Genomic DNA, 72,089 nt, shown 5'->3' on the forward strand with positions numbered 1-72,089 from the left:
ACGTTATTCCGCGTTCAATTGTCTAGAATCTAGAACTACTCAACTAGGGTTCACTGACCTCATTCCAGAATCGACATAGCCTTACTACTCAACTAGGGGTCAATGACCTCGTGGGAAAATGCTTGACTCAGAACCCATTATTTATGAACATGCACTGCTCATACTACTGCTGTGAACTTGCATTGGGGAGTTGGCTGGATCGAATCTGTTTTTTAGCGTGTTCATTTCGGGCAAATACAGGTGATCTACCTTAATTAAGAGCAGGGCCGGTACCTTGCCAATCCAGCTCTCTCCCATCTTGCGTTGCCGAAAACCTACGATGTTTTAGTATCATGTTAAACCACTAGCAAAGAAAATAAATAATTCTATGACAGCCTTTTGGAGACTTGTTAAGGTCAAATAATGCCGGAAAATTCGATTTAAGCTTTTCGCCCCATTGTACAGACTCCAACATTTAATCTCTCCTTCGTTAACTTTTACTTCTAAGTGCTCTATATTACATTTTTGACCCAGCACTGTATGGACGTGGACACGTGGTAGCTCTATCTACTGACTTTCAGTTTTTGACAGTGCCAATACAAGTTTCCCTCTTCATGCTCCCAGCCGAAGTTGGAAAAATTTTGTTAATAATAATAATAATAATAATAATAATAATAATAATAATAATAATAATGCTTTTACATCTCTTTAACTACTTTTACGGTTTCGGAGACGCCGAGGAGCCGATATTTTGTTCCGCAGGATTTATTTTCGGTATTATATTAAACTCTTGGATTCTCTTTTTCTTCGAACTAGGAGGAAATAATATATATCAGGTAAAATAATACAAGTAAGATGAAAGGAAACTTCTGGCTCAAGAGAGTGTAAACAACGTTAAACTGAGCTGTGTGGAATTCATACGCCTCACAAGCTGGGAAACGTTTTGGTGACGGGAAGGAAATACGAGAAACTGTCGAAGAAATTGAAGACTTCTCAAAGGACGTAAAATCAAAGAGCATCTTCCTCTCAAGAAATAGTGGTTTGTCAAATGAATAACTGTTCACAAAAGACAGTTAAAGGTAGCAGCTTGGCACAAGGAACTATGTATGTCGCTCCAATGTGGATTCTCACGGTCTTCAAGCTCGATTTCATTACTTGCGAGAACTTGTAAGTTCACTTGAAGAATGCACACTTGCGTGCAGAAAATCTAGCGTATTGCTGTACATCACTACAGTGTTATGTCTTCCGTAAAGTTTCCATATAAATATAACTTGGTACAAATAACCGTGATCTGCGCAGATACCAAAAATCGTACTCTCCCACGAAGCAAACTTTACAAATATCCCCAGTGAAGAAAGTCTTACTTGCCATATTTCATTCTCTTGCTGGTTGGTGCGTCCTTGAAACATGTAGGCTCGAGTTCGCTCCAGAGCGTGACACATATTTGGCAACCGTTGCGGTGGTATAATTAAAAAGGAACTGGTATAACTACTGCCATCTATAACTTTTAGTACGTTTGGACTTTAATAATGAATAATTTAACAATGCCTCATGAACTGCTAGACAGCAATTAGCTACAATTTGTTAATTGTGGAACATCAAATATCTTGATTGGACGACGTGGAGTAAATTCCACGGCTTTTATTCCTTGACTCCGCGGGGCGTTAGTCAATTGTCAACGTGCGTTCACTTGTGGTCCTTCTCCGTGAACAGGAAGTCGGTATCTGATTGTCTCCAAGGTGACTGTGTTTGAAGGGACACTTTGTCTAGCCATTATGGCTAGAAGAAATGATTACCGTCCACCCTAGTTAAGGGACTGAAGTGGCTTTAGAGCCTTTACTCATCAGAAACTACCATGATAAGTCATCTGGTTCTTTTAATTTATTAATTTGCTTTTAAAGTGGCTGATTAGTGTTGTGTAATATTAATTCTTTCTGCAGCTGATAAGGTGTGGTAAGAATATTTTATAATATGTGCCGGAAAGGATTATTTATGGACCTCTTCGACGGTAAGTTTTATAAACTTCACCTACCATGACTGTGCTAGCATTAGGAGTTTCCACGAATTTAAACATGTCTGAAATATTTGGTATACAGTTCATTGGTTATACGTTGATATTTCTGGGGTATTGTGTGAAAATGCACCAAATTTGGTATACATCGGCTGAAATAATATTTGAAGCAGTTTAAAAGTGTTCCCCTCTAAATTTCAAGGTGATATCCGGTATGTATTTTGACGGACTTATAACCGAAACAACAACTGTGGTCTCTGTAATTTTCTTTCAGTATTATATTTAAAGACTATTCTAGGCTCTGCCAAGGCCTAGTAACATAGTATTATCATTGCTAATATTTAAATTGGTCGTTATTAGATGTGTCTACTTAATTTTCTCGGTTTATGATTATTATTATTAGGTTTCCTTGGAACTCATTTATTTCCTATATAATATTGAAGGTGTCATTATCCTATTGGAGCTTGATTTGCCTTAAGGTAACGGATTTAATTCTTGCTATTGTTGTTGTCGTTGCTCCATTTTATAACGGGTATGTAATTGTTATGTCAAGATAGTGGGTACTGATTAGATATGACATAATTTGGTAAGCATTACATCACCGTTACGAGTTGATTGTCTTTCGAGAAGCGTTGTGGATCAGACGCTTGTGTAGTGTAGAGGTCAAGACCTGATTTATGATGACTGTGGTTTATTATACCTCATATTGAATAACATTGGCGATATGATTTAAGAAATGTGATTACTACGATATTTCTACGTTTAATGTGTGAAGTGATTTGGTGAAATTAATTATGTTTGGTGTAAATATGTCGTGTTTTGGCATGTCGCCGACTTGTGAATTTTTCTAGTTCCTGCTTCGCCTACTACCACTTGTGGTATTTTGAATTAGTTGTTTGGGATGTGTTTTCTTCCCTTCTGGTTTATCTTCTTAATTTTATTTATTGTGTGACCTTTAAATGGTGATGTTTTATAACGCTCTTCAATATTGTAGTAGAAAAATTTGGTGTACTAAAAGGGTAACCTTTAATAAAAGGTTTATTGAGAGCTCTCAACCCAATGTAATCATATGGCCATTGATCTGAAGGTTTCCAAGGAACTGCAGTTCGTGAGTAAAATATATATTATATTTTTAAGGTATTACGTGATTTGTGATTTAATATGGTTCCAGTGAATGAATTAATTTCTTCCTATTCTTATTTACTTTATTTAGTGTGTTAGGGTATTTCATATGAATATCTCTATACTATTCCACTGGATCCACCCTCTGTTGAAGTTCCTTTTTGACCTGTGGTTCTTCCCAGATTCCATTGCTTCTCAGCCCTGTGTCTGTGTTTTAATCGAGGCCTACCGTAAGTAGTTGGCGTGATTTCGCGCTGGGATGGCCTCTTGTCTCTGTTGTGGTTGGGCTAGCAATCGAAGACCTAGGCTGCGGTGTTGTGCCTTCAATTGTTTGATTGTCCTTTTCTTCGGTTGTTAGTACACCACACCATGGTGGACAAGGAAGGAACAAGTGGTAAACGAAATTGCAACAGCGTGAAGCACCATTGTCGATTCTCTGCTACTGATCGTAACGGGTCGTAACTAGCACACTGCTCGTAAGTTATGTTAACGCTGCTAATATGTGACTCTCTCCATATAGCACTCGTAACCACCAACTGTATAAACATACAAGTTAACTAATTATAGCTTAACTGGACGCTAACATATTTAACTTAAAACTTAACAAATAACATCAAAATTACTTTTCCATTAAAACAACAAATTAATTTCATCACACTAAAGCCAATAACCAACCTACATAATTTTTTTAAAAATTATTCACAAGTAAACCTCAACATAAATAGACTGGGTGAGGAACATTAAATTGCACCGGTACCAGTAATGTGGGCGGGGGAGGGAGACCAAACTTGATTATAGACAGGACTAGCACACTGCTCGTAAGTTATGTTAACGCTACTAATAAGTGACTCTCTCCACACAGCACTCGTAACCACCAACAGTATAAACAAATAAGTCAATCAATTATCTCTTAACTGGACGCTAACATATTTAACTTAAAACTTAACAAATCACATCAAAATTATTTTTTCATTAAAACAAGAAATTAAATTCATGACACTAAAGCAAATAACCAACCCATATAGTTTTTTATTCAGAAATAAACTTCAACATGAATAGACTGGGTGAGGAACATTAAATTGCACCGGTACCAGTAATGTGAGCGGGGTAGACTAAACTTGATTACGGACAGGACTGTAATAGACTGAACGTGGCAAGCTTTTCTCAACGGCCTAGTTGGCCGTGCGGTTAGGGGCTCGCAATTGTGGGCTTGCATCCGGGAGATGGTGGGTTCGCACCCCACTGTCGGCAGTCCTAATGATTCTTTTCTGTGCTTTACCATTTTCACGCCAGGAAAATTCTGGCGCTGTACCTTATTTAAGGCCACGGCCGCTTTCTTCCCACTTCTAGCTCTTCTCTATTCCACCGTCGCCATAAGATCTGTCGGTGCGAGGTAAAACAGATTCTAAAAAAGAGAAATTCTCTAACAGCTGCCATTTTCAGGGGAATGTTCCAGTTTTGTGGTCTGTCCTAAACCTTTAACATCGAAGCTCGAGTCGTTCAATTAGAGATGTTGAATATTCCTGTCGGAGCAGTAGGCACGTTTGAAGAAACTTTAGTGGTCCGAATGAACACCTCCCCTCTCGTGATACGCGTGGCACATTTATTTGGAGAGAGTTATAATTAACACTTCACTCTACTCGGATCTTACCGATTCTCTCTGTGACTGGCTTGAAGCAAATCCGGAGAAACAACAATGTATAAGTTAACAATATTATATTCGATGAAAAAGTGGTGGTGGTGATAATTGTTTTAAGAGGAAGCACTGTACAGCTGGGCAATCATCATCTATTGACACTAATCAGAGGGACAATTTTGAAGGGATCTGATACTTCGAAAAATTAATGTATTGACCAAAATACTAAAGCAATGAATGGCGTGAAAATTAAGGACTCCATAGGCCTCGGAAACCTCATATCGTCGCGTCGGAAAAGAACAAGAGTTGACTAAGGGTGATCGGATAGGTTAGTTGAAAGTGAGGAACCTCGCACAAGTAAGTGGAAGAAATGTCTGGAATAACCTAAGGGCCCTGTGGAAATCCGTGACATATGACAACCCTAAGACGGAGTATATTTGTACAGCTAATGCCACATTTTCCTTCACTCGTGCTGTTTCTTAGTTTCCATTCGACGTGTTTTATCTTTACTAATGCACAGTTTATCCAGTACATTTAAGTTTTCTTCGATCTTTATTTAATATATACTGTAGCCCCATGGTAAGTTAAATTTAATTTTATGAAAGATGGATTGAACTGCGGCGTCTTCCTTCACTTGAATTTTATACAACCGTGACAGATGGCCGAATCTTAACGCTCGCTGCGGCGAGTCAGAGAATTCTAGTGGACGTGACTATGCGTTGTCCAGCAACGGAGTGTGCAGGTCTTTTACAATAATTAATGTAGGTCTAGCTTAGGACATGTGGTTTGATTTTGCTTTGTGGAATGGAGGATGTTTGAGTCATCAGTTGCAAGCCATTGATTAGAGACACATCACTGTAATGGAAAAGGCTTTGATAGTGAATTTTGATTACCGGCCGTGTGTGCTAACGTATTTTTGAGACAGCAGTAGATTCGACGTAGAACCTGGACTTAGAGTATGCCAGCGTCATAATTAAGCAAGAGAAATTATCTCTTTAATATTCGAATGCGTATTTTGAGAGGCGCACATGATCTCCACTATTTGTGTTTTATTGCCGTGGAAGTCTAGTTACGACAAGATGATTTGCTACCAAGGAGTGTCAAATGGTCTTAATGAGAGGTTTATGTGTATTCGTCACCCACGTTCCTATTTACTATTTGTGCTGGATTGGTTTGTAATATTTATTACTCCTTAGATGAATAGGCACGAAGGGCTTAGGTTTCCAAAACGTGATGTTTGCACCGGTATAGGATAAAGAGTACTCATTCATGCGAGAAATATAAAACCAGTAGCCGAGGTCAAGATGTTGTTTTCAGCTTGCATAAATTAACTAATTTTCTTAATTTATGTCGCGAGTTTGTGCATGATTTATTTTGATTTCTTTCAGTAAACTAATTTAATCAGTTCTTTAACCGTACAATATAAGTTTACCCTTCCTATTCCGTTTAATGTTATATGTGTTCCCCAAACTGTAAGCCTTCATTTTATTGTCACTGTGGACTCGTCATGACTGAGGTCCACTGACTAGCTAGGAGCTTTGCCAGATTTTAGTACCAATAACCAAGAACAACGCCCGTGAGCTTTTGTCGTGCTGACCACAGGACACCTCATAATTTGCAAGCCTTCGACCTGAGCAGCGGTCGCTTGGTAGGCCATGACCCTTCAGGGCTGTTGCGCCATGTGGTTTGGTTGATCTGGAGACGGTATGGTCTTAGCTACCGCGGTGCAGACCTTCTGAAGTGGTGCCATTTACATTGCTTGTCTACCAATTTCGATGTTCTGATTGTGTTGTTATCTAACAATTAAAAGGGAATTCGAGGCACCACCAGAGATCTTAAGCATGCCAACAGAAATGACATTGTGTGTCAAGAATTATGACATTCCTTCAAAAATGGATTACCTCAGCTGGTATCGAACCCATGAAGTTAAGATCAAGACGCGGATACTCCACCACTGACCCACCGAGTTAGTTATTACCTTGTACAGTTGAAATATTACAAATGGTTAAGTTCTTAAGAGATATATATAATTAAGTCCTCCCATTTCACATTATTTCACCAAGCTACTACTGCATATCTTTGCCACAATATTTGTGCCCCGTTAAAGTTAAGAAAAAGTCCTTTAATTACCATCCTCCACTCCAATTCAAACGAGCAGTAATATGAATTCAGAATTAAATTAATGTAATTTTTAATATGGAGATTACTAGCGTTAGGAACACTTTGAATGAGACTTCAGAATACAGCTAAAGTAAACAACATCTATGGAGATAATATTTTATTAAAAACTACACTTTATACGAAGTTGGAAACGAAACAAACGGTGGAGGAACAACTTTTAATTCAGCTGAATATAAAACTTCTTGGGAGCAGCGCTATAACTCAGAGGAGAGAAGACATTACCACGAAACTTACCTGATTAAAGCTTAATAGTGTCCCTTTTTTATTTCACGAAATTTATGTTAATGATTGCTTTATCCGGGTAGGGAACAAAGTTAAAATAAATTTCTAACTGTCCAAGAAGCGAGAAAGACTTTCTTTCCTCTGTGCTTGCTCAGAAAGTCATTAGCAATATTCTGTGTCCTGAAAATGCATCATTTTTTATCTGCAGTGAGAGATCCGGCTCCATGACTGGCCGGTGGATCTTTAAGGTTTCGGGTCTCGTGGTTCTATTTTGGATTCCCGGCAGGATCGCGTGACTTTAATGGCCAGCGGTTAATTCTATTTATTCAACGACTGGTTATATTTGCTGTCTCTAACATTCTTGCAACTTATATAACAAACACATCTCTATTCTCATCTGATAAAGCTTGATACTCAACATGAACACAGTATAACCACGTGCGTATAATGCTACTGAATTTCGCAAAAGCATTCACTACCTCACACTGTGCTGCACTTCGTAACATTAAAATAGGCTTCATATGAGTGTTTAATAAAGTCAATAGAACAAACATACAATATAGACATAAACATAATAAACATAATATAAATATAAACATAATGGTGAAAGTGATGGAGAAAAATACTATTTCTACTTTGGGCCCTCCAATGACTTTTGTGATCTTAGAAAACGTGTCGATTAGAAACATCGGTGATGTATTTGGCAGCAGAATGAACAACTCACAGAGTTTAAGAGAGGGTGGAGTGTTGGACTATGGGAGGCAGAACGGACGTTCCGTCCAATTGCTTACCACCAGCACCGTTGCGACCGAATTGTGCGACAGTGTTGGAATTATTGAGGATAGGCGGAAGACATTCACGCTAGAAAGGTTATGAGAGATCCAGAAAGATCACCAGAGGATAGGATCATTTTGTTGTTAGACCGGCGTGAACGTAACCAACTGTGTCGCTGTCCGTATCGGTATCGCTAGAGACTTAAGTGTTCACCAGCACCATTTCGTGGCACCTCACAGAACAAGACTTCAATGCGCGACGTCCCTTAGGCAGTCCACCACTGATATTCCAACATGGGTGTCGATGTTTGTAATTTTGTCGTTATGGACGGTTGAGGACTGGCGAACATTCATCTTTATTCAACGAATCAGCATTTTATCCCGGCATGGACGGCCAGCGTACACGATTATGGAACCTCGCTGATAAGCAAGCAGTTCCAGACTTTCGTTGTAGAGCGCAACGCTGACAGAATTGGGTTCGCGATGTCATGCGGATAATTCTATATTTCCAGGAATCCTCTGGTGAAGCTAGAGGAGCCTCAATGACACAAGGGAACGTTCAGAATATTCAACTCATGTGCTTCTATTCTTGGGGAAGCTCCAAAATGCGATGTTTCTGCGAGATCATTGCCACCCACACACCGCTCGTTTTTTCCACGATTATTTTCATGGTGTTGAAAGCCTTCCTCAGCCCACAACGTCCTCGGACTTTTTGCTCATAGAACATGTATGTGATATGGCGGAATCTCTGGCCAGCATCGCATCTGCTGGATATAGAGTGGAAATTGCAGCAAATATGTTCTTCAGTAGAACATTCAACATTTTTATGCCACAATAGCACATCGAATCTCCAAAAGTACAGGTGCTGGGAGTAGTGCAAAAGAGCGCTGAAGGGCGCTAATAAGAGGTTCATTTATTTTCATACTGTAATAACTTATTTGTGTTATCATTCTCATTGTTTGGGCCAAGTACCATTCAATTTTGTTTTATTTTGGGTGCGAAATTTTATGGCAAAGTGAATATACTCGACACGACCGAATAAGTTATTGTATATTTCAAGAACCCACTGTTCACTCCTCTCAGAACCATTTAATAAAACACCAGAGGTTACGTGCTGCTCCGTAGGATTCATTATAAATAGGTCAGATAACTCGTCTTGATATGCCTGTCGTAGTCATATTGTTTTGCCTGACCTTTCCAATGGTTTAATGAACATTTAATAAAACGCGCGTTATGGTATGCTGCAGTTCGTAGTCAGAATTCATCCATTCAGACGTCATCATGTCGTCTGTTTGGTAAAAATACAACCATATATTCGGTTTTTTATCCCACAGTTCTTGATGTAAAGCTTGGTATTTTGTCGTAGAAGGCAATATAATTTTTAATCTACACTGACTGACAGAGCAAATGCAACACCAAGGAGGAGTGGTTCGAAAGGGATGAAAGTTGGGGAAAAAACAGAGTCGGCACGGAAGAATAATTGATGTTTATTTCAAACCGATATGCAGGTTACACAATGCGCACGGCATCGACTCAGTAGGATGTAGGACCACCGCGAGCGGCGATGCACGCAGAAACACGTCGAGGTACAGAGTCAATAAGAGTGCGGATGGTGTCCTGAGGGATGGTTCTCCATTCTCTGTCAACCATTTGCCACAGTTGGTCGTCCGTACGAAGCTGGGGTAGAGTTTGCAAACGGCGTCCAATGAGATCCCACACGTGTTCGATTGGTGAGAGATCCGGAGAGTACGCTGGCCACGGAAGCATCTGTACACCTCGTAGAGCCTGTTGGGAGATGCGAGCAGTGTGTGGGCGGGCATTATCCCGCTGAAACAGAGCATTGGGCAGCCCCTGAAGGTACGGGAGTGCCACAGGCCGCAGCACATGCTGCACGTAGCGGTGGACATTTAACGTGCCTTGAATACGCACTAGAGGTGACGTGGAATCATACGCAATAGCGCCCCAAACCATGATGCCGCGTTATCTAGCGGTAGGGCGCTCCACAGTTACTGCCGGATTTGACCTTTCTCCACGCCGACGCCACACTCGTCTGCGGTGACTATCACTGACAGAACAGAAGCGTGACTCATCGGAGAACACGACGTTCCGCCATTCCCTCATCCAAGTCGCTCTAGCCCGGCACCATGCCAGGCGTGCACGTCTATGTTGTGGAGTCAATGGTAGTCTTCTGAGCGGACGCCGGGAGTGCAGGCCTCCTTCAACCAATCGACGGGAAATTGTTCTGGTCGATATTGGAACAGCCAGGGTGTCTTGCACATGCTGAAGAATGGCGGTTGACGTGGCGTGCGGGGCTGCCACCGCTTGGCGGCGGATGCGCCGATCCTCGCGTGCTGACGTCACTTGGGCTGCGCCTGGACCCCTCGCACGTGCCACATGTCCCTGCGCCAACCATCTTCGCCACAGGCGCTGCACCGTGGACACATCCCTATGGGTATCGGCTGCGATTTGACGAAGCGACCAACCTGCCCTTCTCAGCCCGATCACCATACCCCTCGTAAAGTCGTCTGTCTGCTGGAAATGCCTCCGTTGACGGCGGCCTGGCATTCTTAGCTATACACGTGTCCTGTGGCACACGACAACACGTTCTACAATGACTGTCGGCTGAGAAATCACGGTACGAAGTGGGCCATTCGCCAACGCCGTGTCCCATTTATCGTTCGCTACGTGCGCAGCACAGCGGCGCATTTCACATCATGAGCATACCTCAGTGACGTCAGTCTACCCTGCAATTGGCATAAAGTTCTGACCACTCCTTCTTGGTGTTGCATTTGCTCTGTCAGTCAGTGTATACGGAACGGTTGTCTTGTGGGCTCATAGGTTATTCTCAAAGGGTCTTATGGCGACGATGGGATGGGAAAGGCCTAGGAATGGGAAGGAAGTGGCCGTGGCATTAAATAAGGTACAGCCGCAGCATTTGCCTGGTGTGAAAATAAGAAACCACAGAAAACCATTTTCAGGGCTGCCGACAGTGGAGTGCGAACCCACTATCTCTCGGATTCAAGCTCACAGCTGCACGCCCCTAACCGCACGGTCAACTCGGCCGGTAAAATAATAATAATAATAATAATAATAATAATAATAATAATAATAATAATAATAATAATAATAATAATATCAGAAGCCCCGATACGCTATGAACCCATGTTTGGGTTCGAATCCCATCGTCGGCTGTCCTGAGAATGGTTTTCTGTGGTTTCCTATTTTCACTTCCAGCCAAATGGCGGAACAACAGACCACAGCCGATTTCTTCCATCTCCTTATCCAATTTCAAACACTATCATTCATTTCATTTTCATTAGCTTCTCAACGGAGGTTGGCGTCAGGAAGGGTAACCTGCCGTAAAACATGTCATGCAAATTCATCTCATCCCCGACCCCGTATCAAGAAACGGGATCAAGGGGTAGACATACACAGATATAGTCAGGTCATGGAAAATTTGGATCATATTTTGAGAGGTTTAGAATCAATACCCAGAAGCTCTACACTTGTACCGGTGAAATGCCACAAACTGTTCATCATGTTTTATTTGACCAACCCATTTTTTTTTGCTAGGGGCTTTACGTCGCGCCGACACAGATAGGTCTTATGGCGACGATGGGATAGGAAAGGCCTAGGAGTTGGAAGGAAGCGGCCGTGGCCTTAATTAAGGTACAGCCCCAGCATTTGCCTGGTGTGAAAATGGGAAACCACGGAAAACCATTTTCAGTGGGATTCGAACCTACTATCTCCCGGATGCAAGCTCACAGCCGCGCGCCTCTACGCACACGGCCAACTCGCCCGGTCAACCCATTTTTGAAAGGAGTAGATATGAATTCGTAATTAGCTTAAAGATGTATAATATACTGTATATCAAGCATCTTTTAATGCTTTATTTCAAAAAATGTTGCTGTTACAATGCTCTTTTTTAAAGTCTTTCCAGTGTATTAGTTATTGTTTGAATGTATTAATATAGTACTTTTTTTATCCGTAGCCCTAACATCACTTGTGTAAAATTGGGTTTGTACTTGGATAATCAATAATAACAACAAATATAATAATAATAATAATAATAATAATAATAATAATAATAATAATAATAATAATATGTTCATTTGTAACCTTAGAAAAAGGTCTCATTTATTTATTTTTAGGTTATTATTTCTCGCTAATCACTGGATCTTCATGCTGGGAAGTAGCCTTATGAAGAGGATATTTCCTAATTAAGAACTCTCTCACAATATGGCAGATATATTTAGAATAACATGTCTACGTTCAACGTAATTGAATGTGACTAAAAAACTGAGCATACACTGGGAAATAGCATCAGTGTGCAGTATGTTAAAACTATTGGAAGAGTTGTTACAGAATGACATGTACGTGCCGAACTATAAACGTTACGGCTCAAATACTCCCCAACAGGTGATTTTCCTGCAGTAATCAAGGAGACATTGCGACGCATATGTCTTCCCTAAGCCTCCATGCTCCTGGCGTTTAGTGCTATGTAGATTAACTTCTTCCTTCCTCCCACATCTCCAATGGAGTGGTGATATACGCGTCATCTGGAAGCGGCGGGCGCTGGGGACTTCGCATGTTGGAACTGAGTGACCGCCGTTTGCTGCCTCTCTCGACTCTAAAATGGGGTTAATTTGTAGTTGTATAATGTATTAAGTTTAAGACAATAATAATTAACTGACTGTATTTGTCGAAGTATTTTCATTTCCCTGCCAACTAATACTGCAAATAGGAAAACAGTTTTAAATAGGTTTGTACAAAAATACTTCTATAATAAGATCTCAGAAAGGCAATAGGTAACATATTTCCACTTCTTCACCTGTAACTACATCACGTCTCCAAAATTGTACACTTCAGTCCGTTTCTTGTCTTTCGTACCGATGTATTGATCTATTTCTCTTGCTAGAATTGTTACGTAATAATTCAATAAGGCGACTAGGATTATAATATCTTCTCATCCCCAATATATTATTATTATTATTATTATTATTATTATTATTATTATTATTATTATTATTATTATTATTATTCTGCTTCACTTTGGCCGACATTGGTCCACGTTATTTCAAACAATTTGAATCCTTGAGCTTTAATTCCTACCAAGTATTCCCGCATTCACTTTCTCTGAGCCTCTTTTCTTTCATCGGCCCACTTCTTGCCTCTTTTCAACTTCGGCTTTTCTTGGAATCGCTGGTATGCTCGTACTTTCTTCTGGAGAGGAACACGTCCCTGGATGTCTTCACGTGTGATCCCTGTTTCTTGAACGACTTTTTCAACTTTGGCGATAGTAGGAAAAGATCCGCTTGACCAATCTCTGCGAGCTCATATGTGTTATGTGGACATAAAAATTAGTCCTCCGTTTCCGAATGTTGTCCGTTATTCTTTCCACGTGCAGGTATAGTTTATTGTTATACCGTTTCCTGCACTCACCATGTTCTCTGATTGGTCCTAGGATATTTCTCATGATTTTTCTCTCTTTGGCTTCTAATTTTTCAATTAGACCCTTCCTGTTCAATGCAAGGCATTCTGCTGCAAGTCTCTGGAGGAATGACTGGACGATAATGCCTAAGCTTGGTGTTGATGGACACTGATCTTATGTTTCAGATATTTCTAGTTAGTTGGAATGCCACTTCTATCTTGTTGATCCTAGTTGTGAATACTACTTTCTCGGAGTTGTTAGGTACCGTACTATCCACTCGCTTAAGTACATACGTTTTTCTGCTCGTTTGATTTTTCTCTCTTCTAATATTAACTCTCTAGGAGCTGGCTTGATATTGGTTATAAATTCCGTTTTCTCAAAGGTGACCTGGAAGCGAGCCTTTGCTGCTTGGGTTTTAAATTGGTTGATTCGTTTTGCAGTGGTACGTAAGGAATCAGAGAATATCGTAAGATCATCTGCAAAAGCTGGGCAATCTATTATCAGACGAGTTATCTTGTATCCTATTCGAAGTCCAATCTCGACTCTTCTTTCTTTCTTTCTTTCTTTCTTTCTTTCTTTCTTTCATTCTTTCTTTCTTTCTTTTTTACAATTTCATTTTACGTCAAACCGACCGACACAGATAGGTCTTATGGCAACGATAGGGTAGGAAAGGCCTACTATGAGTGGGAAAGAAGCGGCCGTGGGGATACGGAGCCGCCTATCTTACCAATGTTAAATTTGTGTTCCTTTTTCTCAGGATCTAATAAAGTTATGAAAATAAAATTTGTGTCACATTTTATTCAAACCTTATTTGTTATACTGACGGAGCGTTTTTGTAATTGGACTTAAAGGGACTCAGACACATATTTTTTTTATACAGTCAATATATAGAATATTTTCTTTCCTAGAAAACAGCCAAATCTCAAACAGTTTTATATAAATCAGGAAATCCCTCCGTTAAAATGTTAAGCAATATGAGAGAAATTAATGATGAAAATTACACAGCTCTGTGATTAATAGTCACCTAGAGAAAGGAACATACATTTGAAGAAATTGGAAACTGAGAAAACAGCAGTTAAAACTTTCCACACATATGATTTTCTCATTGTTAGCGCAAGTTTAAATTAAAATTGGGGCCAATTTTAATTGTTAAACTATAGTGTATTATACATCATTTTAAAGAGCAGACTTCAGAGATTCATAAAATATAAAAATATAAAAAATGATATTTTTGACCATTTTAACCGTTCCGTATCCCCTTAGGTGCAGCCCAAGCATTTGCCTAGTGTGAACATGCAAACCACGCAAAACCATCTTCAGGGCTGCTGACATTGGGGTTCAAACCCAGTATATCCCGGATGCAAGCTCACAGTTGCGCAGCCCTAACCGCACGGCGCCAACTCGCCGGTTTCTTCCTCATTATTATTACGATTACATTTCTTTATCGTCATAACCTAGCTTTATATCAGTGATAGTAGACTTAACCTTAATACTTTTCTACTGTGTATATTAGCATAAATTACTAAATATGTGTACACGCTCAGGGGCTATCTTGCCGAGGCGGAAAAGGCGTGCTCGATTCGCCCGAAATGACGTGGGTTCGAATCCCCGTCAGGAAGTCGTAAAATTTTAGAAAAGAGATTTCCACTTCCGAAGGTGCATAAGGCCCTGAGGTTCACACAGCTTACACCAAAAATGAGTACCAGGTTAATTCCTGGGGGCAAAGGCGGCCGGGCGTAGAAGTAACCACTCTACCCCATCATGTGCCGAGGTTAACAATGGTGGAAGCCTTTACCTTCCACTCTTCCAAGGGCCTTCATGGCCTGTACGGAGGTGACTTTGCTTTGCTTTATGTGTAAACGCTCTGGTTGAGTATAGGACAGGGACAAATGCCCCTCACTTTGCCTGATTAAATACATTCTTTATCTATCTAATACTGTGTAAATGTATAGACTCTTCAGACATAGGTATAGTCGAGTGCACGGAATCATGCCGATATAGAAACAATGATTTATGTTGATAATGGAATGTTATAAGCTATAACATCATTGCCCCACCCAATGCTAGCTCTTGTCTGCATCCAGTAATTCTGCTGTGTTGATTAGCAGCCTACCCATACCTTTAGTTCGCGAATACTAACTGTACCGGGCGGTACACCTCCACGCCGCTAATTTAAAATGTGCGCCAGTTGAAACTCCTCTGCTGGAGGAAGTCTGAACTTTATCGACGGTATTAATTTTCAAGTTTCTCAGAAGATGTCACTACTTGGAAAGTTTGGAGTTTTTGAACTGTGCCACTTTTGCTGTATTTTTGTTTTACCGGTAGTAAGAAGTGTGAACTTTCTCTTCTAGAGGACACTACTGAAAAACTACAATGGTGCACCCTAGTGCGATGTGAAAGAGCTGTTTTTTGGAGAATTTTTTTTTCAAAAGTTTGTTTCTTGTTAAATTTCTTTCTGTTATTGTTTAAGTTGGCTGTATACCCCTCTCTTTCCCCTTGTTTTGTATTTAGCCAATCCCGAATTTCTTTAATTAATTTCTGACCAATCTGATGTATCTTCCCCCAACTTGAATATGCTGCTTATCCCTAACCAATAAAGTTTTGGTGGGAGGGTGTTCTCATTTCAAAAACGCCTCGAACTTTCCGCGAGAGTATATAAACTGCTGATTTTTTGGTCTCTGCGCCACTTCTGTTCCATCCTTTAGTGTGTAAAGTACATAGCAGGGGGCGGGAAGCGCCTCTTTCTTCGGCAGCGGTCAACAACAAGGTAATGGCCGATTAATAACTTCTTTCTTTGCTAGCTCAGCAGTTTAACTCTCGGGGCGGGTCCGAAGTTTTTCCATAATGTAACCTTCCTTAAAATGTAAAGACCCTTGGTATCTATTCTATCTTTAAACTGCATATCGGGATAGAGAGTGCTTAACCCTCTCGAGCTCCCACTCATATTGTTTTGAGGTGAACTTATTTTTTCTCAACCTATTCTTCTTTAACGTAAGGTAAATTGTTCCTTTCTAAAGTCACCTCTTTAATATGGGATTAGCCCCTGCATTAATGGCCTAGTGCCAAGTAGGTTTTAAACAAGTGTATTAGGAGCGCAAGTTCGCCTCCTCTCAAATTGTTATTTTAGAGGTCATGTAATTAACCTTTTTTCTTACTTAATAGACCTCAGTAGGTTGGGTATTTTACCCCTGTATCTATGTCCTTAGAGGACAACTTGAAGGTGGAGTTTGGTGTGGCCTTTGAGAGGCTTAAAGTTTGAGAGCGAGTGGCTCTTTCTTGAAAATTGAGTGTTGTATGCCTCGAGGAGGCTTTTCTGTGTAATTTGGAGCAAGTGCTCCTGAGCATGAATGGGGTTTTCTGCCCCTCTGTTAAAACTTATTTTGAAGTAAGGTTGGGCTGATTGCCCAAGAATTGTGAAGTCGGGGCGCGAAGCCCAAATCCGGTAAATATTGTAACTACATTTTGTTGCCTTGCTACTCTGTACCTGTCATGCTTGTTATTTCTTTATTTTGAAAAGAAAATATAACCTTGTTAATTTTACATGAACTCTAATTTCGTAGCTTGAGACCCGTTCACACCCGCACCTTCTTTCACCTCTAACTACCGCAAAAACACGGTAACAAGTGGTAGCAGAGCGTGGTTGAATGGGTCTCAATTTAGCCCCTTTTGACGGCTAAACATTGCTTTGATTCAACCTCTAACAATTTTCTCAGTTGCTGGAATTTTTGATCTTTCCTGTTTCAAAATTTTTCTGTCATCATGCCCGGCCCTCGCGATGTTCTCCATCTTAACTATTTGCGCAAGGAGGAGTTGATCTATGAGTTAACTATCAGAAATGTGCAATCTGGAGGCACGGTTGCGATAGACACCAACAAGCTTAGAGAGTCCCTTGATTTGCCCATTTCCATCCCCAATTTGGGAGAGAAAGAAATTGACGACTCTCTTTCCACGATCACCGAGAATACTACTGGGCTAGCATCGGTAGTTAGTTTTTTTGACGAAAATGATCCTTCTCCTAATCAAATTAAGCGTGTGCAAGCCAGGCTATATCATTTTTCAAATAGAGTTAACGATCTGTTGTCTCTGAAGTTGAATGACGTTCAGAGGAAGGAAGCTAGTACGTTGCTTGAAAGTATTTCTGAATTATCTAGCAAGGTCACTCAATTGTTAACTGGGGAAGTTCCTCCCAAAATTGATCAACCCACCACGATGAATGTAGGTAGCGAGGAAGAACCTCCTAAGGGAGAAGCCAATAGGATAACCGTTGCTGCTCAAACTATCTCTGCCCCATTGGACAACGAGTCTGAACGCCGTGCATCGTTGAATAATATACGTTCTGAATTAATTTCCTTGCCACTGAAACCTTTACCTACTATGTCACCCGGGTTTAGCAGCTTGCCTCATCCATTGGCAATGTTGCTCAGAGGTATCTCTAAGTTTTCCGTTAATACCACCAGTGACGTAATTTCATTTTTAAGATTTTTAGTTGAATTTCAGGATCATGCCCTTGTGTTTTCTCTTTCCCCATGTCAGATTTTGCAAATCATCTATCCCTGTGCAATTGGTATTCTCTCAGACAAAATAGTAAGAGCCATTGCCGAGCAATCATCTATTGAGGATTTCCACGCCCACTTGCTAGCTAACTTCATCCCGGCTAGGGCCAGGTCCTCCCTTATTCAGAAGTACTATTATCGTGTACAGCGTTTGGATGAAAACTTAGCAGACTTCATCCAAGATATTAAATTCTATACTAGGGTGTTTGCCCTTCATTTTCCTGAAGATCAGATTGTACAGGCTATTGTAGAAGGAATTTCACCATCCTATAGGTCATATTTGTGTTTCGCGGCGTGCCCGCAAACCTTCTCTGAACTTGAAGCATTAGCCGTCTCAGCGGAAGGAGTTAGATACGCCGATTCTTTGCGTGTCGTGAAAGAACCATCACCTTCTTTTGGTAATCCTCGGCCTCCTCCTCCTCGCCGACCAGTCACACCTCGTAAATGCTATGCTTGCGGGTCGCCCGACCATCTTCGGAACAAGTGCCCATTGCTCAAGTCTAGTGGGACAAGGAATGGAACTGGTTCATCACAAGGCTGTTTTAAATGTGGGGCTTTCTCACATATCGCCAAGAATTGTCCCAATTCGAATAGCACCCCCTCCTGCTCAACTTCAGGTGCAACTTCCAACAACAATCAAAAGTGACTAGTGGCTTCGGCTGAGTCGACTAATCCATCTTCCCGAGGCTCAGCCCCTGGCAAACAGGTCGTAAATTCAGGGAATGTTCAATCTGCAAATCTATCTTTTGAATGCCCCAAAGAGTGTCTTAGGATTGCGGCGGATACCCCCGCACCGGTCCCTTTTCTCAAACTTGAGTTAAATAATGAACCTGTAACAGCTCTTTTAGATTCAGGCAGTGTTTGTTCGATTATTTCGGCTGAATGGTATTCTAAATTGAAATCTGTTTGTAAACTACCTGACTATGTCTCATCTCCTGTTCAATATGTTCGGCTAATTCATCTCCATTGGAAATCCTAGGTTCTGTAAATGTCAAAATTCGTATTTTTAAATTTACATGGAAAATCAAATTGTTTGTGGCTAAGCACCTGTCTTGCCCCATCATATTGGGAGCTGACTTCATTTCTCACACTGGTCTTGTGCTCGATCTTCAGAGTAAGTCGTGCACATTCAAATTTGCGTCCAATTGTAAAATTCCCTTGTTAAAGTGTAATTCTGTATCATGTTCATCTATTTCGCCTACCCAGGATGAGATGTTGTTAGACCTTAGACATCTACCTGAGGAGCAGGCTGATAGTATTCGTAAATTATGTCAGTCATTTCCAGAGGTGTTCTCTGATACTTTTGGTGTTACTGACCTTATTGAATACAAAATTGAGGTCACGGATTCAATTCCTGTCCGTTTTCCACCTTATAGGCTATCTCCACCTAAAATGAAGGCTCTGAAAGAAATCATCGATCAGATGTTGAAGGATGGTATTATTAGGCCCTCTAAGTCGGCGTATTCGTCACCTATTTTTCTAGTCCCGAAACCCCAAGGGGGCTTCAGGCCTGTCATTGATTATAGGGCTCTCAATCGGAAGGTGGTGTTACAATCTGTGCCCCTTCCCGACCTTCATTCTTGTTTTTCATGGTTCCGTAAGGCCAAGTTCTTCACCATCTTGGATTTGAATCAAGCCTACAATCAAATTCCCCTTGCTGAAGAGTCTAAACATCTTACAGCGTTTGCCACGGACTGGAATTTATACGAATACAACCGCGTGCCTTTCGGGCTCCCCACGGGAGCAGCTGTACTCACTAGGCTGCTAGATAGGGTCTTCTCCGACATCAAATTTGAGTACTTGTATCACTACTTGGATGATGTCGTCGTATTTTCGGAGACCTTTGAAGAACATCTAGATCATCTGCGAGAAGTTCTCAATCGCCTTCGTAAGGCTGGGTTAACTGTCAAGTTGTCCAAGGTTGCCTTTGCTAAGCCCTCTATGTCATTCCTAGGGCATATTGTGTCACCTGATGGTGTTGCCGTCGATCATTCTAGAACACAGGCCATCCGTGATTTTAAACCTCCCAAGGACATCATAGGTATCGCCAGGTTCATTGGTATGGTGAATTTCTTCAGGAAGTTCATTCCTAACTTCGCTAATAGACCGGCGCCCTTGAACCTTCTTCGTAGGAAAGGCATCAAATTCGAGTGGGGACCTTCTCAACAAGCCGCTTTTGAAGATCTTAAATTAGCTCTCTGTAATGCCCCTGTACTTGCTATGCCTGATTTCTCGAAGAAATTCATCGTCCAAACCGACGCGTCGTCGTCAGCAGTGGCTGCAGTCCTTCTTCAAGAGACTGAACTAGGGAGGCGACCCATCGCCTATGCATCTAGGACCTTGTCGGCTCAAGAAGCCAAGTATTCCATCTATGAGCTCGAAGGTTTGGCAGTCTTATTTGCCTTAGAGAAGTTCCGTCTCTATTTGGAACATGTCAAATTCGACCTGGAGACAGATAATCAAGCCTTAAGCTGGGTCTTAGGTAGGCCGCGTCGTACTGGTCGTATAGCCCGTTGGGCCATCCGTATTTCTGCCTTCCAATTCGATGTCCGGCATATCAGGGGTACCGAAAATGTTGTTGCTGATGGACTCAGCCGTATGTTTTCCAACGACGTCGAGACCCACGAACCGGTCGACAGTTCATCACCTCCCGAGTCCATACTATCTGGTGTTAATGCCATCTTAACAGATGCTCCCATGCTCTTTAGGGATATCGAGAAATACCAACGTGAAGATCCGACGCTGGCTCCGATAATGGAAACCCTTTCATCTGGGGAACATGTTGTCCCTTATGTTCTGAGGAATGGTGTTCTATGTTGCCCTTCGAGGCATGATAAGATGATGAAGGTTGTCATTCCAGCTGTTCTTGTGCCTATGATCTTCAAGTACTATCATGAGACCCCATTAGGGGGGCATCTTGGAATCTTTAAAACTCGTGAAAAGATTCGTGAAAGGTTCATCTGGAAGGGTATGGACGGTGAAATCCGTGAACTAGTAAAAGCTTGTAAATCTTGTTTGCTCAGTAAACCCACCATGTCCACCAAGGTAGGCCTTTTGTCTTCGCATCAAGCGTCGCGCCCCATGGAACGCCTGTATATTGATTATGTAGGACCCTTCCCCCAGTCAAAGGGAAATGCCAACAAGTTCATCTTTGTATGCGTAGATGGTTTTACAAGATTTTCCTGGTTATTTCCGACTAAGCTGGCTACCGCTCAGTCCACCATTACTTGCTTAAATTCTATTTTTGCCTCTTTTGGTCCGTGCCAATATATTGTGTCTGATAATGCTAAGGCGTTTACATCAAATCTTTTTCGTAAATTCTGCTTTGACCTGTCCATCTCTCATGTGACTACTTCTGCTTATTACCCTCAACCATCTCTGGCTGAACGGGTTAACCGTAATCTCAGGTCCGCGCTTATTGCCTATCATCATTAAGATCATTCCAGGTGGGACACGTCCCTGCATTGGTTAGCTTTTGCTTTGAATTCGGCAGTTCATGAATCACATAAATTTACTCCAGCCTCTTTGATGTTCAAGTTTGTTCCCAACACGCCGCTCTCTAACCTCTGGTCTCTGAGTGACATTCTACCTGAGACAATAGATCCGGACAACATTAAAGATCTTTGGAAGAAGGCTAAAGCCAATCTTAAAGTGTCTCATGAAAAGGTTAGGGAAAGGTATGATCGTGGACGGAGACCCACCCATTTGAAGGTAGGTGACCAGGTAATGGTCAAGAATTTTGTTCCCGCGGGCAACCTTGCCCCCAGATTTCATGGGCCGTGTGTCATTCTCGATTTCCTTACGCCGGTTACGTTGTTATTAAGCAATCCAGCCACCGAGAGGATATTTAGGGTTCACCTGTCGCAGGTGAAACCTGTATAATTTCTGTGCTAACTTGCCTCTTGAAAGGAATATGAAGGTTATTTTTTTTTTTTTTTTTTTTGAGTTTCACTTATAAGGCTTTCTGCCCCTTCTATAATATTTTGTTTTATATGTAAGCATTTTTGTAAAACCTGCCCCGAACCGTTAAACTGCCATCCTGTCCTTGCCACGGCCATTACCACGCTCCCGTCTCCTGCTCCACTCTACACAGTGGCTTATTTAATGCCATGGATATCTGCACGCCGCTGGCCCCTCAACCTCTCCACAAAGCCTGTGCCCTCCAAAAAAAAGATGATGATCCAACAAATTCTGCCGCCTAGCTTTAATGTTTCAGTGCCCCCGCAGCCGCGCGGCGCCGTGCCGCGACTGGGATAGAGGAAGGGCCCCCTCGACCCCAGCGAGGACGACATGTGCACGGCGAGCCGGAGCTCTCCCCCGCGGCCAAGGCTGATGTGCGGCGCACGACCTGCTACTGGCCCGCAGCCTGTATATGTTCACCGCGGGCGCGGCGTTCTTCTACACCTCTGCTCCCCTCATAGTGCGGGCGAGCGGTATCTCAGGGTACTTGAGGGGCCCGGGCGGCCTCCTCTGAACGCAAGCAGTGGCGGATGGTCTGGCCGTTAAAATCATCAACGTTTGAAGTACATATCCAACTATATGGACATTCCAGTTCAACTTTACTACCTTATCTTGGGTATTCTACTGCAATATTTGGTGGACTTAGAAAATTTTCCTCAACTTTAAAAACTAAAGTTTTCCTTCTGAATTCAACTTCTACAAACATAAAGACTTTACTTCACCAGTTACAATAAAAATTTTGAAACTGAATCAAACCAAATTAAGAAAATCTTATAAATACTTCTGCAACTAATCTCCATATCAACATCAAAACTTGGACCTTATTTTCAAACAAAAGTTTATGTTCTTCTGTGTTACCCCTTGGAGGAACTTTTGGGGGGAGAGGTCTGTACCGGGCGGTACACCTCCACGCCGCTAATTTAAAATGTGCGCCAGTTGAAACTCCTCTGCTGGAGGAAGTCTGAACTTTATCGACGGTATTAATTTTCAAGTTTCTCAGAAGATGTCACTACTTGGAAAGTTTGGAGTTTTTGAACTGTGCCACTTTTGATGTATTTTTGTTTTACCGGTAGTAAGAAGTGTGAACTTTCTCTTCTAGAGGACACTACTGAAAAACTACAATGGTGCACCCTAGTGCGATGTGAAAGAACTGTTTTTTGGAGAAATTTTTATTTCAAAAGTTTGTTTCTTGTTAAATTTCTTTCTGTTATTGTTTAAGTTGGCTGTATACCCCTCTCTTTCCCCTTGTTTTGTATTTAGCCAATCCCGAATTTCTTTAATTAATTTCTGACCAATCTGATGTATCTTCCCCCAACTTGAATATGCTGCTTATCCCTAACCAATAAAGTTTTGGTGGGAGGGTGTTCTCATTTCAAAAACGCCTCGAACTTTCCGCGAGAGTATATAAACTGCTGATTTTTGGGTCTCTGCGCCACTTCTGTTCCATCCTTTAGTGTGTAAAGCACATAGCAGAGGGCGGGAAGCGCCTCTTTCTTCGGCAGCGGTCAACAACAAGGTAATGGCCGATTAATAACTTCTTTCTTTGCTAGCTCAGCAGTTTAACTCTCGGGGCGGGTCCGAAGTTTTTCCATAATGTAACCTTCCTTAAAATGTAAAGACCCTTGGTATCTATTCTATCTTTAAACTGCATATCGGGATAGAGAGTGCTTAACCCTCTCGAGCTCCCACTCATATTGTTTTGAGGTGAACTTATTTTTTCTCAACCTATTCTTCTTTAACGTAAGGTAAATTGTTCCTTTCTAAAGTCACCTCTTTAATATGGGATTAGCCCCTGCATTAATGGCCTAGTGCCAAGTAGGTTTTAAACAAGTGTATTAGGAGCGCAAGTTCGCCTCCTCTCAAATTGTTATTTTAGAGGTCATGTAATTAACCTTTTTTCTTACTTAATAGACCTCAGTAGGTTGGGTATTTTACCCCTGTATCTATGTCCTTAGAGGACAACTTGAAGGTGGAGTTTGGTGTGGCCTTTGAGAGGCTTAAAGTTTGAGAGCGAGTGGCTCTTTCTTGAAAATTGAGTGTTGTATGCCTCGATGAGGCTTTTCTGTGTAATTTGGAGCAAGTGCTCCTGAGCATGAATGGGGTTTTCTGCCCCTCTGTTAAAACTTATTTTGAAGTAAGGTTGGGCTGATTGCCCAAGAATTGTGAAGTCGGGGCGCGAAGCCCAAATCCGGTAAATATTGTAACTACATTTTGTTGCCTTGCTACTCTGTACCTGTCATGCTTGTTATTTCTTTATTTTGAAAAGAAAATATAACCTTGTTAATTTTACATGAACTCTAATTTCGTAGCTTGAGACCCGTTCACACCCGCACCTTCTTTCACCTCTAACTACTGCAAAAACACGGTAACACTAACAAGATAGCTAAACGAAACCCTGAGTCAGTGCCAACCTGGGAATGAGGTATTCCTTGTCTTTTTTGATCGTTTTCACTATCTCTCTTGTCAAACAGCTCTTCGGTTGGTCTCACGAGGCTGACGCCTGCATTGAATGTTGTAGGTTACAGCTCGCATAGCTGTTAGAGTTCTGTGTCTCACTTCACTGCGTTTACAAATGCTATCCCATTATGGACATTACTAAACAACGTAGAACTGGAAAATTAAATTGTTCATTCTGTCATTCTTCACATTCCCAGGCTTGCTCTGGTACAGGCTTTCGTCCTAGACTATACCTCCCCATTCTAAGGTTTTGTACTTTGACCACTCTATGGACTATTTGAGTTTCTGCAAACCCTTTTGCACTGGCTAGTGTATATTTTGAGAAGCCGTTTCCCAGCAGTGGATATTGTGAGGTCTGTCGTTTGGTACCTCGGTGTGGGTCAAGGCATCGCGTTGCAGCTTCTAGCACTATAGCACGAGAATCCCTGCCTTCATGCCTGTGAAAGTCATTTTTAAATATATCTTGTAGTTCCAGATATATCTGCGGTGAAAGGTTTAAGTGGGCCACCCTATATAGATACTAATTGAATTTTCTTTACGTCGCATTAACTAATTTTACGGTTTTCGTGGACGCCTAAGTGCCAGAATTTAGTCCCGGAGGAGTTCTTTTACATGCCGGTAAATCTACCGCTATGAGGCTGACGTGTTTGAGAATTTTCAAATACCACCCGACCGAGCCAGGATCGAACCTGCCAAGCTAGGGTCAGAAGGTCAACGCTCTACCGTCTGAACCACTCAGCCCGGCTACAGACTCCAGAAATTATTCCTAGACCGGAGTTACCTAGAATTATTCTCATAAGGTAACCTAAAGATTACTTTCCCTTCGAATATGTCCCTTACAAACTCCTAGCGCTTGTGGAAAGTACCAAGCAGATAATGGTTTTGAATAGGAACCCATACTTGTACAACAACTTCAAGTTAAGTGTTTAAATCTCTCGTTTCTGTAAGGTGAAGGAACTATTACATCTCTGTATCAACTTTTCCTGTACTGCTATGCAGCTGGGCTGCATTAAGAGCCCAGTTTAGGAGACTGAAGTAGAGGGAAAGAAAGAACCTGCTTGCACGAGTTCTGGTCGCTGCACCAAAGATTAGATAGACACAAGGTGTGACTATGTGAGTCTACCAGAACATAATCTGTAAGTACAATTATTGCATCGAATTTTGATGTTAGAGCTGTTGGTACTGTTGTATTGGACCAGGATACTAATTGTCACTTGGAGATGAAAAAGGAGATTGTTAAGTTTACGTAGGAAAAAAGTATTACAAAATGAATGTTTCTTAATTTTTTCCCGTAAAATCGGACATTCCTATAAAATTAGCTAGTGTTGATTAGTTTGGAACCGACCCGGCGGTGTAAGGGTAGCATGCCTGCATCTTACCCGAAGGCCCCGGGTTCGATTCCCGGCCAGGTCAAGGATTTTTACCTGGATCTGAGGGCTGGTTCGATGTCCACTCAGCCTACGTGATTAAAATTGAGTGGCTGTCTGACAGTGGGATGGCGGCCCCGATCTAGGATGCCATGAATAACGGCTGAGAGGATTCGTTGTGCTCACCACACGCACTTCATATTCGGCAGGCCTTCGAGCTGTGCAACGGTCGCTTGGTAAGCCTTCGGGGCTGTTGCGCCATGGTGTTTCGTCTTAATTTCTTTGAAATATACAAATAGCATGAAGGGATATGTCACACGGGAGTTGTTCTTTCCAACCGTTCATCACCGTTAAAGTTCAAAATTCTTCGAACTCCCTTTTAAACTTGCACAGTTTATTACTGGACATGGTAAATTTAGAAGTTATTTTCAATGGTTTAAAATACAATCACTAGGGGTTGTAAGTGCCAATAAGAACAAACAGTAGCTCATTTAATTTTCTATTGACCACTACGCCTGAGGTACTGCAATGTAAACTTTTTCCCACCAGTTTCTGATATATTTATGAAAAGGCGTTGCACTTCAGTTTGTGTCTGTTTCTTAGAAAATGTTTCTAACTCACTGTAATTTTCTTTGCTGTATTTTGTTGTACTAAGTAATGCATTAATAACACTGAATATTGTAATATTGTAATACTGAATTGTAATATTGAATATTGTAATAAACTATAGCCCTAACATACTTTAGGTAAAATAGAGCTACCTTCCTTGGAGTATAAATTAAATAAATAAGTAAATGAATAAATAATAAATGTAATCAACGTGCTGAAACTAATTCTTACTTTTTACAACTTGCTGTACATCGCATCGACACAAATAGTTCTTACGCCAACGATTAGACAGGAAAGGGCTAAGAGTGGGAATGAATCGACTGTGGCCTCGATTAAGGTACAGTCTCAGCATTTGCCTGGTGTGGAAACGGGAAACCACGGAAAACCATCTTCGGGGTTCGACAGCTACGTGACCCAAACCGCGCAACCCCTCGCTCTGTAACTACAGTAATTGAATTTCTATTGCTCCGTCACCAAGAACAAGCGAGATTTAAACACTTCATATGAAGTTGTTATACACATAACATGGAAATGGTACATTTCCGGACATGGATTCCTTGTTGAAACCGTCAGCTCTCTACAAGTCCTGAGTTTTTTTTTTTTTTTTTTTGTAGGGGAATTTCTGAACACCCGGCATATTCTGTACAGTGCAATTCTTCAAAAGGAAACTAATTTTGTAAAGTGAAATTCATGGCAGGTAATTTTAGCTCTGTGCGAAACAGAATCACGTTTTGCATCTGGGAAGCGTCGCACTGATTGCTGTTAATCAATAACAAGCGTATCTACGTGCTAATTTACAAGGCTGTGATTGCCTCGATCACAATGTGGGAACTCTTCCATAATACATACAAAATCCTCTGCGAAACGCAGTCATTAATTATGAGACTGAACAGCGGCATGGTACTTTATGGAAAAATTCCACTTTTACAAAACAAATCTTTATTATTCCCTAATTGGATAACATGATCTTATTGGAACACGTTTCACCCCTGTGCGGACATCTTCAGCTACAAAAGAAAGACAAAAATGGAGCAAGGCTACAATGATACACATTAAAAGATACTGGTTGATCATAATGACATGTTCTCTCCATGTGCAGATTTAAAACATTAAACTTTGTCACTTTTGCTATGCATGCAATTTAAGTTAAAATATTTAGAACAGGTCCCAAATACCATTATGATATAGATCCCTCATTTTTAAAAACTTGAGGCATTAAAACACAGGTATGTAGGGCCTCTCATACAAATTAAGACCGTCGAAGCGGCGTTTCTACTCTCGGATCCGTAAGCTGCAATTTGGGAGGCGCGCCCATAATTCTGTGTCTTGCAAGGATCCTGCACGTGTTCGACCTGGTAAGCATCAGTCGCCAGTCTGAATCTAAGCTGTTAACATGGCGAGAAAGATATCATTGCAACACCGTATTTTCGTGTGTAAAAGTTTGGTTTCATCTTAATGGTCGTGTGAACAGTCATAACTCCCCCTAGTGTGCAGACAATCGCAATGGTGTTTATGAAGTCTTTCATTATGATAGGAAGATTGGTGTGCTGTTAGTGCAAGACGAATCATTGGACCTATATTTTAAGAGGCGACGGTAAATGACAGTTTGACGCCGTTTTTTCCATCAGTTGAAGGAAGAAGAAAAAAATCGCGCGGGAGCTTTCAACAAGATTCAGATCTTGCTCATACAGCAGAAGATTCCCTTCTTACGATCTCGGAACTGTTTGCAGACACAGTGATCAATGCCGGTCTATCTCCCAGTCATTATCCAGATCTAACAGTGTATGAATTTTACTTGTGGGGTAAACTAAAGAAAAAGTGTATCGAATAAATCCTCAGAGATTGGAGGAACTGAAAGAAAACATTACGCATGAAATCAGAAACATTACAGTGGCAAAACTCACTCGTGTCAGCCATAATGCAATGCCTGTATAATCCAGGAAGGACGACAATACCAGCATATTTTGTAAGATAAGATTTGATATAAGGTAGTATACACAATTAAAGCAGGGCGGCCGCGCGCGATATAATTTCGGCTGAGGCAGCTGCCGTAGCGCAGAGTGGAAACACCGTGCGTTCGGTCTGAGTTTATATGAGAGACCCTGTAGTTAACCACAAACAACTGAAACTTAGTATCAGTTAAAATCTTGATGTGTGTGATCGATCTGAATTGAGGCTTGAAGGAAAAAGTTAAATTTCTTTCTTTCTTTTTTACTGTTGGCTGTGGTTCTATGAAATTGTGGTTCATGAGAAGGAACTTCTCTTAAAAGTACAGAGACCGAATACCTGGCTTGGTTTCAAAGATGTTAAAGCGGAAGGACTATCATTGCCGGTCTTGTGTTAATTATGATCAATCTGTGTTCATACCAGAAGACCTATTGCACTGTAAACACTTGCCTCGCCAGCAAAGGTACTTCAGAAAGTTAGTAAAATATTTTAGTGACAATTTAGCTCATGGCTATAGTTACCAATACGGTATAGGAATATCAGGAGCTGCTATCCATTTTTCGTTTTCCTGGTATCACTTTCATTCTATCGCATCCACGTACACTTGTTTTATATAAATGAATCAGAACAGCATTCTGAAGCATCATCAGTAACACAAGCGACCACAAATCACACAATCAACAGGTCGTAACTGTGTTATTCTGATGAATCCAATATATTCGGAGACTGTAGCCCCAAACAGTTTTATTCGAAATATACGTACTTCCAACGGAACAAACATGACCTAGGCCACCGCTGCTCATTTTAATAGAGCATCCGACGCGAAATCTGAAGGCTGTGGGTTCAGATCCCGCCGGTGGTGGTGGTGGTGATTACATACCTGCCAACTTTTAGAAACCAAAAATAGGAAGACTTTTTTTAATTCTTGGATTTCATCACATATATTCCACCACAGTCTATGTGAAAAAAGGTCAGGATAAAAGGCATACATGTCTACAGTTACAATGCGAATTGACCATTAAATTTAAAAACTTCAACTAACAAAACATAAAAATGGTCACAAAAAATTTACCTAGTAACTCTCATTTTTGACACTTACATACGGATAATAATATTTATGTCACACCGACACACGCAACAAAATGCATAATACCGTATTTTCTCGCGTAATTAACGCACATTTTTGAAGAAAAATACAGGCAAAAACTTCGGATGCATAAATTATTCAAGGACTTCAGATCTTTACAAATTATTTACAATTCATTTACATTTAAAAGATACATCAAATATAATATAAACACAATTGGTTCAACTCATTTGCGGTTATCGTCATTTGGCGTAAAATTCCCACGTGAGATTTTTCTGAAAAGTCAAATAGGGTACATCAGGAAAGTTAGACAGGTGGGTATGAAGTACCGACACTAGAAAATATTCTTCTCATTACGAGCTGATAATACGACCTGAATGACATACTGAAAGAAAACTGTCGAATACGAGATGGGCCGGGCATCGAAGGAGGGACCCTGCTACATTACCCCAAACCGTTCGTATCCAATCTTGTACGAGTGACGTGTCCATCCATCCTTTTTCTTGAATACAGTACAAACGTGGATCACTCGCGGAAATTTAACTTTAAGCATTGTTTTTCATTTTAGAACAATGTAAGGTGCAAGCTTTCTGCCATCAGCTGTTACAGCAAGCATTGCAGTACCAGTACATCGTTGTTTCTTGCTTCCGGAGCGCGTACGATAACACTGCATATTCCTTTCTTTTCGATTGTTCGATTTTGTGGCATATGGAAACTGATTGGAGTCTGACCTGCGGTTCCTATAAGGGAGATCAAATATTCCTTCACTTTACGCTTCTCAATCACAAAGCGATGAAAATGGTTGAAATCATTCGTCATTTTTTGGCATAATGTTGTTCTTCGTCTACGAGAAAGTCCATTTCTCTTCATAAAATTAATCAAGCCTCGACTAACCTTCAAATCCGAGACACTGATTCCATGTGCCGCTGCTATTTCTCATTCTTTAAAATACAGCATTTCGTGAGAAACGGCTTACCCAATATTGCGTAACAAAATCATATGTTTGAGCAGATACTCTACTTGTGGAAACTTGCCGCTTTTTGGTCCGCGAAATGATTTGCGAGACTTGTTGGCCGCTTGAAGTGCACTTCTGTTACCGCGGTAGTGCATGTTTGATTTGGACACTGAATAGCCTACTTGCTGCCCACTGCTCTATTCCCGTATGTTTCGGCGTAACTGATCACCGCGAGTTTGTATGATGCAGTATTACTCCAATACTGTGGACTGACAGTTATGAGATAACAGAATGTCCCGTATCCGAAACACTCGTAAAACTAGTGCAGTGGGATTTTCTGACGGCTAATAACAGCACGTTGCCCTGTGTTTGGAATGCCCGCTTTCGCAATAGGAAGCCTGCTACTTGAGTACTGACATCTCTATTTCGAAACGCATCCGGAGCTGAGTGATGGATGTTCGAAGTTGTGGGTGCGTCAAATACGTGGACATTTCTTTTTCTCCACTTTGGACCCAAAAATACTGGGATGCGTAAATTATGCAAGGGCGTTAATTACGCGAGAAAATACGGTAGTTTCCTTAAACAGACGGTAAAATAAACGGAAATTTATAGGTATCTCTGAACACTTGGAGATGACGTTTGTTATATTTTTTGGCTATAACGAGAAAAAAAATGCCAGAAACTGTCACCGACACAACACCCTTAAAAACATTCAACTCATTAAAATTATGCACTTAAATACGCGAAACTACCACATACAAAACAATTCAATATGTCCCATACATTATTAACATGCGACTTTGACAGAGGGGGAAAGCACAGAAATGCAAGGGGAAAAAAGTGGCCTACAACTCCAACGTAACTACGCACAGAAACGATGTTAACAGCGCGCGAACAACACAATAACAAACTCATTCTTTCGTCCCGATTAACTGAGTCGTTAGCGCGCGCTAGCATCTTGCTTGCAGGACGATCGCCGCCCCGAATCCCCAGCTGTATCAAGCGCACACGCAGCTGTGGTGAGCGGGAAACACGATACACGAAGGCGCCGGACGAAACACTCACGAAATAAAGTATCAAATAAATAGCTTGAAAATGAGGTTTCGTAAATTACATAAGCGCATAAGAATTTATCCTTTATCCTAGGGGAAGAGTATTGGCCGTACTAAAGGTTATTTTAGTCAAAAATCGGAAGAAGTAAAAATAAATCGGAAAATCGGAAGACGAGTTAAAAACCGGAAAGTTTCCGGGTAAATCGGAAGAGTTGGCAGGTATGTGATTATTGTTTTAAGAGGAAGTACAACTAGGCAACCATCCTCTATATAACACTAATCAGAGGGAAAAATGGAAGGGGTCCGACACTTCGAAAAATGAAGGTATCGGCCAAAGGAAGACAAGGGCCGCGAAGGGCATGAAAATGAAAGACTCCTTAGCCCTCGCAAACCTAATAGCGTCGGGGTCGGAAAAGAACAAGAGTTGACCAAGGAAGGTCGGATAGGATAGATGAAAGTGAGGAGCCTGGCACAAGTAAGTGGAAGCAATGCTAGGACTCAGCTAAGGGCCCCGTGGTAGCCAACCCACGCTCCAAAGTTCAGAGCCCCTGGGGCCCCTTTTGGTCGCCTCTTACGATAGGCAGGGGATACCGTGGGTGTTATTCTACCGCCCCCACCCACAGGGGGAAGATCCCGCCGGTCCTGTGGTGTAGGGGTACCGTGCTTGCCTCTTATCTGCAGGTCCCTGGATCGATACCTGTCTAGGTCAGGGATTTTTACCTGTATCTGAAGTTTGGTTCGAGGTCCACACAGTTTACGTGATTACAACTGATGACCTGTCTGACAGTGAGATAGTGACCCCGGTCTAGAAGGCGAAGACTAACAGCCGAGTGTACACATACGATTACGAATTACAATTTAAAATGTTGATGAAAAATTATTAATTTTATTTATTTAATATATTTTAGTTTATTTATTTGCATTGTTTTCCTTGGCCTACTTAAGGCTATAAAGCCTTCTCTTACACTAAACTAAAATTAACAAGTACAGTGCATGAAACTACATTTAATACAATAATTTACAGTAAGTCAGAAATGAGTAAAAATCTGTCCTATGAAATAATTACATTAATTAAACCACAATAATTTAAAACTATCCAATAAAATGCTTACAAATGTATTAGGAATTTTAAATTACAAAAAATATTCTTACTAGAGGACCCGAGCTGCCCCACAGCATTCCTTATAAATAGGTCAGATAATTCGTGTTGATACGCCTGTCGCATAGAAATAGTTTTATGAACGTATACTACCGGTACATAATAAATTATTCATTCATTATTCCCATATTTTTTATACTTATGAACTTCTATTATCCTTACTTAGTTTTCAGTTTTCTGTGAATAACTTAGTCAACATAAATAAAACGCGAGCCTAGATTCTCTCTTGATAAATTCTAGAGATCTCGTTATGTTACTACAGATAAAATTAGTATAAGGAGATAACGAGTCCTACTGTTCAAATGTGCTATGTGAGAGAGTAAAGAGGAATATTTTGTATTTATTGTTTACTAGCAGATGCCCGCGGCTTCGCCAGTGTTTATTCATTCAACCGCGTTAGATGTTTCTAAACCGTTCATTGTAAAGTAAAAGATAAAAATATATTTATTAACATAGGCCTACATCGTTTTCACAATTAATATTGGTCATTTTCTATTTAATATTTCACGCCCCACAGTTTTCTTACCCAAAAAGTAAGTCATATATCCGTAATCTCAGTCATTTTTATGTTCATTTTTACCCCTTCTAATCCTCATACCAACTGGGAATGAACTTTGACTTAAACGGCATCGAGAGTGTCACAGTACATCTCAACTACAACAAAGACTATGTATTCGCCACTAATATAGGTCATTTTTCAGATTTTTACATTTAATTCCCTTCTCTTAGGGGTGCTAGGGTTTTTTTGCCGCTACAATAATATTTTACAGATAGTAAGTTTTATGTGCATCAAGTTTGGTTGAGAGCTAAGTAGTGGCGGCTCGTGACCAAATTTTCAGGGGTTTCACAACAAAATTTGTGTTCACATCTTAAATATACCAAAGTAGAATGCAAATAACTACAAAATCACTTACTTAAATCATTTTACTAAACTTTCCTTGTATGGTTGCTTCTCTCCTCATAATATGGTGGAACCCTTATAACCGAGGGTGCATTTTTCCGAGCCTAATCTGTGAGTGTACCTGAAAACTAAAATTACGACTGCCAGGCTGAGTCGCTCAGGCTTTGGCAGAGGCTGAGGCTCTGGCTTTCTGTTCCCGTGATTACGAACACCTGTTCAGAATTACCTACTAGCGAAATCTTCCGGCGATGTAATGCAATAGTAACTTCTGTGAGCTGTGACCAACAGTAACAGGGGAGGTGGTGGGTCCTTGTGGTCAACTGTAATACTATCCCTTGTTTGAGGTTATTTGTAGACGGGAACGCACATTCCTTACCGTGCTCCTCGCTTATTGAGATATCTTTGCATAAATCATGACGTCATCTCCATGCGCATGCGTATAGTCTTACGGCTCGTAGCAAAGTCTCCAGTGTGCTCCCTGGCGTTGTCAGTCAAAACGAACAACTGTCAGTGTAACGGAGCTTCGATATAAGTCGAATGCTTTCGATCGATTGACTAAATCAGGTCGGAAATAAAAGGAAACAATTTTGAATTACCGGCATCCATGAATGCGTGAATATGCGTTAGAGCTGGGTGTTCACGTGCTCATGTGCTCCTGAGAGCCCACCGCCACTGGAGCTAAGCTGGCACATATACACATTCACCTGTAATCTCTGTTATTTTCGAAATTTTCTTCCTCCACCCCTTATGCCATTATATATAGGAGAATAAGAATAAGATAGGAGAAGAAGATTGGCTTTAAGAAACACGTCATAATCTTCACATGCTGTTGGTTAGGCAACCCGCTTATCAGACTTGCCTGGCGGTTTCCTTGTCTTCCCCTATTTTCTTTTTCACCCCTTCTCACCCCCTATGCTGAACTACCGACCGGATTTCGTTCAAACCACTTCCTAAAACCTTCTCAGGAGTAATAAGAACAGATTATGAAAATTGTCTGCGAAATGATTCCGGTAGTTTTTGAGTCTGATACTGTATTCTAATACAGAGATGGACGGCAATCAACACAAATAAATTTTGATTGTGTAAACACAGTGTTTCTACTGCCCTATGAAGTGTTACGAACGGTCAAGGTAGTCAGAGTATCCAGAATTTTCAGCATTATATTAGATCAAACTTTTTACGACACTTGCGGTGTTGAAATGAACCTTCCACTTACGCAGCCGCGCCGCTGCGCCGCCGTGATTCTTACTTATTAATGCAGAACACACTGAAGGTAGGAGAGCGGCAGAAGGTGGTAATGAGATGTCAGAGTGAAATGTTCTGCGTAATTAAAGTGCCCAAAAGTTGTATTCAGGTTTACTAGGAAAGTTATCAATCATTGAGGAACTGCTTTAATGTTAATTCGACTCCGCTAACGATGCAAAGGGTGGTGCAGAACACCTGCTCGTCTTCTGCCGCCCCCTATTCACCAGTTAAGAAAATAAGACGGAGTCGTTAAAGGAGATATAACATTTAAAGTTGAATTTATATTAGTAATAATTTTTCAGTGGGATGCCTAACCTTCCTCACTTCATTTGGAAGGAAGTGAGTTCGACTCCCTGGCTGAATAGTCAGCGTTGAAGCTTTCGTTCATAGGGCCCCGGTTTCGATTTCCGGCCAGGTCGGGGGTTTTATTCGTGTCTGATTAATTATTCTTTTTTTGCTAGTGGCTTTACGTCGCATCGACACAGACAGGTCTTATGGCGACGATGAGATAGGAATGGTCTGGGATGGGCAAGGAAGCAGCCGTGGTCTTCATTAGGGCACAGCCCCAGCATTTGCCTGGTGTGAAAATGGGAAACCACGGAAAACCATCTTCAGAGCTGCCGACAGTGGGATTCGAATCCGCTGTCTCCCGGATGCAAGCTCACAGATGCGCGCCCCTAACCGCACGGCCAACTCGCCCGGTATTAGTAATTTTATCTCAGGGATTGAGTGTTTGTGTTTGTCCAAACACTCCCGTCTTCATGTTCAGACAACGCACTACACTACCAACCACCAGAGAAACACGCAATAGTGATTACATACGGTTGGCATCAGGAAGGGATTCCGACCGTAAAACAGGGCAGAATACACATGTGATACAGAAGAATTAATCAGGCGCGATAAAAATCCCCTAGCCGGCCGGAAATCGGACCCGGGACCTCCTAAACTGAAGGCCTCAACGCTGACCATTCAGCCAAGGAGTCGGACGTACTGCAGTCAACAAATATATAAATGCCGAAAGTAGCCCTTCTGTGTTACTTGGGAATTTCCGAACATTAAATGAAATATTCCAAAGCCTCCGTGTCTCAGGCGGCAGCACGCCAGCCTCTCACCGCTGGATTCTGTAGTTCAAATTCCGGACACTCAGTATGAGATTTGTGCTGGACAAAGTGGAGGTGGGATTCCGGTTTACCCTGTCATCCTTCGTTTCAGCAACACTCTTCAATATTATTCCAGTTCACCTGTCAGTCATTAACCATTGCCCCAGATGAGTGCAACAGGCTTCGGCAGCCGGCACAATTCACCGTTAGACGGGGCCTTCATTCATTCCATTCCTGACGCGGTCGAATGACTAAAACAGGCTGTGGATTTTCATTTAAAATTTAATATTTCAGTGAATTACGAACTATCATCTGCTCCGTAGTATTTCATGGAGCTGAATTCTGGCCTGTCATGAAGTGACATGAGCAGGCACTTCATGTAATGTAGTGGTTTCCAAACTTTTCCAGCTGGCGCCCCTCTTTGTAGGCTCTGCAGAACCAGTTCGCACTATCCCTCCCCCCAATTCCTTTACTACAAATATTGTTTTTCATAAAATTAGGTTACTTATGTATGAGAACAATGTAGAATAAATCAGAGTATTTCAACATTGAGAATTGTACAAAAACTAGTACGTGTGGTTGAAACAAAAATGTAAATTGAAAGATAAGGTCCTCAAAATTTATACACACATGTTAACTGCTTGCATCTTTTTATTGCTGTCGAAGCTGAGTTCACTGTTATCCTTACAGCATAAAGTATTGAGCCATTTTAAAACATGTTCAGGAAAAGTAATAATCAAACTCAGGTAAGGCTGCGCACTTTGGTTCAGTTTGAATGATGCACGTGTCTTTTCTACCTGAATAACAGCTGTCTCTCTGTCAGGTCATCAACCCAGAGGCTGGTTGGATCCTCAAATAGCACCACCTAAGGTAACGCGGTTATAAGGAAACTGCAAAAACCGCTGGCAGCGCCAAAATAAGGCGTATAAGACAAGACGAGGAGTGAAGTAGTATGCCATTGCTTTCCTCACTGGGCCAGAAGGTGCTATTGCAGCACGACTAACTCTACGAGCAACATCTTTCATAACAATCAGACGCAATGTTTGTGCTCCGAATGCCATTACTAGCACCACCCACACTCCAGCAGCTTTCATATTGTCACAGCCATGGATGGGACTGGGAACTCGGTGGAAGGTTCGACAGTGCATTGAGGCATTGTTTTACCAGTTTAGAAGTCACTTTGGAACTCAATAAAGCCCCGAGTGCTGTTAGGCTGGCTTGTAATATAACAATATTTTTGCTCTTAAAATATTGTGTATGTCTTCGTATGAGCATTGTAAGATTGCATATATGCCTATTTCAGTCTGGAATGTTGTGGCATACTTTCCCAAGGAGAATCTTATACTGTATTTCTTCTTGGTGTAGCTCCATATACCCCTCTCTTTTGATCCATCTGTAAACTAGATCAAGGCTCCCTCACGGTGAACAGCTTCTAGAAGTAGTTTACAGAGTTTCCTTTTTTTATTACGGGTACTAGCTGAGGTACCCGTGCTTCGCTACGGAATTCTACATTGTATACAGAATTCTAGGCTAGGTAGTGTACACGTTGTGAGCAAGATTGTATTAAATTGCATTGCTCTTAACGTTACCCTAGAAACGCGACGGGGAAGTCACCAAATGTCTTTTCTCATATGAAGACTGTGTTAGGGAATTTTCGTTGTAATGATAGGCCCGCTTGCCTACCATCAGTCACCACCAGGTTGGGGAGTTTTTATTATAATGGCAGACACTCACTCTCCACCAGACTGTCTTAGTGGTTTTTCCAACTGAAATGAACATAGGTCATTGCAATGACGTCAGTAGGAATGGCGCGATTAAAAGCAATGCTTTCATATGAAATACTCCATCAAATGAAAGACCACACACTTTCTCACTTTTATCGAACAGCACTATGCTGGAATTCCAGAGCTGGAACGACCAAGTCGCAGAGAGCTCTGATCCGTGAACACTCTTCGTCTTTTTTCGGCGGTGCGGGGCGAGGAGGGGGGGGGGGTGTGGGGAGGCGAATAGTGGAGAGTCCTAGGGCAAAAACTATGCCCTTTTACTAATCTGTTTCCGAGGAGTACCCGATGAGTCGGAAAATCTCAATTCACTACACTGGCAACGGAAAAACCTGACTTGGAGGCAATTTTTTCCTCCAAGCCAGAGGAGAAGCCCGCTCTTCACTGCTAATTTGGAATTAAATGAATGTAGAATTTAACAAAAGAATTTAATAAATAAGAGGAAGAAGCTTTTCCTAAGAAACGTCTCTTTTCAGTGTTGACTTTTGAGTTATTTAGTGAAATGTGGTGCTATACTTTGAAATAGGCTTAAATTTTAATTCTAGACCAGGTCGTACTACTACTACTACTAAGTGAGCCTCTGCCGTAAGTGTGCATACAGCTCATTCAAAACAGCGCGTCAGAGTAGAGATCGAATAGCTGGAATACTCTGATGAACCAGGGTGTTACGTACCTGCAGTATCAGAAAACGTATGAACCAGAGGAAAATGAAAATGAAAACCTACAACCTGTTTTCCAGTCATTGACCGGGTCAGGGATGTAATGAACGAACCCACTCCCATTGATATATTAATGACTGATAGATGCTGTGAAATGAGAATAGAGAGTGTTGCTGGAATGAAAGATGACAGGGAAAACCGGAGTACCCGGAGACAAACCTGTCCCGCCTCCACTTTGTCCAGCACAAATCTCACATGGAGTGACCGGGATTTGAACCACGGTAATCAGCGGTGAGAGGCCGACGCGCTGCCGTCTGAGCGACGGAGGCTACATGAACCAGAGGAATGGCATGCTAAAGAAGAAGGTTTTCCAACTCCTCAGCTATTTCCTGCCAATGTTCGGTACGCAGTAGTAATCCCATCTGTCGGAGTTGAGCGGCACCATAAGAAACGAAGAACATCACAACAAACAATGGTCAATGTAAAGATATTGTTGATCAGTAACAAACAATGGTCAATGTAAAATTATGGTTGATCAGTGTTAATCGCTTTCGATATTGTAGGCCTTCTGAAATACCACTCTATCATGAAACATAAATGATCGGAAATTGTATTGTCTATAACTTTTGTTACATAGTACTTTTGGATAGCACCAATAACATAGGTACCTGTATTTAAAAATTAAATCATAGGCGCCTTCCCCTAAACTACCATTTCATCTCGAGCGAATAAAATTATTTACAGCCTAGACTGTAGTTTCTTATTCCCCGACTCTATATAGCGGTTTTCATTAAATTCTGTTAACCCATTTTCTCGTGGCTCGGCGTTGATATCGACTTAGCAACAAAACTACAAATTCATTAATATGTGTGTTATCAGAGCCGGTACGGTAAAAATGTATAACATATAATTGATTGGAAATTTAATTCTATATAACTTTAGTTATATAGTATTTATCGATAGGACCGTTAATGATGTAAATATTCGATAATTAAATTTAAGGCCTTCCCGTAAACTACCATTTCACTCAGCGTGAATAAAATTATTTATAGCCTAGATTGTAGCGGCTCATCCCCCGACTTTATATACCGATTTTCATTAAATTCTCTTCAGCCGTTTTCTTGTGATGCGTGTACATACATACATACATACATACAGACAGACAAATTACGGTAAAGTAAAAAGTACATTTTCTTGTTACTATGGACATTAAATTCTAAGCAATGTACAGGCAAAACTCTTATTTTATATAACTTATATAGATATCCAAATACACTTTAGTATCAAAAGCAATATCATTTATATAGTAGGGAATTATTAAATTAAATGTTATCGGTGGTGGTGATTATTTTTAAGAGGAAGTACAACTAGGCTAGCATCCTCTATATAACACTAATCAGAGAGAGAAAAACTGGAAGGGATCCAACAATTCGAAAAATGAAGGTATCGGCTGACGAAAGATGAGGGCCACGAAGGGCGTGAAAATGAAAGACTCCCTAAGCCTCGAGTGCTTTAATACCGCCGGGGTCGGAAAAGAACAGGAGTAGACCAAGGGAGGCCGAATAGGATAGATGAAAGTGAAAGGCCTGGTTCAAGTAAGTGGAAACAATGCCAGGACTCAGCCATGAAGGCCCTTGGAGGGGTGGAAGGTAAAGGCTTCCACTATCCGTAACCTCGGCACTTGATGGGGTATAGTGGTTAGCTCTACGCCCGGCCGCCTTTACCCCCAGGAATTAACTTGGTACTCATTTTTATTGTAGGCTGAGCGAACCTCGGGGATACGTGCACCTCCGGAAGTGGAAATCTCGTTTCTGAAATTTTTCGACTTCCGAACTGGGATTCCAACCCACGTCCTTCCGGACGATCCGAGCACGCCTTTACGTAGTCTTTAACACATCAGATTATCGTAAGTCAATTTGATCCACGTGACGCTTAGAGTGTTAAGACCAGGCGAGTTTGCTGTGCGTTTTGGGACGCGCAGCTGTGAGTGTTCAGGTTTTTTTTTTTTTTCGCACCGGCACAGATAGGTCTTATGGCGACGATGGGGTAGGGAAGGCCTAGGAATTGGAAGGAAGCGGCCGTGGCTTTCATTAAGGTACAGCCCCGGTATTTGCTTGGTGTGAAAATGGGAAACCACGGAAAACCACCTTCAGGGCTGCCGACAGTGGCGCTCGAACCCACTATCTCCCGATTACTGGATACTGGCCCCACTTAAGCGACTGCAGCTATCGAGCTCGGTATGTGTTAAGTTAGTGTAAAACGTATACTCTGTGATATTACAATTCCATTTACATTGACATGCACAGTAGAATAATTTAATAAAGCCCGGCATGAAATAAATAATCATCACCAACGGTTTCCCTTTTTTGGTTACCTGATCGGTACAATAAGGTACACAGTTATCTTACTCAGCAAGAGGTTAAGTCTAAAAGGACGCAATATCAACCACTTTATTATTCAGTTCTTCCTTTCAACTACCTTCCTCCTTTACTTCAATTTTCTGTTAGCTTGAAAGAGCTCAGCGCAACGATAAATATTTATCTTAGGCGGTACCGTCAAGGGACACTTTGTTGTCATGAAAATGCCTTGAAGAAGCTCGGTTGAAAGACCGAGGGTGAAATAGAGTTCAGGATGAAACGCTATGCAGTGTTTCCTCTGCGAACTCTCTCTGTAGGATTTACTTCATATAATAAAATGCACGGCGTTCTTGCCGTGCTCAACTGAGATGAGACTTACCAAGAATATTCTTAGCGATTATCAAGTGTACAGTAGTTATTTAAAATATACGGTTTTACTAGTCAAGGAGGACAAACTGGGGCAAATATTCATGTATAGGAAGGGGAGTTAGGGATTGGAATAACTTACCAAGGGATATTCATTTATAGGAAGGGGAGTTAGGGATTGGAATAACTTACCAAGGGAGACGTTCAATAAATTTCCATTTTCTTTGAAATCATTTAGGAAGTCCGATTCGTTGGCTGAACGGTCAGCGTACTGGCCTTCAGTTCAGAGGGTCCCGGGTTCGATTCCCGGCTGGGTCGGGGTTTTTAACCTTAATTGGTTAATTCCAATGGCCCGGGGGCTGGGTGTATGTGTTGTCTTCATCATTTCATCCTTATCACGACGCGCAGGTCGCCTACAGGCGTCAAATAGACAGACCTGCACCTAGCGAGCCGAACCCGTCCTGGGATATCCCGGCACTAAAAGCCATACGACATTTCATTTCATTTAGGAAAAGGCTAGGAAAGCAACAGATAGGGAATCTGCCACCTGGGCGATTGCCCTAAATGCAGATCAATATTGATTGATTGATTGATTGATTGATTGATTGATTGATTGATTGATTGTTTGTTTGATTGATTGATTGATTGATTGATTGATTGATTGATTGATTGATTGATTGATTGATTGATTGATTGATTGATTGATTGATTGATTGATTGATTGATTGATTGATTGATTGATTGATTGATTGATTGATTGATTGATTGATTGATTGATTGACAACTTTACTAGCAATCGAGTCCAGAACTCTTCTACTTAACTCATGAATTGCAAAGACAAGAGAGTGCAATTTCCGGTCTCCGTTGGCGAGCAAGAATCGGAAATGGCACTGATTTCTTATTGGTTTTTCTTATAGCTAGATTATACTCCGTTCGGATTAGATTCCTGCAGGAACTTGTTAAGACTCTGTTCAACTTCGACCGGTCAGCGAATATCATTCAAAGATAGTGATCGGCCAAATTTTCATGACTGAGGAACCTTGCCCCTCAGTTCGCCACCGCATAGAAAACAACACTGTATAAATGACAGAATACAGCCAAACGCGGTGGTTCAATATCGCGAAACTAACAAGTACAACAACGTAAATATATTACGCATTTCCTCTTAATCTTAAAACATCGCAAGCACTTACGCCTTTATCAGCCATATAAGTCGGCTGTGGCATACATAATTTACTACCGATGAAATTTTGCCTATTTGTCTATTTTTTCTTGTGTACAGAAATGTAGGCTTTTAAGGCCTTTTCTTTTCAAGAATTTGTTGGTTTAGTTGTGCCTATAAATGCCTACTTCAGGGGTTCGCTCCTATGTGTAGTATAATTGCATATTTAATGCTTTTTGATAGTCTTTTAAAGAAGACACTTTCCTTCCCGTGAATTATATTCTAGCTGGTGTGGTCGATAGAATTATTTTCTCGTTTCTCAGCCTCTGTTTTCCCCCACTAACAATAATAAATCTCAGAAATCTCTGGAAATAGCGCTTGGAGAATTTCCGTCAGAACAAACAAAGAACAATTTTACCTCGAAGCCTTCCAACCGTCCAACCTCCTACGATGATATGCGAGAACCAATCACCGTCGAACTATGTTGTACACATCCAAATCCCCTTCCTCCCTCTCGCTGTGAACTGTTGAACTCTTTGTCTTGAGATTGCGTTGAGATCTACTTTGAAGAACTGTGTTCGGCAATGCTTAAAGAGATAGTGGGTTCGAATCCCACTGTCGACAGCCCTGAAGATGTTTTCCCGTGGTTTCCCATTTTCACACCAGGCAAATGCTGGGGCTGTACCTTAATTAAGGCCACGGCTGCTTCCTTCCAACTCCTAGATCTTTCCTATCCCATCGTTCGCATAAGACCTATCTGTGTCGGTGCGACGTAAAGCCGCAAGCAAATAAGAAGTGCTTAAAGAAAAGTCTTCCAAGTCCTGCTGGTTGAAGCAATGGATCACTGGAGATCCCAACTTCACTGCCGATGGATGGATGGATGGATAGGCTTCTGGTTCAACGCTACATAAACAGTGAAATTTCAGAAATGTATATCGCTACAATTTAAATAATCATTAATTTCTGCAGGAGGAGCTAGTACATTGCCTTGAGGCCACCGCGGTTGCTTTTCACGGAGTGAACGAATAAAATAATCGAATGAGTTTCAAATATCATTCAGTTGTATCGCATAGAATATTCGGATGCGTCATGAATTAATTTTTTTGGTTTTGGTGTGTCCGATGGATAATCGACTGAAATAAGCGAAGAGATGAACTCTTATGAAAAATAGCAATACGCCTTTTTTTCCAAACGTATTTCCAAATATTGAATCCAAATGAGTGAATTAACTGTCGTAATAACATCACTTTTCGTTCGATTACTTCGAATGCATTCACTATTAAATTGTCTCATTCATTCAAATGCAGTTACGAATGAATAATTGAAAAAAATGCTTAAAGATTCGATTGCCTCATTGATTCGACAAAAAAAATTGACGTAAAAATATTCACTTCGATTGTCTGATTCGTTCGAATGGAGTTTGAAAAAATAATCAGATGGAAAAATGTTCGCTATTCGATTTCCTCATTCATTCGAATGTGAATGTGATGGGATTCAAACCAGCTAACCATGATGTGATAGATCACGCATCGTCAATCGAGAGCAAAATGCCGTCGGAGCCAGTTTGCTCCCCGCTTTCGAGGAACGAGAGCTGCTTAGCGAGCAAGTAGGGAAAGAAGTACGGGAAGTTCATGACGTCATGCGTACTGAAGGTAACATTTCAGAGCGGGAAGTACAGTACGGCCACGGTATGCAACCCGCCTGACTGCTGCTCTCTTGTTACGCGACAGACAGCCGTCCAGAGCAGAGCAATAAACACCCGCTCTCTAGAGCAACTACGTGACGACTTCTATGATAGATTACAAGACTTGACGCTGACGGGTGTCAGGCCTTGCCCGCCGTAAGCACAGTGCCCGTGCTAGAAATACCTATGCACGAGGGCGCAACTCGCTTCCCCTCAGTCCGCTTGTACTTTCGCATAGTGATGGGATAATCGAATACAAAATAATCGCTTAATCAATTTTTCATTTTATTCGATTATTCGATTATATTTCCCATTCGATTATTCATTGGATGTCTTTGACCATCACTGGGCTGATCGTTATGGCGTGAAGTCTTGTAATCTATCACATCATGGTTAGCTGTTTCGAATCCCGTCAGTGGAAAAGAAGTCATTATCAGAATGTTGGTAGGCAGTATAAAACAGGCATACGGCGTCTAATCACTAGATTGCACGCCAAAAGCCTGGGTTCAATTCCAAACTTCTCCAAAGTGTTCATATAGAGTGAGGGCATATGACACTATATCCCTATTAACAGCGGGTCCGGACGCGAAAACCAAGCAATGTACTTGAGGACGACGTTACACTGACCACGTGACGGCCAGTCCCTGCAGGTCATTGAAAATGAAAGTAACCGCAAAAGAAGGATTCAGACCACGAAGGGCGTCAAAATGAAAAATGCCCTAAGCTTCGCAAACCTTATACCGTCGGGATCGGAGGAGAACAAGGGTTGACCAAGGGAGATCGTATAGGAATGATGAAAGTGAGGAGACTGGCACAAGTAAGTTGAAACACTACCACCGAGTAAGTGGCCACGTGGTTTGTGTCATGTAGCCGTCAGCTTGCACTTGGAAGGTAGTGGGTACCAACTCCACCATCGGCAGCCCTGAAGAAGGCTTTCTGTGGTTTCCCATTTTCACACCAGGAAAATGCTGGGGCTGTGCCTCAATTAGTGCCACGGTCGCTTCCTTCCCACTCATAGGCCCTTACTATCCCACCGTCGCCATAAATCTGTGTTGGTACAACCTAAAGCAACTTGTAAAAATAAGAAACAACACAGTACTTCGCTATCAACCCAAACCACGCCCCCAAATTCAGAGCCCCTGGTGACCCGCTTTCGATCCTGGGGTCTTGAAAGTAACGTATAAATGTCCCAAATGTAATCAAAACTGAAAAGAAGTACAACGGTTGTTTATTCCCCCTGTGGGTTGGGGGGGGGGGGAGTATCCCTTGCCTATCGTAAGAAGCGACGAAAAGGGCCTCGAGGAGCTCTGAACATGGGAGCGTGGGTTGGAGACCAAGGGGCCCTTGGCAGAGTCCTGGCATTGCTTACTTGTGTCAGGCTCCTCACTTTCAACTATCTTCTCCGACCTCCCTTGGTCAACTCTTGCTCCTTTTGTGACCCCGACGGCATTAGAGCATTCTGGACTAGGGAGTTTTCTTTTTCTCACCCTTCAAGGCCCTTGTCTTTTTGCCCGATACCTTCATTTTTCGAAGTGTCGGATCCCTTCCATTTTTCCTCTCTGATCAGTGTTGTATAGAGGATGGTTGCCTAGTTGCACTTCCTGTTAAAACAACAATCTCCACTACCGCCTAATGCAACTCGACGTTCACCAATTTTCTCAACCATTATTCTTGTCTTACTAGATCGGAACCGCTACCTCATTGTCAGATAGCTCCACCACTATTCTCGCGTAGGCTGAGTGACCTCGAACTAACCTTCAAATAGAGGTAAAAATCACTAACATGGAATTAAATTGAAATCGGGGCTTTCGGGTGGGAGGCAGTCTCACTTCCTCCAGACTGCATGGCCGGATGCCATCCTCAGATCTGTTGACAGTGGGGTTTGATTCCATTCTTACGAATGCAAGCTGACAGCTACGTGACTCAAACCGCATAGCCAACTCACTTGCTCATTTCCGCTTCAGATCACATGATCACCCGGCTCCGTAGCTAAGTGGTCAGCGTGTTGGCCTTTGGTCCAGAGGGCCCCGAGTTCGATTCCCGGCTGGGTCGGAGTTTTATGCTTGCTTGCTTGTTGTTTTAAGGGGCCTAACATCGAAGGTCATCGGCCCGGTCGGAGTTTTAGCCTTCATTGGTTAATTCCGATGACTCGGGGGCTGGGTGTGTATGTACTTGTCGTCTTCATCATTAGAATGCATCATAGGTAGGGCCCCATCCTCAAAGAGCAGGGCCGCTCACACGTCCAAAATCTCACGCATGCAAACCGAGGCGCAGACGTTCTCTGCACTGTACATCGGTGCGACTCGGCTCGGTTCGAACGAGCGTTTTGCCTCAGGACGACTCGGGTAAGCTCGGTTCAACACTGCTTTGGTTGTGTAGCGCTGCAGAGCAAGGGAGGAAGGGAGAAAAAGGCCAAGTGAGCGAGGGAGGCATAGGGAGAGAGACAACACTATTGCTCAAAATCGAGGAGTAGGGGGTCGGTACTTTGGTCAGCCTAGCGAAGTCGTCCTTTGTACCTTGCACCACTCGATACACCAGTGCATGCACCCTGAAAGGCCCTGTCATAGAGGAATACCACGGGTCTAGCCGGCGCCCGTGATTAGTACCACTATGTGAGGAACACCATGGGTTTGCGTTGCTTGTGAGTAGTAAAAATGAAATGGCGTATGGCTTGTAGTGCCGGGAGTGTCTGAGGACAAGTTCGGCTCACCAGATGCAGGTCTTTTGATTTGACTCCCTTAGGCGACCTGGGCGTCGTGATGAGGATGAAATGATGATGGAGATGACACATACACCCAGCCCTCGTGCCAGCGAAATTAACCAATTATGGTTAAAATTCCCGACCCTGCCGGGAATCGAACCCGGGTCCCCTGTGACCAAAGCCCAGTACGCTAACCATTTAGCCACGGAGCCGGACTTTGTGAGTAGTAGCTTTATGTGACGAACACCATGAGTCTGTGTTACCTGTGAGTGGTACCTTTATGTGTGACAGGTGGTGGTGGTGATTATTGTTTTAAGAGGAAGTACAACTAGGCAACACTAATCAGAGGGAAAAATAGAAGGGATCCGACACTTCGAAAAATGAAGATATCGGTCAAAGAAAGACAAGGGCCACGAAGGGCGTGAAAATGAAAGACTCCCTAGCCCTCGCAAACCTAATAGCGTCGGTGTCGGAAAAGAACAAGTGTTGACCAAGGTAGGTCAGATAGGATAGAAGAAAGTGAGGAGCCTGGCACAAGTAAGTGGATGCAATGCCATGACTCAGCTGAGGGCACCGTGGTCGCCAACCCACGCTCCAAAGTTTAGAGCCCCTGGGGGGGTCTACATTACCTGTGGTTTGTACTACCTTGTGAGGACAACATGAGTTTACGTCACCTGTGATCAGTACCACTATAGGAGGAACACCATGATTCTGCTTTACCAGTGATTGGTGCCATTATAAGGGGCTGGTGACCTTGATTGTAGACCCCTTAGAACAACAAGCATCATCTCAGAAAAGAATTGGATCCACTGATTGTCTTGGATTCATGGTCATTTTGTCATCATCATTCGTTTTAGATTCTAGTCAGTGGATACATTTGGAAGTTTTAACTCTCGTTTCATTTCGTTGCACCTCGTACCATTAGGAGCCGATGACCTAGCTGTTTGACCCCTTTAACCAACAAACATTACCATCATCATCATCATCATCACCGGACGAGTTGGTCGTGCGGTTAGGGGCGCGCAGCTGTTAGTTTGCATCCGGGAGATAGTAGGTTTGAACTCCACTGTTGGCAGCCCTTTAGTTGGTTTTCCATGATTTCCCACTTTCACACCAAGAAAATGCTGGGGCTGTATCTTAATTAAGGCCACGGCCGCCTCGGATCCCTAGTTTTACTTTCTCTTAAAACAATAATCACCACCAACACCACCAGTTTCCCACTCCTAGGCATTTCCTATCCCATCGTGGCCATAAGACCTATCTGTGTCGGTGCGACGTAAAGCAAATTGTAACAAAAAAAATCATCATCAACATCCTCATAAACGCGCAGGTCGCCTGTGCAGTGTGAAGGACTTGCACCAAGCCTCCTCCGTTACTCGAATTTTCAGAATCTCGAAGCAACTTAAATTTTTCGGCCGTGTGTCCTACACTTCACGTGTTACACGAATTTCCCGATTTCTCGAAGCAAACATTTCCTCCCCTGAAGCAAAAAAACTCTGTACCGGTAACTCGGATTTTGTGCAACATTAACTGTACAATACGGCATTTGTGGTTTGTGAGGAACAGTTAACAAGTAAAGAAAGGGTTACAGTCATGCTGGGAGCTAATATGAGAGGAACCGAAAAACTAAGGAGATATATTTCTTGTTACCGAGCTCGAAAGCTGCAGTCGCTGAAGTGCGGCCAGTATCCAGTATTCGGGAGATAGCGGGTTCGAACCCCACTGTGGGCAGCCCTGAAGCTGGTTTGATGGTTTTCCGTGGTTTCCCATTTTCACACCAGACAAGTGCTGGGGCTGTACCTTAATTAAGGCTACAGTCGCTTCCTTCCCACTCCTAGCCCTTTACTGTCCCATTTTCGCCATAAGACCGGTCTGAGTCGGTGCGACCTAAAACAACTTGTAAAAGAAATGTTTCTTGTTTCACTACTACATGTTGTGTATCCTGTCTTCTAAAATGTTTCTATTATAAGGGTAATAATTAAAGTGTTACTGTAAAATAGAGTGTGTTTGTATACATTTAAATCATCATCATCATCATCATCATCTGTTTACCCTCCAGGTTCGGTTTTTCCCTCGGACTTAGCGAAGGATCCCACCTCTACCGCCGCAAGGGCAGTGTCCTGGAGCTTCAGACTCTTGGTCGGGGGATACAACTGGGGAGTATGACCAGTACCTCGCCCAGGCGGCCTCACCTGCTATGCTGAACAGGGGCCTTGTGGAGGGATGGGAAGATTGGAAGGGATAGGCAAGGAAGAGGGAAGGAAGCGGCCGTGGCCTTAAGTTAGGTACCATCCCGGCATTCGCCTGGAGGAGAAGTGGGAAACCACGGAAAACCACTTCCAGGATGGCTGAGGTGGGAATCGAACCAACCTCTACTCAGTTGACCTCCCGAGGCTGAGTGGACCCCGTTCCAGCCCTCGTACCACTTTTCAAATTTTGTGGCAGAGCCGGGAATCCTACCCGGGCCTCCGGGGGTGGCAGCTAATCACGCTAACCACTACACCACAGAGGCGGCTCTACATTTAAATACTGTTAAAAATAATGTGCCGACCCCGTGGTGTAGAGGTAGCTGCCTGCCTCTGACCCAGGGGTCCCTGTTCGATTCCCGGCCAGGTCAGGGATTTTTACTTGAACCTGAGGGCTGGTTCGAGGTCCACTCGGCCTACATGATTAGAAATTAGGAGCTATCTGACGGTGAGATAGCGGTCCCTGTCCAGAAAGCCGAGAATAACGGCCGAGAGGATTCGTTGTGCTGACCATATGACCCCTCGCAATCTGCAGGCCTCGGGCTGAGCAGCGATCGCTTGGTAGGCCAAGGCCCTTCAAGGGCTGTAGTGCCATGGGGTTAATTAGTTAGAAATAATTTATACAGTATAATGATGTATACAGTACATATGATTCAAATATGTGCTATAAGTGCTCAAAATAAGTATTCTGTATATCTCGAAATTTCGACAACTCGAAATAAAATTTACCTCCCGAGCTGATTCGAGATATCGAGAGTTCGCTGTATTACCACAAGACCCATTTTATATTCCTCTGTATGAGAAGGCGAATGACACTTTTCTCTCCATATATTTCATCTCCCTAAATTGTATGAGCCAACGGCCGTAGCCGTGTTGAAACACCGGATCCCGTGAGATCTCCGAAGTTAAGCAACATTGGGCGTGGTCAGGAGTTGGATGGGTTGCCACGCGCTGTTGGTGGGGGTAAGGGAATTGAGGAGCGGAAAGTTACTGGCCACCCTACCGCACGTAAACTCCGGCTCAGGAACACCTCTGCGGAGGTTCAGACCTGCCTTCGGGCAGAATACACCCTTACCTTACCTTAAATTGTATCAACACCAGAATAATTGTTTACAACGTTGAAATTTCAAACTGTGATATAGAGGTAAAATTACAAACTTCTCCCTGTTATGAAATAAACCTGGACAGTAGTATTCACCGGTAGTGTACTTCATTACACTGTCCATCCACTGCATGCGTATTACTCCATTCGACAGGTTCCTGACGGCCTTGATAAATTCATTCCATCGAATAGGATAAGCAAACAACGTGGGGATGAATAATTTCTTTCTCGATTTACTGGGTAAATAGAAATTGATGATAACAGCTTATCTTTTGCTCTTGTTTTAAGCTTTCCTTTTATTGAGCAAGCTCGCCGCCGATATGAACTTCACTGGAATTGTGAAACAAAGACAGAAAATGCACACAATTCTATACTACATAGTAAATTACTGTCGCAATTCTTTTCATTCGCGAGTGATTGGTTTCAGAATTTAAACTTCCGATAGTATGAATGTTTGTCATTAGTGGAAGTTTGGACAAGCCTCAATAGATTTCAGTATAAAACGATTCGATTTTGCATCACAGCCCACAAGTGCCGTTATAAACAGGTTTTAGTACAGAATATTCTCGTTCTAAATATAACTAGTCGCCTGTCGCATCAATAGCTGTTAACAACGACTAGAAAGCGTGAGAAAAGTAACGGAAAATAAACTGAACACCGGAAGACCATATATTTGCCTTTAAACGTACACTTTCGTTGTAACTATACATATGGAATTTTTGTACCTTGGCAGTTTATAGAATTTTCGCAACGAATTCTGTTCGTGAGACTTGAATCTATCATATAAAGCTGGCCGTATGATCCTCGGCAGATTTTAGTAGGCAGTAAATCTGAAATGTACCTATGAATATCCCCTGAATCTTAAAACAATAAGGACCTAATCCTGGAATGTGGCTACGGTTAGCAGAGAAGGATGCAAAGGACATTGCACTATATTTGATATTGCCTTATTGTACTACTGTATTATTTTGTCTAACATGGTTCAGCATTATACCTTTAAGTACCCTACTTGAGGTCCATTTACCATTTCTTCAGCGAAATGTCGTACTTGGCAGTACGTACAGATTTCATGTAATAAACCTACACTGAATAATTCAATGTAAGTTTCATAATAAAGGACATTTTAAAATATAGAATAACCTGAGATGGATTTCTTTCTGTTTATCGCTTATTGGAAGCAACATGGAGCAACAGCTAACATTCTGGCATTCTGGTGATTACTTGATTTCACAGAACTAACCGACTAACATAGAAAGATCTGCATAGATAACTTTCACATAATCCGCTATCGAGCTGGGATAGAAAGATCAGCGGAGACAACTTTCATAGACCTCAGCATCGTATTATTCAAATAAATGACTAGTTTACGCAAAAAAGGACTTAATTAAATGAATAATATTTTTCTAGTATTCCTGAGATGGGGACATTTCTTTTGATGTGTAACGTATAAGCGTTACTACTGCGTTTTCTCACAATATTGTGTTACAGTTCAAATTATACGAGTATATATAGACAGATTTATTTTGACGTAATTTTGAACCCTATCTGGGCCGGTGAGCGGTATAAATGAATGAGCATTTTAAAATCGAAAAATATTTCTAGAGAACACTTGAAACGACAGTGCTCAATATCTCACTGCAAATAAAAAGAATCAGTGTACCTAGTAACAGAGTCTGAACTCGGTATAACGTTATCGGGTGGTGCAATCCCGCGCCACCTTGAATCACATAAGCGGGATTGTAAATAGGGTTACAGATCTCGAAGGTGTTTAGGGATTGTAGTAAGGATGTAAACGACAGGGCAGGTAAATTTCTAGTAAGATCCCAATTAGAGTATGGTTCTAGTATATGGGATCCTCACCAGGTATATTTGATTCAACAACTCGAAAACATCCAAAGAAAAGCAACACAATTTGTTCTGGGTTATTTCGAAAAAAAAAAGTAGTTTCACGAAAATCTTGCAAATTTTGGGCTGGGAAGACTTGGGAGGTAGAAGACAAGCTGCTCGACTAAGCGGTATGTTCCGAGCTGTCAGTGGAGAGATGGCGTGGAATGACATTGGTAGACGAATAAGCTTGAGTGGTGTTTTTACAAGGAGGAAAGATAAAGTTGAAATTCAATAGAAAAATTGGGGCAAACGTTCATTTATTCAAAGAGGAGTTAGGGATTTCAATTTTTTTCGAGGGAAATTTTCGATAATTTTCCAAATTATTTGAAATGATTTAATAAGCAAACAACTGATAGGGAATCTGCTACCTGGGCGACTGTTCTAATGCATATCTGTTGTCAGATTTGGTAGCACTTCGTGTGAGGTGTCCTTTGATTCTACAACTGTACGACATAAGTTAATCAACTAGTGAATATTTGAGAAGATTGTGGTGCGAAAATTTGCAAAATGACACATGGACTATAAATGGTTTCAGAATAATCGTAAACGCTGCTTGTCAGAATTCCTAAAAGCGGTGGGCTGGTCCCACCGTCGGCAGTTCTAAGAAGATGGTTTCCCAGTCTCCTCACTAACGGAAATGCCGAGATAATTCCTAATATAGACCACGGCCAGTCTGTTATCACCAAGGGGAGGATTTCGTTATAAATGGCTACTTTTATTCTCAATCCAAAATTGTAGGCTCATGAGTCTGAAATTTGTTTCAGTTGATTTGTAAAGGAAATACATGGGTTTCATAGTGACAATAAATGCCTTTTTCATATATTAATGCCTATTTTGAAGATATTTGCATTTTGAGTGCCTAAAACGACAATTATTGTTTTAAATTTGTTTTTCCACCCATCTCTTCTTTGTTGGTTTTCTGTGCTAGATAGCTGCTGAAAGCTTGCATTCTGTGCGGGTAGCTGTACCAAAGACAAGCACTTATTGTGATTAAAGGACAACAGCATAATTTCTGACCTCTGAATCTTCTTGGAGTGAGCTGGCCATGAATCTGCACCCTGAACTGGCCAACCCCAAGATTTTCAGCGGTCTCGCGTACATTTCTTCTTTGTTTGAACAGCAACTTTCCAAAATAAAGCAGCTGGAAGAGAAAGAATTACCTTATGTGGAAGTTTTAGGGATTGTCCTTGATGTGGCTGCAACCATTCCTAACCTTAATGGAGCGATAGGAGATGAGATCGGTGCCAAATTTCACAGTAGAATGCAGAATAATCCCGGCTCTAAGGATGCTTTGGCCATTGCTGCTGTTCTCGAAAGGAAGGACGTAGCACCAACACCCGGTTTAATCCCAGCACAGCTAGGTGCTCTTACGTACTGACCCCTGACCTCATGTGAAATGGAAAGGTCATTTTCCCAATTTAAAAATGTATTAGCCGACAGCAGGCAAAGTTTTACTGTTCAAAATTTGGAACAATATCTGGTTGTACATTGTAATATGTGTTGACTAGGATTCATGTGAAGTGTCATGTTGACATAGTTATTGTCTGGAAGAGATAACGGTGTCTTCAATTGTAATAATAATAATAATAATAATAATAATAATAATAATAATAATAATAATAATAATAATAATAATAGGGTCCTAGGAGTCAACCTAGGAAGGGACTTCACGTCCCTGGCAAATGGGAGTGAAATGCGTCGTTGCGACCATCTGCAACAATAAACTATTGGATTCAGCAAGAGAATCCAACTAGCCTCTTTCACTCCAACTCCAGCACGTAACCTACACGAGGTGCCCCTGTTAAGCCGAGCAACCCAGTGGAAGGTTGGGTAACAAATCCCAGCGGGAAACTGGGTCGGTGAACCGATCAGTGCTGGGGGCTCCAAGGCTCACAACCTTGGTAGTACCTTGGTCGGTGCGAAATATCACCGACCCTATTCTACAGTTTTTCAACTGTGAAAAAAGCATGGAGGAAATTTCAGCTAAAGCTACTACCCCAGCAATTCAGGAAACGAGATTTACAGATGAGCAGGCCTTTGAATCTGAAGGTTACAGGATCTTCAAGGGTAAACCTGGTAAACGTGTTATAAAAACTGTCCCCCACCTTGACACAGCATTTGTAGTCAACAAAATGATTCTGGACTCAATAACAAATTTCACCTCTGTGAATAGCAGAGTCTCGACTCTGTCCTTTCGAAGCACAAACAAAATGTATACTATTGTGAACGTTCATGTGCCGATCAACCAAGCGAACAAGAGAGACCCAGAGGGAACTGATAGATTCTGGGAAGAACTAGAGGAGATTTTATCCAAGATTCCAGACAAACATACCATAATCATGCTTGGAGATTTCAATGCCCAAGTAGGCAAAGAGAGAAAGTTCCGAAACATCGTTGGCAACTATCCTGCTCACCAGAGAACAAATCATAATGGAGAAAGGCTAATAGAGCTGTGTAAGGCATTTAACCTCGTAATGAAGTCTACTGCTTTTAAACACCTGCCCAAGAAACAGAAAACCTGGAAATCCCCAAATCACCACCTTGGTGAATTCCAGATTGATCATGTCGCGATCGCGCGGAAGGCTCAAAGAGAAATTCAGAATGTTAAAGTTCTAAGACAAGCAAAACTGGACTCAGATCACTATCTATCCAAGATAAAAATCAAACTGCTCCCGAGAAACACAAGGAGATTTCGAGCCAAAAAGGTTTGAAAGATTTGATAGAGAAAAACTAGGATCTAACCATGAATTCACTCAGAAACTACAATCGGTGGATGCAGAGAACTGGGAACAACTGCGCGAGGCCCTGGTCAAAACAGCTAAAGAGACGGTTCAGCTTCCTAAGCCCAGGAAGCATGCTTGGTGGAACAGTGAATGCGATGCAGCGATAAGGCAAAGACAGTTCGCCTGGCAGAAATGGAACTCGCTAAAGAACCAAGTCAACTGGACAAACTTCTTAAATGAAAGAAAGTGTGCAGCAAAAACCATCCGCAGCGTTAAACGGGCTTTTGATAAACACCAGCTGGCTCAAATTGAGCAGGATTTCAAGAAGAACAATACACGCGACGTTTATAAAACATTTAAAAGCAACTTGAGGAAATACGACCCACCGAGCCTACAGTTCAGAGATTCCAATGAAACCTAGCCCATAACGACAAGGAAAACTGCCGGATCCTTGCAAAATACTTCGAATCCCTTCTTAACTGCGAGGCCCCAATGTCCAGATTCACATTTGAAGATAAAACAACAGTTCACCGATATTCAGCTCCACCTACGAAAGAGGAAGTGAGACAGATTATCCAATCCTTGAAGAATAATAAAGCGCCGGGTGAAGATTCGATAATAGCTGAATTGTGGAAGTTTGCTAGTGACAATGCAGTGGAAAAATTAACGGACATCATACATGAAATCTGGAATACTGAAAGACTTCCAAGTGACTGGACATCTGCCCTAATCCACCCACTTCATAACAAAGGCGACAAGTCGGATGTTAACAACTATCGCGGCATCCCCCTCCTACCTATAACCTACAAAATTCTCTCGAAAGCTCTTCAAATCAGGGCAGAAGAACAGCTAGATCCAGAGCTGGGTGATTACCAAGGAGGTTTCAGGAAAGGACGGTCATGTGTGGAGCAGATTATGAATCTGAAATCTGTCCTTTCATATCTTAAACTAAGGAGCAAGCATTTTTTGTAGTAACGTTCATCGACTTTAAGAAGGCCTATGATTCAATTGCTAGAACTACCCTACTTCAGATCTTAAAGGAATTTGGCTTGGACGGTAAAACAAGAGGGATCATCCAACAGACTCTCACCAACACCATCTCAAAAGTGAAGTTCAGAGGAGAGATTACAGAGGCCTTTGAAATACGGACAGGAGTTAGACAAGGAGATGGTCTCTCACCTCTGTTGTTCAACTGCGTTCTTGAGAAAGTGATCCGTGAATGGCGCAGAGAAATGAGTTATGAAGGAGTCGAAAGCGGAGTCAGACTAGGCCACAAGAACAAGAACCTTTCAATTGACTGTCTAACATTTGCAGATGATCTCGCGGTTTTCGCTGATTCCTTGGATGTGGCCACGAAGCAGATCAACCAGCTTCAAACACAAGCTGCAAAGGTGGGCCTCCAAATCTCCTTTGAGAAAACGAAATTCATTACAAACATCAAACAGGCGCCAAGTGAGCTAGAAGGGACTCACGGAAAAGTCAAGCGAGTTGAAAAATTTAAGTATCTTGGTGAATGGATAGAACCTAACTTGTCCGAAAAAGAAGCCTTTTCTTCACGCATGAATAAAATGGAAATAGCTTACCATCTGAGTAAAAATGTCTATAACAAAATATCTATATCTCTGAATGCAAAAATCAAACACTATTGCACTGTTATCCGGCCAGAGGCTCTATATGCTGCGGAATGTCTCGCCATGAACAAAAAAGGCATGATGGAGAAATTGGAGGCCAAGGAAAGAAAGATTTTGAGAAAAATCTTAGGTCCAGTCAAGGACAACGGCGAGTTTAGGAGACGGCACAACCAGGAGTTGTACTCGCATGTGGAGAAAATAACTGATGTGATGCGAAAAAGGAGGATTACTTTTTATGGACACATAGCCCGAATGAATTCAACACGGTTAACCAACCGCATTTTCACTTTCCTCCAAGAGAAAAAGGCAAAGGGGGCACGGTTCAGTGAGGTACAGAAAGATCTGCAGGAGATTGGGATCTCATTTGAGGATATCCAAGAGCGTGTCCCACTTAAGAAAAAACTCCAAGAACATCAGAGTTTTCTACCAAAGCCGAAGATGAAAACTGGAAACGCATGGACGGAAGAACGAAAGGAGCAACACCGTATACGAATGAAGGAATACTGGACCAACATTAAAGCTCAAGGGAAACAGTTGAAATGACGTGGTCCTTAGTTGGCCGAAACGAAACAATAATAATAATAATAATAATAATAATAATAATAATAATAATAATAATAATAATAATAATAATAATAATAAACTTCTACCTTTTCGTGATTTTGGTTACCAGTTGTCTCTTGGCCTAAAGCCTTTAGCTAAGAACGAAGTGGCATAATTCACATATGTCGAGCAATTTTGCTTGCTGCTTGTTGTTTTAAGGGGCCTAACATCGAAGGTCAGCGGCTCCCGAACAGTTTTAAATGCTAAGGAGATGGTATATTCGCGCTGGTTTTTAGTGTCTATTTTTCCAGTTTTAGTGCCTATTTTGCTCTTTTAAGTGCATATATGCCTGTCTATTTTGGTTATTTTTAGTGCCTATAAACCCTCGCCCTACTGCATCCGTCCGCCTAAGCCGGATGTCATGATTTATAAAATTGCATATTTCTTAGGGGAATGAGGCCTTAAAAGTATGTAGAAAATGCTTCGTCTTTGTCCTCAGGAAACACATATTTCCACAATCTGAGGGTGTAACGTGCCGGCCCTGTGGTGTAGGGGTAACGTGTCTGCCTCTTACCCGGAGGTCCCGGGTTCGATTCCCGGCCAGATCAGGGATTTTTACCTGGACCTGAGGGCTGGTTCGAGGTCCACTCAGTCTACGTGATTAGAATTGAGGGGCTATCTGACGGTGAGATAGCGGCCCCGGTCTAGAAAGCCAAGAATAACGGCCGAGAAGATTCGTCGTGCTGACCACACGACACCTCGTAATCTGCAGGCCTTCGGGCTGCTCAGATTCGTTGCTTGGTAGGCCAAGGCCCTTCAAGGGCTGTAGTGCCATGGGGTTTGGTTTGAGGGTGTAACGTGCTCCGTCACCAGCCAGCTGCTACCAGATATTCACAAGGCAAATGTTAAGACGGGGAAAGTTAGGCAAAGAAACGATTCAGGAAGATCGGCACAGAGATAGCCAGACCTCCCTTGAAATATTGGTATCGTCCAAGAGCGACCAATGAGGATTTAGCGCTGTTCACTTTTATCGGCGGTAATCTGGCAAATTTAAAACCATTCTGCATAATCGCCAATAGTTAGAGAATAGTAGTAGTCCATGCTAGATAGTCTAAATAGGCTAAATTTCTCGACTACAGTGCTGCGTTACTTATAAGTCCAATAAATAAGTACGCATAATGCATTCCGACGAGATCAGTCGGGTAGTTGAGTACATAAATATAAGAATCAGCTGATTACTGTATCCCGATAATCTGTAGTTCAAAGTCTCCGGTATACTTTGTACTTTACGCCTTCGTTTATTCATCGAGTAAAACTTAATAAGTTAATCAAATTCCTATTCCCACTAATATTGCAATTCAAGTCCCCCAGCATAGTTTTGACAGAAGCATTTTTTCTTTTGAGAAAGTATTGTAGACAGCCTATTATTTTTCAGCATTAAGAACATTTTTATTCTCCGTCCCGCCTAGTAGGGAAAATATTAGTAATCCACCAGCTGTAAAAATCGTATAACCGCATTTCCGTTGAGAATTGTAGTGTAGATACTGTATATTAGATAGTATCTTGCCTTCTATATTCGTGTGTATCATTGTGTGTGTATCTTTTGTGTGTATATATCAGAGCATAGAGGGATAAAATAGCACTAATAATAATCTGTATACGCAGTTAGCTTTGTTGATAAACTTTCAGTAGTTCTTGCGAATTTTAAACTCGTAAATTTCATTTCTGTTTGTGCTTAGTAATAACGTACTGTAATTAGGAAACGTCTGAACATAGTTTAAAAATTATTGTAGTGTATTGTAATATATTATTAGAAATTAGCGGGCGTATTCTATTATTGTAAAATGTTTGTGTAGTATAGTAGAAACCCTATTACTAGAATTCTGTTGTGGTAAGTAGGTTAGGATTAATTTCAATTTAGAATTGTGTAATTCTAGTGTATTCCTTTCGGAATTCAGTAATTAACGCCAGTTTTTATCCCATTAGGGTGTTGTAGGATAAAAATATAGAACGACAAAGTAGTATCGTAGTGTAGCAATATATTAATTACCTTATTGTGTGTACTATCCTAGACAATATTTCTTTCCTTTCATTTTTTGCACAGAATAAGGTATTTAATTTTTCCTTTTATTTTGATTTTCCGCAAAGAATGGATAAGGAGTGCAAGTGTAGGAACTGGAGGTGTGACTAGGCAGTAAGAAGTATGAGGGAGGAGTTGGAGAGTTTGAGGGAGATAATTAGGATTCTCTCAGAAGACAAAAAGGAAGGTAGGCCTCCCTCAAACAATGCACAGGAAACAATAGGTGTAAAAGAGGGATGGGAAGGTAAGGGGGAAATTGTAGAAGACAGGTAGTCTAATACTTTTAAGAGGAAGGAGACTGCAGGCTAAGGGCTCTATTAAGGATCAGAATTCAGGACAAGTGTCTGTCAGAAATCGGCACGAGTCACTGCCGGTAGAACAACAGAGTGAAGATGAGGTACAGGGAACTGTTGCTGAGAAGTGTGGAAGTAGGAGGAAAGGTAAAGGTAGGGAAGGGAAATGTAAAGTAGAGGATAGGAAAAGACAAGTGGAACAGGGTCATGGGAGGTAGATAAGGGAGGAGGAAGTAGCTTCTGTCGCTGTCAGGAAAGATAGGGCTGACCAGGAGGGAAGGGTATCAAATGAGTAGGGCAGTGTTGAGGCTCTGGTCATGTGGGATTCCACTGTTAGACATGGGGGGAAAGTGTGTGGAGGAAAGGGGACCAGGGTAGAGAGTTATCCAGGAATTAGCTTGAGGCAGATTTTGAGGAAAGTAGAAGAGGAGGAAGGAAAGGAAAAGGTGGTAGTGTTTCACGTTGGTACCGACAATGCAAGGCAAGCAGGTATAAGTACCAATATAGTTGGGGATGTGTGGTATCTGGTAAATGCAGCATGGGTGAAATTTAAGGAAGCTGAGATAGTTATCAGCGAAATAATGTGTAGGAGGGATGCTGACTGGAAGGTGATTGGAGATTTAAATAAGACTATGGAGTGGATATGTGGGAAACTGGAAGTGAGATTTCTAGATCCTAATGGGCGAGTAGAAGATGGTATCTGCGCTCAGATGGCCTTCACTTAAACCGCAATGGTACGTATGAATTAGGATACTTGTTTAGAAGGGTTATAGGGAGGTACATTCAGGGGTGATCTAGGGAGCGGTGATAAGAGTACAGGGATCTGCAAGTCAGGCAGGGATGACATAAAAATTTTAGTGTTGATGTATAGAAGTATCGTAAAGAAAGGAATAGAATTAAGTAATTTAATAGATTGGCCCGTTTAAGGCATTTGATAGGGTGGATCACGGGAGACTACTGGCAAAAATAAGTTCAATAGGATTTGACAAATGAGTGATTGAATGGGTGGCTATATTTCTAGAAAATAGAACTCAGAGAATTAGAATACGCCAAGCTTTATCTGATACTGTAATAATTAAGAGGGGAATTCCTCAAGACAGTATTATTGGACATTTATATTTTCTTATATACATAAATGTATATGAGTAAAGAAGTGGAATCAGAGATAAGGCTTTTTGAGGATGATGTTATTCTGTATAGAGTAATAAATAAGTTACAAGTTTGTGAGCAACTGCAAAATGACCTCGATAATGCTGTGAGATGGACAGTACGCAATGGCATAATAAACGGGTTAAAAATCAGATTGTGAGTTTCACAAATAAGAAAAGTCCTCTCAGTTTTAATTACTGTATTGATGGAATGAAAGTGCCTTATGAAAATGATTGTAAGTACCAAGGTGTTAATATAAGGAAAGATCTTCTTTGGGGTAACCACATAAATGGAATTGTAAATAAAGGGTACAGATCTCTGCACATGGCTATGAGGGTGTTCAGGGGTTGTAGTAAGGATGTAAAGGAGAGGGCATATAAGTCTCTGGTAATACCCCAACTAGAGTATGGTCGGGACCCTCACCAGGATTACTTGATTCGAGAACTGAAAAAAAAAATGCAGCTCGATTTGTTCTGGATGATTACCAACAAAAGAGTAGCGTTACAAAAATGCTGGGAAGACTTGGGAGAAAGGAGACGAGATGCTCGACTAAGCGGTATGTTACGAGCTGTCAGTGGATAGATAGCGCGAAACGACACATTATTAGACCAATAATTTTGAGTGGTGTCTTTAAAAGTAGGAAAGATCACAATATGAAGATAAAGTTGGAATTCAAGAGGACAAATTGGGGCAAATATTCGTTTATAGAAAGAGGAGTTAGGGATTGAAATAACTTACCAAGGGAAATGTTCAATAAATTTCCAGTTTGTTTGTAATCATTTAAGAAAAGGATAGGAAAACAACTGACAGGGAATATGCCACCTGGGCGACTGTCCTAAATGCAAATCAGTAGTGATTGATTGATTGATTTGATTGATTGATTGATTGATTGATTGATTGATTGATTGATTGATTGATTGATTGATTGATTGATTGATTGATTGATTGATTGATTGATTGATTGATTGATTGATTGATTGATTGATTGATTGATTGATTGATTGATTGATTGATTGATTGTGGAAGGAATTATGAATATTCAAGTGTGCCCGGAATATGGTGATGACTATGCCCGTTGACCGTATTTAAAGTACGAGGCTGCAAAATCCAGTAATTAGAATTTTTTTATTCGAACCAATAACCCTCCGGACTGTTTGAAATAACCGCAGGCCGTGTGGAGAATTAGAGTACTGTTTAATATAATTAAAGATCATCAACATTTAGTACACTATGAGCTTTTTAGTGTAATTAGTCAGCATCGTCAGAAAGGCAGGGATTGGTACGAGATCTGGTCAATAGAACGGAAGTGTCCTACAAACACTGAGAGGGAGATCAGACTTCCATTTTCACATTGACACAGAGAAAGACGACAGATTTATGACAGTTGAGGGTTCGGTCTACAGTTGTAGTGTGTTATACAACTTTCACTAGTCAGCCTAGTTTGGCGTGCTATCGCCAGTCTCAAATGTTTTAAAGGCGTGTTTTTTGTGTGATTTACGTGTATTTTAATTAAACGTGTGTCAGTATTAAAATATAAGTGTTCCTTTGTTGAGTGTTGTGTGTACCAATTAAATTAAAGTGTAAAAAGGTGTGAAATAAGATCCGACTTGGGTAACTCTGTTGTATTTATTTCAAGTATGGAATAAAAGAATTAACCATGGTGGGGGTCGAATGTCGACTACTAGATGTGAATAGGCATCTCTAGGAAGGTAACATGACAAACATGCCTTAAATTTGTAAATTAGTATTAGTTACTGTTTCGAATCTTACCTGTCGGGATGTATATATTTTTAATGATATTTGTGTGAGAAGGATGGGCTTCCTGATGGAATTTCGGAATCAGTGGAAGTTTGTATTCGGTATTCACAATAGTAAATTAATGATAAATACGAGACGGAAAATCCTGGTGGATATACATTTTGTTTTGGTAGATAAATTGACGCGTTATTAAACTGATCAAGTCAAAACGTCGATTTAAGCTTATTAATGAGTGATGTCGGTATACCATTGATAAAAATAATTATAAATTATGCAGAGGGGATAATTAATTAAAGAGTAATAATTTTGAACGCAATAATGACGAATGTAATAATATTGATCGCCCGTTTAAATTCAAGAGGATTTTTTTTTTTTGCTAGTGGCTTTATGTCGCACCAAAAATAATTATAAATTATGCAGAGGGGATAATTAATTAATTAATCCACAGGGGTGCCGACAGTGGGATTCGAACCCACTATCTCCCGGATGCATGCTCACAGCTGCGAGCCCCTAACCGCACAGCCAACTCGCCCGGTAATTCAAGAAGTAGTGCCCTGTGAATTTTGATACATTTCAGCGGGATAAGGTATTTAAGGGTAATAGTAATAACCGGATGATTGGCGAATGAAAAATACATAATTTGAATTTTTAGATGTAACTTAAGGAGTAACTTTACTGTGTAAACGAATGGCAGTGTGAAATTCAAGAGTGATTTTTGAGAAATAACATGAGTAGAAATATGAGTCGTGATAAATGAATTATGTGTGTGTCCTACTATAATGAATGAAATGAAGATTAGTGATTTTCGACGTTGACTCCACATGCGAGTATATATAATGTGAAGATGAATTAATGCCTCCTGTAAGTAGTCGGATATGAAGTTTGGAGAATGGATATCTCCTGTGAAAAATAACTAAGTACTTCCAGGTCCTGGAGAGGAAGTTCTTTAAGAAAAATCGCCAGTACGGTGATAAAGGGACAAATGAACTAAGGAATACTTTTTTCGCGAAGGAAAACCATACGTGAGCCTCCATGTTGCAAGTTATAATGATGTTTAATTAAGAGAAATGCTCGTTCCGACGTCCACATAGTGAAGTCAATAAAATAATAACAATAATAATAATCATACACATTTACGGAGAGTCAGGTCTATTTTCCAGACGATGAGTTCAAGAGTCAGAAGTTAAAGTATATTTGTTTCTGTTACGATGATCCTATGGTACGATTATCAACGTCACTTTATTTAAATGTGATTTGTTTTACGAGATAAAAAGTGTTAAAAGTGCGGCAAAGTATTGAAGCAATTTTTAGTAAGAGCATGGTAATTATTCACTGTGATGGATGTTGAATTAGATCATTTTAGGCACATACATGAATGTAAAGTTCACCAGTGTAATAATGAGTGTGTATTTATGATGTTCAGTCCACCGTGAAGTCTTAAAAAGTTCGGATTCTGGGAACCAAGAATAAAAACATTGTGCCTTGGTTCAAGAAGTGCCTTTCCTGGTCAAAATAATTCATTTTGGTCACTAGGCGCATTTTCATGTGAAGTGATAGAAAATTAAAACCCACTGATTCATTGCTAACAGAGAATGGAATTCACCACTGTTGACCACGAAAGAGTGTATAGTTTTATGTCATATGTTTCCAGGGTTTGTTTGTTTGTTTTGACGGTCATTGTGAGTGTCAATTCCTAGTAGTTAGGGCCTTCTTTTTGTGTGTGTACAGATTTAGTTGGTTTCCATTTTTAAAGTTTTCTTCGTTTATTTTGTTGTGTATGGCGCTAGGCAGTGTGCCATGTTTATATATAGCTTGACCGCGAAGACCGTGTTCATGCTAGGTTAAGTACAGTAGCGTTAGGGCCGATAGCTGAGATGAGAACCGTATCTCATAGTCATGTTTGAACACTTGGCTATGACAACAGAGAGAGAAAATGGCGACCGGATGGACTATGACTAGTTAATATATAAAAGAGAGGTAACTGAAACATATACATAATTTTAAGTTAAGATGTAAACTGACATTTGCGTTATCAGTGTCGAAGTGGTGAAAATAACAGTGACTAACGTACTGATGATGATGACAGATTATCCGGTTTGGTTTAAGTACTTGTATAAAAGAGAGCTGACGGAAAATCCATCCAGATAGCCCCTTTTCAGTGTGACTAGAATTTAAATATGAGGCATATTTAGCTTCCAACAAATATTATGAGCAATTGCCACCGAGTTGAATTTTAATTTTAATTCTGAGGATCCAGCACATCTTCATGTGGTGAATGATGCTTGTTTGCGTTTCACTATTTTGTGTATGATGTGTGAACAGTTTAGATCAGTTTGTTGTGTAACATGAAATCTAGGAACATTAGTTCACAACCAAGTCACACTTATGGATCCAAAGTTGGTTCCCCTTGAATGGTGATTTGTATGCTTAATTAACAGAGAAATGGTCATTATTATTTATTATTATACAATCTTCCTGCAACAGCTGCAGGTTGCCCAAAGACAAAGAGTACCTTAACAACAATAATGGATTTGGATACAGTAGATAATGTGATCGTATGATGTTAAGTGTAGGCAATTGAGTGAGGCATGTCAAACATTTATATGAGGTACGCACACATGGTTCTTGAAGATCATGATGGACTTCTTGAGTGTGGTAATCGCGATTTCCATATTTGGTAAAAAAATTGAACCGAAGGAATGTATGTATTTCACAGTTTTGATGTAAACTGTCACACGTATTCGAGATTGAACTGTTTGAGTAAGATTGGAGCTACTGATTTTTGTTAATTAAGTAATTAACTAAATTTAATTAATTATTAATAAATTTTTGTCACAAATTTGGCATTATTAGGTGATTAAGTAAGTATTGTATTTTTTGAAATAATTATTGTATCGGTCAACATCATAACATTTTCAGACAATTAGTTATGTAAATTAAGGTCCAATTTTTTATTTAAATTCAATCCATTTAAGGTTGTTTTTGCCATGCAAAATGTCTGTTGATTTAAGTTCATTGCATTTAGCAAATTCATTATGTCAAATCGATCTCCTTTTTCTTTCAGTTATTTAATTAGTTAATCAGATGAGTAAAAGTGGATCACGAAGGATGTGAGTTATGAATTCATAAAGGAAACCATCAGAAGGTAAAAATTTTAAAATTAAATTGCAACCAAGTATGTAAATTAAGTTTATCAATGATTAAAAATAATTAATAATTGGATTGTTACTCAATTTTGATATTATGAGGAAGTTTTGTCTCAGTATCATAACGATGTTCAATCAGTATTCTGATATGAGATAACGGAATGAGAAGGAATTCAAATTGTCATGGCAAATATCATGTAAAAAAATCTATTTACTCTATTATTATTATTAAAACAACTATGCTTACCGTATGTCAAACCATGGTGATTTTTAGAAAAATACAAAAAAGATTCGCCATGTATATTTTATGTTAAATATATGCAATGAAATTAAGTGAATTTCGACGAGGTATAGGTACGGATAAGGGGCTGCCTGGCCGAGGCGGTAAAGGCGTGCTCGGTTCACCCGGAATACGTGGGTTCGAATCCCCGTCAGGAAGTCGTAAAATTTAAGAAATTAGATTTCCACTTCCGGAGGTGCATATGGTCCTGAGGTTCACTTATCCCACACCAAAATTAGTACCAGGTTAATTTCTGGGGGTAAAGGCGGTCGGGCGTAGAGCTAACCACTCTACCCAATCACGTGCCGCGGTTAACAATGGTGGAAGCCTTTACCTTCCACTCCTCCAAGGGCCCTCAATGGCCCTTTCCTATAGGTATGGATATATTGTATAACCTCACCAAGTTTCATTAGATTATGACTGAACTGTACCTAAACAACAGATATGAGGAAGCCATCGGTTTTCGGTTTCAAATCAATGAATTTATAACCTGTAGGCTCTTCAGTCTGCCGAAACTAATTTTGAATAAATAAATGTATAAGCTACCTGAAAAAGAAAACGTATGTTAACAGAATTATGCTTGAAAAAGAAATAACTTAGTTAAAATAGAATATCATGTTTCGTTCTTGAAAGAACATCATCAGATTCCATCCAGTGACGCTCGAAAACATTTAGAATTGCGTAAACATTTATGTTTATTTCTGTTTAAATCTATGCTAGAGCGGAAAGAAGCGAGGTCTTCATTAAGGTAAGTTCAAAATTTCAAGCTATCTACGAATTTAAATAGAAATAAACATAAATGTTTATACATTTCTAAATATTTCTCACTCTGATTTACAGCATCTGATGATGTGCTTTCAAGAACGAAACTTTTCATTCTATTTTATTAAGTTGTTTATTTTCCAGATGTAATTCAGTTACCATGTATTTTCATTTTCTTGTAGCTTATAAATGTTTTTATTCAAATCTACTTTCGGTAGACTGACGCACCTAACAGAAGAAACAAAGTTTTAAAAATAACATTTGTACATGTGTTTCAGCAGCCTGTACTCTTAGCCATAATTTACTACATTAACGAGTTGTAGACATACATTTCTCAATATCAGTGTATTATAAGTGCTGCAATATGTACAGCAATTTTCAGCTCACTAGGTGCTATAGGACCAAAGTTGCACACTCAGGATTTACTTTATAAGTTTCAGTTCCTCCACGTCCAGTTCCTCTTACTTTCGTTTTCATTTATGTGTATCAACGAACACTTCGGTCCACCATCGGTTCAGAAAACGAACAGAGTGACAACTATTATGATAATTCAAATTCATTCTTACCAACACCAATAACAGGAAGACGAACTGTAGCGATGAATGATGATAGATTATATTTAATGTAAATTGAGGCACTTTCGGGCAGCCTAGAAACTTACAATTTGGATACCGTATTAATTTCCCTAAACAAGTAGAAAATCCTTAAAAACCTCCTAGGGAGCCGATCGTAGGAGTTTAAAATCAGAGCTCAGAAGGAAATCAGTAAAAAAATGCAAGCGATAACAAATTAACGATATCAGTGTACTGCTGAATCTTATGGATCCAAGTGTCTTTACTGTCATTTTTTGGTCTTCACTGTACATTAAAGCTGACAGTTTCCTTTACAATACACCATGGGATAACTATGCTTGTAAAGTTGCTTTCAATACAGTTACGCATGCGCATAGGCAGTGCTTAGTTGCGTAACCTGTTTTTAACTCCTTTAGAGTTTGAATTTATGAAACAATTTCCTATTTTCTACAATTTCCAATTTTCTCTGAAAACGAGAGAAATGATGATGTGAAATATCCACTACGCGTATTAAATGGTGTTGGAGGAATGAGTAATTTCGATTTTCAGCCTGTAAGCACAGTTTAACCCCATTAAGTCCGGCTCCATGGCTAAATAGTTAGCATGCTAGCCTTTGGTCACAGGGGTCTCGGGTTCGATTCCCGGCTGGGTCGGGAATTTTAACCATAATTAGTTAATTTCGCTGGCATGGGGGTTGGGTGTACGTGACGTCATCATCATTTCATCCTCATCATGACGCGCAGGTCTCCTACGGGTGTCAAATCAAAGGACCTGCATTTGGCGAGCCGAACTTGTCCTCGGACACTCCCGGCACTAAAAGCCATATGCCATTTCATTTCAACCCCATTAAGGGAATGACGTAAGTTCATATATTATCTTGAATAGCGATGTTTTACGTGAATGTCAAACTGAAAAATTTAAATGAAAGTTAGTTTAATGAAATTGTATTCTAAGAAGATATCTAATTTGCATAAGGTAATTCACATAATCCAGTGTTCTTAATGTGCAAACACAATTATCTGACTCCTTACTTAGATGAATAGCGCCAGTAGAGTCTACCAACAGGTAGGCGTGCTTCTTCTCAGACATAACTTTTCTTGGACGAGCAAATAAAATAGTGCAGTGCATGATCTGGCTATCCTTGAACAAATATGTCGAATTTCGATACATCCTGTTAAGAAGTTATTCCATCATGTCACAACAAACACGCAAAATATGAACTAGACAAAGTTTCAACTTCTTGTACCTAACTCAAGAAGAAACACGATATGGGACAAAAATGTGAAGTGTGCAGACAAAAAATAGAATTGCGTTAGAGAGAGAGATAATATTCATTTACAAATGTAGGTACTTCAACAGTTTCATCTACTTACCACATCGCACAGAATACTTAGTTTCAATCAATACTGAACGTCGGAAAGACTGAGTACCTAAAGTGTGGGGTACAAAGTGATGGGTCAATTAACATCGACGGCGTTGAGATTATTAAAACATCTCAATTAAAATATCAGGGATCACTTATCCAATCGGATGGTGATACGCTCCCAGATGTTCGAAGCAGAATCTTTTTTTTTTTTTTTTTTTTTGCTAGGGGCTTTACGTCGCACCGACACAGATAGGTCTTATGGCGACGATGGGATAGGAAAGGCCTAGGAGTTGGAAGGAAGCGGCCGTGGCCTTAATTAAGGTACAGCCCCAGCATTTGCCTGGTGTGAAAATGGGAAACTACGGAAAACCATCTTCAGGGCTGCCGATAGTGGGATACGAACCTACTATCTCCCGGATGCAAGCTCACAGCCGCGCGCCTCTACACGCACGGCCAACTCGCCCGGTCGAAGCAGAATCAACGCTGCCTGGATGAAGTGGTACCAAGTCACAGGAGTCCTTTTTGATCGGAGGGTGCCAAAGTATCTGAACTCCAAAACCTATAGAACCATCGTTAGACCAGTGGCACTGTAATTCACTAGACTGGACCACTTCAGAAATGAGGATGCTCGGATTGAATTTGGTGTGGGCTCAGTCCTTGAAAAAATGCGAAAGAATCGTTTGCGATGATATGGCCACGTACTACGCAGAAACGGTTCTTCAGTTGCGAGAAGGGCCACAGACCACGAAGGCGACCAAAGAAGCGTTGGCTCGACCCTCTGTGGGAGGATATGCATGTGGCGGAAGTATCTCGTAAAAATGTATAAGACCGCATCAAGTGGAAAAGGAAGTGCAGAACAGCAGACCCTACAATTTAGCGGGATAAATGGTAAGAAGAAGTAATAAAACATGGTAAATTATTTTTTTCTACTTACTTCTTCAGATAAATGTGATAGTGGATGAAGGCCAAATCTGATAATATATTTCATCACGCAGTTTTCTTCAGTTCCTTCACATGTTATTTAGTTTGACTCAAAAAGGTGTCCTTTACAACTGCAGTGTTCATTTGAAGGTTTACTTTACGTAATAGCCATATGGAAATGAATATTATTGATCTCTCAGTCCCAAAACATAATTTAAATCTCGTTGTTAATCCCGTTCTTGGTAGCCTGGCGCGTTTCGCTAATCCCCTCCCTTGTACTGGCGAGATCAGGCAATTTGTCTTCATTACCACTACATTTCCTTCTCTCTCATTAAAGGGTGCCAGAGACAGAGGTTTATTCTATTATTTCTTCCACACGCTTTGCTGCAGAACAGCTAATTTAAAAAAAGTTTGGGTCTGTCATCGTTTGCCCCACTTAACTTATTAACTTCAAGCCAAGATAATAATAATAATAATAATAATAATAATAATACCGAGCTCGATAGCTGCAGTCGCTTAAGTGCGGCCAGTATCCAGTATTCGGGAGATAGTAGGTTCGAACCCCACTGTCGGCAGCCCTGAAAATGGTTTTCCGTGGTTTCCCATTTTCACACCAGGCAAATGCTGGGGCTGTACCTTAATTAAGGCCACGGCCGCCTCCTTCCCACTCCTAGCCCTTCCCTGTCCCATCGTCGCCATAAGACCTATCTGTGTTGGTGCGACGTAAAGCAACTAGCAAATGATAACAATAATAATAATATTAATAATAAAATATAATATTTTGTTTACTTCCCACTAACTACTTTTACGGTTTTCGGAATTTTGTCCCGTAGGATTTCTTTTATGTGCCATTAAATCTACCGACACGAGGGTGACGTATTTTAGCACCTACATATACCAAGGACTGAGCCAGCATCGAACCTGCCAAGATGGGATCAGAAGGCCAGCGCCTCAACCGTGTGAGCCACTCAGTCCGGCTGTACTAAGTAAGGCTAACCAGTATCTGAAATTATAACATAATATACCTTTCGTACTTACTTACATATCAAGTAAATAGAATATGATTAAAATTTATTTGGACCCAACGAGTAGCTGCGCAGTTTGGATCACGTAGCTGTCAGCTTGAATTCGGGAGGTGGTGGGTTCGAACTCCATTGTCGGCCGCCCTGAAGATGGTGTTCCATGATTTCCCATTTTAAAACGAGGGCAAATTCTGGGGCTGTACCTTAATCAAGGCCACGGTAGCTCCATTCCAACTCCTAGGCCTTTCCTATCCCATCGTTGCCATAAGATCTATCTGTGTCGGTGCGACGTAAACCCACTAGAAAAAAGACCTATATGTGATGGAGCGACGCAAGGTAAATTGCTTTTAAAAGTTTGGGAAATTTACTAATTTTTAGGGCTGTAGTTTTATGTATACGTAACAGATGATGAACAATATCAAGATAAAACGTGGCGCGCGGCTGTGAGCTTGCATCCGGGAGATAGTAGGTTCGAATCCCACTATCGGCAGCCCTGAAGATGGTTTTCCGTGGTTTCCCATTTTCACGCCAGGCAAATGCTGGGGCTGTACCTTAATTAAGGCCACGGCCGCTTCCTTCCAACTCCTAGGCCTTTCCTAGCCCATCGTCGCCATAAGACCTATCTGTGTCGGTGCGACGTAAAGCCCCTAGCAAAAGAAAAAAAAGATAAAACGTAGAAACTTTATTTCAACAGTGATTGTCGTACAACATCCTCTAACTAGAGACTGCCGAGTAGACGAAGTGTCTTTATATCCGAATTAGAGAGTGGTTGTTTTTGACCCACTACCTGAAACCATAAAACCCACCACTCCTATACAACATATGGAATTGTGGCTTCGTAGCCGTAGCGTCACCTAACATCCACTGTTCTAATGGTAGGATCAGTTATATATCCATGAGTCCATCCTTTTGGAATCACCATCAAAATTACCTATCCACTTAAGTAACCAGTTTAAGGAGGGGAAGTTAACTTCCAGATTTGCGAGAAATATTGTAGTAATGAACGAGCTAATGACAAAAGTGGCAAGGAAGATTAGGGAAGGAAAAATGAAAATGATGATGTTTGCAGATGACTTATTAGTCTGAGGAGAAAAGGAAGAGGGTATCCAGGAACAGTTAGGTGCGTGGGAAGATGAGATGGAATAATATGGAAAAAATGTAACGCCAAAACGGCGAGATAGTGATCACAACTAGAAGGAAGGGAAGACCTACAAGAGGGATAATGCAGAGAGGAGATCAGCTTAGTAAGGTAGAGAGTTTCAAGCACTTGGATAATATCATAGAGGAAAGTGAAAGAAATGATCGAGCTTGAAGACAAGCAGGAGCGTTCCTGAACAGTGTCAGAAACCTGGTTTGGAGCAAAGATGTCCCTCAGAGAAGCAAACTAGTGATATACAGGCCGTACTGTAGCTTGGTTGACGTCACACGAAGTGGTGAGCAGTTTCCTCCGCCCGACCCGCGCAATGCAAGCACATGATAAGTCTGCGCCTTGTATAAGAAATATTCCCAAATGTTGTATTAATAAAACATGTGAGATCATTAACACCTATAATCGTTTGATATCTTATAAGTTAGGTCTAGCTAATTTTAGAAGAAGTAGACTTAAAAAGTGATCAAAGTGGTCAAATCAAAAAATATTTTATTACTCGTCTATGTACCCAACGAACCATAATTAGTGTGTATTAATAAAAATATGGAGACAACGAACGTACACAAATAAAATATAAGGCTTTGCCACTATACTTTTAGATGATCATATTTGTAAATACAGTGCAGCTTTAGTGGTTTCTTTTCATGGAACTTCTGGCGCTATCCTTCAAGGAATTAAGTTGCATTACGTGTAATACCTAAATATTGTCTACTATGAAAATCCACAGCCTTTTTCCAGTCATTCAACCGGGCCAGGAATGGAATGAATGAAGCCCCATCTAGCGGCGAGGATAGGAATGGTGCCGGCTTCCGAAGCATGCCGCACTCCTCTGGGGCAATGATAAAGAACGGCAGATGAAATTGGAGAGTGTTGCTGGAATGAAATATGACAGGGAAAACCGGAGTACCCGGAGAAAACCTAAATTTGTAAAATCTTGGCACACCTGACAACTTAGCATTTTATTTTTTGCTATAAAGCCACTCATTTCTCTGGAATAAGAC

Source organism: Anabrus simplex, chromosome 6 (assembly GCF_040414725.1).
Source record: "Anabrus simplex isolate iqAnaSimp1 chromosome 6, ASM4041472v1, whole genome shotgun sequence".
NCBI classification, from domain to species: domain Eukaryota; kingdom Metazoa; phylum Arthropoda; class Insecta; order Orthoptera; family Tettigoniidae; genus Anabrus; species Anabrus simplex.